The 72,089-nt window shown below is 36.3% G+C and overlaps 2 protein-coding genes across 6 annotated transcripts; both read left to right on the forward strand.

Annotated features, from left to right (window-relative positions):
- Positions 1 to 8,604: 8,604 nt before the first annotated feature.
- On the forward strand, positions 8,605 to 46,024 carry LOC110103889 (1-phosphatidylinositol-3-phosphate 5-kinase FAB1B). Of its 5 annotated transcripts, none has more exons than XM_020832762.2 (12): positions 8,605 to 9,712; positions 19,482 to 20,201; positions 20,486 to 20,639; positions 20,717 to 21,061; positions 36,519 to 37,400; positions 37,483 to 37,814; positions 37,899 to 38,022; positions 38,129 to 38,290; positions 38,381 to 39,895; positions 40,718 to 40,984; positions 44,486 to 44,806; positions 44,966 to 46,024. In XM_020832762.2, the coding sequence occupies exons 1-11, from the start codon at positions 9,093 to 9,095 to the stop codon at positions 44,798 to 44,800; spliced, it is 5,436 nt and encodes a 1,811-aa protein (XP_020688421.1). In that variant the 5' UTR covers positions 8,605 to 9,092; the 3' UTR covers positions 44,801 to 44,806; positions 44,966 to 46,024. The 5 variants fall into 5 exon arrangements, with proteins under 5 accessions (XP_020688421.1, XP_020688422.1, XP_028550481.1 ...); XM_020832763.2 differs by having other exon boundaries at positions 19,494 to 20,201; XM_028694648.1 differs by having other exon boundaries at positions 8,605 to 8,799.
- A 14,837-nt stretch (positions 46,025 to 60,861) lies between these two features.
- On the forward strand, positions 60,862 to 66,295 carry LOC110103887 (cyclin-A1-4). The gene is made up of 11 exons (XM_020832757.2): positions 60,862 to 61,065; positions 63,198 to 63,579; positions 63,719 to 63,855; positions 64,673 to 64,765; positions 64,851 to 64,984; positions 65,062 to 65,137; positions 65,217 to 65,293; positions 65,647 to 65,680; positions 65,760 to 65,909; positions 66,001 to 66,135; positions 66,224 to 66,295. The coding sequence occupies exons 1-11, from the start codon at positions 60,862 to 60,864 to the stop codon at positions 66,293 to 66,295; spliced, it is 1,494 nt and encodes a 497-aa protein (XP_020688416.1).
- Positions 66,296 to 72,089: the final 5,794 nt, after the last annotated feature.

Raw genomic sequence — 72,089 nt, forward strand, 5'->3', positions numbered from 1 at the left:
AGGTCTATTACAGCAATATTTAATTTGCTGCATAAAAAATGCTGCGATAGCCTCATTTTTTTTGTAGTGAATATACATCATTACACCTGAAATACTTAGCACAAAAATTAGGACATCCAAGCATATGTTTGTTTTCATCAAAATCTCTAAAATTGATCACGAGGTAGATAATATCAACTCCCCCCACAAAAATTTAAAAAATCATCTTATCATATTCTTATTTATGACTATTTCTTCATCATGTGCATATTCATCAAAAAAAATTTTTTTTAAAATAAATATATGGATGATATGTCTAACATATTAAACCATGTGACTATAAAATAAATATTCATGTTGTGCATGAATGTGACATTATATATTTCAGTACTCTGAAATATTTATGTACCATATACATCTCTACAGCCAGATTCGCTATAGATGCCAGCTTAGTTAGAGGAATTCAACGCGCAAGAGGAGCGATCGCTCGTGGAGTACGCGGCCTTCCCGGTCGGGCCGGGTTTGTTCTTCAATTGCCTGAACCGTTCGTCATTTATTATCTCCTTTTTAACGTAATAAAAATGAATTTTCATTAAAATAAATTTAATAATTTCAAAATTTGAACTCTGTAATAAATGTTGCATAAACATCGTAGTTTACTGAGGTCTTTATTTGTCATATTTGAAGTGCAAACTTTCGGGATTAAATTCAAGGTCATCTATATTTTAATAAATATATTTTAATTTCAGCAAATTTATAGTCAAGTTGAGTGTCTCAATGAGGTGAATGCAATGAACCCAAAAACATCTAATTCCGCATCAATAAGATGCTTATCTTTTGAAATAATGATTACTGATTGAGAGAATCAATATTTGTTGTCTAATAGAGAATTTTGAATTTTAGCTATATTTATGAGGAATGATACTTTAAAAAAGTTTATAAATAAATTCTTACTCTAAACATAAATGGAGGCTTGAATAGGGGTGTCAATTTTGACACGACTCGAAACCTGACTCAGAAAAATCCGGTTTGGGTCGACCCGTTTGTGAAACGGGTCGGGTTCATGTTCATCAAAATGACTCGTTTCAAAAAACGGGTCGGGTTCGGGTTGACCCGGCAACCCGAAAAATGACCCGAAAATCCTCTACCCGATCTGCTGCCCGCTCTGCCTGGGCTCAGTTCAAGTCGCGTCGACGCCTCACGCCTGCGCAGTGCGCGTCCCGAAGCGTCGAAAGCACGAACGACGAACCTGAAGCGGCGACGCGAACCCGAAGCGGCCAAAGCGCAAAAGCGTGCCTCGCGGGTGCTGCGAGTGCGCGTCCCTACTATGCAGCTCGTCCAGAACCAGCGAACCCGAAGTAGTGACGGGTGATGCCGCTACTCCGCCTGCGACGCGTGCTATCGCTGCCGCCTGCCGCTGCTCCGCCGCCGTCGCTGCCGCTGCGCCGCCGGGAGTATTTCAATTTTCAAAATCCGGGTAGGGTCGTGTCAACCCGGCAACCCGCGCTGATCGTGTCAAAAAGCTGTGATTTAATTAAATATTTAAGTATTAAACTAATTTAATCATAATTATACTACTAATAAATATAAGAGCCAACAAATTATAAATATTAAATAAAATAATTTAATGACAATTATACTATTAATTATTAAATTAAATTAAATTAAATTACTTAATTTTATTATTAATCATTAATATTTAAATTATATTAATAATGCTAATTTAGATTAAATTAATTTATAATTTAGTAGGCCGTCGTTTAGGTTTTGCTTTTCATCGTATTCTCGTGGTCGCTTTTCCTCATCGCCATTTCTTTGTGGCTGCTTCTGCTTCGCGTGTTGTGCGTGCTTCGCACAACCGGAGCTCGCTCGCCGCTTCGCCTCCTTCGAAGGCGTCGGATCGAAAGTCGCAACGGGAGATAGCTCGGTTGCAAGCTCGTAAATCCCATAGCCAGTAAATTCATAAATCTAGCGAACGACATGATTTATTACGCTGTAAATCCCTAATTCCATGATTTAAGAGGGATTGAGATTAATGTGCGACCTCGAAAACTATTTGTAGATTTACCGTAAATCCGGCAAAAATTCTGCGACAAATTCGATACCAAGTGAAATTTAACTTTAGTAGGATTTAGTAAATCCTGTAAATATGGATTTAGTAAATCTGAAATGTGTTAAATCCTGAAAACTGTTTGTTATGTCAAATGCTAAATCCTGTTAAATTCCGATAATTTGTTTGGAACATATTTCAAAATTTATGATAGTTAGGAATTTAAATGTGAAGAAAATAATTATAAATTTAAAAATAAATATATAATTAAAAATAAAAATTAATGTGCTATGAATTTAATAACATATTATGTACAAAGTACTTATTAATTATTCATTACACTATTAATTATATACTTAATAATATATATATATATATATACATTTCGATCGGAAGCAAGAACAGGAGCTCGCTAGCTGTGAAGGTAACTTTCTCCCTTTCCCCTGGTTGCCCGAAGACCATCCAAGGGGGATTATTATGATTAATAAGGAGCTTCATCATTGACCTGGTTAAAGAACAGCCCACCAGCAATCCCCAGCTAATGAAGGGTCCATAAATTCAGAAGTTCTCCAGCAGCACATCAGAATTTCTCCATTTACAAACTCTGCCAATTACCACTTTTTTCACAAAAAACTTAAGAGAAGAGGCACTTCGGATAGCACTGCCAAATCTCCGATTATTCCTCTCCCTCCAGATTTGATAAATTAAAATGCAAACCGTTAGTCAGTAGAAATTCAATGTATTGTGTGATCCAGAAAATTCAGTCTCCATCCAATGAAACAGTTGCATGATAGTAGGCCGTAACAGAAAATTCATAGTACTAGGTATGAGAGAACTGAGAATCATAAAGGAGTAAGGGCAATCAAAGAAAAGGTGATTTACAGTTTCAGGTGCAGAGTGACACAAAGAGCAGTTCACCGGAACATTAACGTTTCTCAACCTTAAAGCATATTGGGTTTGCAAACCCCCAACCATGGCAAGCCACACATAAACCGAATGTTTAAGCATGCTCTTTTTATGCCAGATAAAATTATACCAATTACTATCAGATAAATCAGAGTAAAAATCTTTGATAAAATCTCTAAATTTAGGGTGTGCACAGTCCTTCCAAAGCAAGCAAGCACCATCAGTCTCCAGAATTTGAAAACTGCAAACTGCATTTTTCAAAATCTAAGGAGTATTGTTGCTAAAAACCCAATTAAAATTGGATATGTAATTCTTCAGATATGGAAAAGTGAAACAGTCCAGAGAAACACCACCCACATAATCAGCCATAGTGGAATTACTGCACCAATGATCCCAACGCACATAGATGGGTGCATTAGGAGTAATAACGAATTTGAATTTCATCTTTATACTAGAAGCAGTCTTACAGACATTAATCCAGAATTTGCTATCTTTAGGAGTAGTGGGTTTCCAAAGGGAGATATACTGAGCAGATAGCCAAGTGGATAGAGGAGAAGGACAATTATACATACGCTGGATCACAGAGCAATTAAAAGCATGTTGTAGGGCAGCTATAGAAGAAATACCCAAACCTCCTTTCTGTTTTGGCAAACAAACATTGTCCCACGAAACCAAGTGTAGCTTATTTAGGCTGGTAATGTCTCCAAAAAACAGAAATTTGGAGCAAGTTTTCCTAAAAAACTTAAAAACTGTCTTAGGTATGATAGAGCCTCTAATCCAATAGGCTATGGTGTTCTGAATAGTGAATTTTAAATACTGTAATTTACCAGCAAAAGATAATAGATTCGCCTTCCACCCCATAAATTTCTTGTGCAGTTTATCCATCAGAGGCAAAAAATCCTCAACTTTTAATCTAGTAAAAGAAATGGGAATGCCAAGATAGGTTAACTTTGAACTGACATTTGTAATATAGAGTGCTTGACAAAGCATATCTTGGTTTCTTTGATTCTTAAAGAACATAATAAAACATTTATCATAATTTATATGCATTCCGGTTGCATTTGCAAAATCCTTAAGAATAGAAGAGAGGATTTTATAATTGTCAATTGTGGCATCACCCAAAATTAACACATCATCCGCATACAAAAGATGTGATAGATGATAGTTATCAGTTTTGAAACCTTTAAAACCTCTTTCATCAAGAAGATTGGACAAAGCATCCATAACTATACAAAAAAGGTAAGGGCTAAGGGGGCATTCTTGCCTAAGACCAGCAGAAGAGGAAAAGAATCCTTCCAAAGCACCATCAATGATAACAGAGAAGTTAACATTTGTAATACAAGCCTTAATCCAGCTAATAAAAGGCTTAGGAAATCCTTTTTGAAGCATACGAGCAAGTAGGAATTCTCTGGATACAGTATCAAAGGCATTTTTGATATCTAATTTAGCACAAAAAATGTTACCAACCCCTCCCTTATTGACCAAAGAGAGAATATCATTGGCTAGAAGAATACTATCAGTCGAAATTCTAGCCTTCACAAAGCCAGCTTGAGTATCTTTGACAATAAGGGGCATAATCGGATTCATTCTACCAGCAATAATCTTGGTTATAATTTTATAAAGGGTGTTGCAAAGAGAGATGGGCCTATAATCTGAAATAGATGCAGCATTACGATGTTTAGGTATGATTGCAAGAGCAGTAGCTTTAATTCCACTTGGGAGATAACCTTTAAGAAAGAAAAATCTAATAGCTTTGCATTCAAGAGGACCAATAATGTGCCATGCCGTTTTATAAAAATGATAATTGAAACCATCTGGTCCGGGTGAAGAATTGGAAGAGCCTTTAAAAATTGCAGCTTTGATCTCATCATCCAAAATCGGAGAAACAAGCATATTAGAATAAAATTCAGGCATGGGAGCACCAATAGGAAAAGAATCCAAATTCCTACCAGAAGGAGGAGTAGGATTAAACAAATCCTGAAAGTGATTCGTGATGGATTTAATCACATCTTCCTTAGCAATACTCGGATTTGAAGAAAATAAATTCACCAAAGATTTAGAGCTACCAAAACGGCTCCTGATTTTACCATAAAGAAATTTGAGGTCATCTTCACCATGTTACAACCAATTTAGTTTTGCTCTTTGAATAATCCAACTAGCATGTTTGGGCGAGACATCAGAAATTTTTGAGTTGATGTCTTTGAGGGAAACGCCTAATGCTCCGTCCAAAGGATTAACCATAAGTAGATCTAAAATGTCCTGTTGCTTAGCATGAAGATAGTCTAACTGAAGATTAAGAGAGTTAGCATTTGCCCAATCTTGATTCTTAATATCACCTTTTAGTTTTTTAAGAACATTACAGAGATGAGATAGAGGGTTACCAACTAAAGGCAAAGAGAAAGCATTTAAGAGAGAAACCCAATATATATCATAGTTAGTCCAGTAATTCTTAAACAAAAATCGATGATGAGACTTTGAGGTGTTCCCAGAATGCAAGATAATGGGGGAATGATCCGAACAGGACGGGTTCAGAAAAGAGCAGTAAGCATTAGGAAACTTCTCTACCCACTCCTCATTAACAAGAACACGGTCTAATTTTATGAAGATAGGATTTGCAGTTTGTTGATTATACCAAGTATAGAAGTTACCCACTGAATGCAAGTCAACCAAATTGTTGGCAAAGATCATGTTATTAATATCAACCAGATTGGAATGATGAATAGCAGAGCCGCCAGATTTTTCATTAGCAAACCTACAGCAATTAAAATCCCCCAAAATTGCCCACGGCATAGCAGGAGAAGGAGCAACCATGTTTAAAGTAGACCAAAGATCCTTTCTGTCAGAAGCATTATTAGAGGCATATACTATAGAAATCTGAAATGGAAGGAGATTTCCAATAGTAACCGTCCCATTGATCAGTTGCGGGGTGATGAGAGTTGGTGCAAAATTTAACTTATTGGCATCCCATTTAATCCAAATCCTCCTAGAGGAAGAAAGATTAAAGTTGTGAATACTAGCTTCATTCGAAAACAATAAGTGGGAAGAGTCAAAAAAGGGTTCAAGAAGAGAAGGAGCATGAATGCGGGTCTCCAGCAGACAAAACAAATCTAGCTTGAAAGAACTAATAAGCCTTTTACAGCTTAACACTTTTTCAAGCTGGTTAAAACCTCTTACATTCCACACGCCTATGGAAGGAAGAGACATTTAAATATTGGTTTGAGGATGGGATTTTTTACTCTGCTTACCCTTTGCAGATTTTTTGGAGTTGTCGGAAGTAGTTTGTTTTTTTGCTTTTCCCCGTCTGTTTCTGAGAATTCCCTACATCATTAGAACATTCAGCCATATAATCTTGCGGCTCTGAGTCAATTTGAGAGTTTAAGATCTCAAATTTGTTAGGCGACATGATGCTCGTAATCGGTTTAGTAGTAATGGTCAACAGAGACGATGAAGATTCAGAAATTTCTTCAGTAGGAATATTCAAATTTGGTATATTAGCTACTAAGACTTTGACCATAGGATCATCCTTATGTGGTCCAGATTGGGGTGGCTTTGCAAAAGATTGATTCTCTACAGATTCGAATGCAGCTTGTGCATTGACTTTATTGGTCGAAGGATGGGGAGAATGGGCTTGGTAATGAAGTGGTTGGCCAATACTGTTGGTGTGTAGAGGGATATTGGCTGAGATTATATTATCAGCTGTAGAATTGGTGGCTTTATCTTTCAATAAAGAGTCCGAACGTGGGGGTCTCGAGGATGAAGGAGGTCTTGAAGGAATGCGAATAGCGGGTTTTTTAATGCTACTCCTACCTCGGTAATTTGAAAAATTTGGCCTAGAATCCGTTCCTAAAGAGGAAGGATTCGAAGGACATGAAGCAGAGTAGTGAACTAAAGACTTACAAAGTTCACAAGGTACCGACCTCCATTCATATTGCACCTTCAGCTCTACCACATCGCCATCCAGAGAAACTTTAATCACGTCAGGGTAAGTTGCATTGCAATCCACAAGCACACAGACACAAGCAAAAGTCAACCGGGTCTTTTGCTGCGTAAGATGATCAGCAGCTAACGGGACACCGATTTTACTAGTGATTCTTGAGATCCCTTCCAAATTCCAACAAGCCAGAGGCAAATCATGGATTTTAACCCAGATAGGGACTGATGAAAAATTTTCACACTTTGGCTTGAACTTAGGATGCCATTTCTGAAGAACAAAAGGCTTCCCAAGCAGAAACCAAACACCTTTAAACCATGCCATGTCGAAATCTTCAACACAGGAAAAGCGCAGAAGAAAGAAATCATCACTAAGCGAGAGTAGCTGGAGAGAACCTTTAAGAGACCACATTTTGTTAATCGCTCCTAACAGAGCTTCATAGTAAGGTCTTCGCCCGATAGAGTATCCTACAAGACACAAATTCCAATCTTCGCCACCCTTAGTAAGCTTCTCATTAGAGAAGGGAATAATATCAGGCTCTGAGGGGTGGTGAGAAAAGCTGAAGACTTTAGGAGCAGAGGAGGTGTCCGGAGCGAAAATTTGATTCCAGTTGCGCAGAGAAGCCGGAGCAATTGCACCAGATGTAGTAAGAGGAGGAAAATCCGAATCTAAGAGAGAAGTCTCCATGCAGGAAAGCCTCCGGCAGAGCCGGAGGGGCGGCGGCGGAGAAGAAACTCAGCGAGGAAGCAAGGAAACCCTAGCAGAGCAAAATATCGCCTCGCACTTTTTTAAACCTAAATTTAGAGAGAAGCAAAATTTGTCAAAAGGAATTTTTTTTCGATCATCTATCTTTTCTCTGAGTCCTGGTTAAATGTTACTGGAGCTGGTTAATTATAATCTGGTGCTTTATGGTAATCATTTGGTTCTGCTCCTTGTTGCAGTTTTGCTCTTCCTGTATTTTATGTTTTAAGGAATTCTACTCTTCTCCTTCGGTTCGTGCAAGCTGGAATGTTTCTTCTGCTCAAAGCCTGGATTGGAGATTGGTTTCTCGTTCTGCAGACTCATGTTCTTTTTGGATCAGTCAAGCTTTTGATTGTGACCGTTTTTGGCTAGCCGTTTTTTTTTTTGTTTTTTTCCTTGTATTACTTTTTATTGTATTGGTGGGTATATTTGAGGTTTCTTTATTAACCCTACATAAGTTTTTGTTTTTTGCTTATGTAAGGTAGTCATTTAATTGTATTCTTCATTTCATGTAATCTTTTATTCATCAATGAAAATTATGGGCCATGGCCCCAAAATTTCCAAAAAAAAAAAAAAAAACTTTCTCCCTTTAGCGCGCTTCTTCGGCTAAATCACGTTAAATCCACCGATCCGAGGGATTTAGTAAATCCTGGATTTAAGCCGTAAATCCCTAAATTCGGGATTTATGAAATCCCGGGATTTAACGCACGCACAAAAACCGTTTGGCTGTATTTAGCGTAAATCCGACTTAAATCCCAACATAAATAAATAAATAAATAAATAAATAAATAAATAAATAAATATATATATATAAATATATATATAAATTAAGCTAATTATATTAATATTAATTACTAATTATACAATTAAGTTAAAGTAGATAATTAATTTATGCACTAACTATACAATTAGTTATTTAATTAATTTCCATCATTATTAATAATTTAAATTATATTAATTAAGTTATTCAATAATAACATAAGGCGTCTAGGTTTGCCTTTGATCTTTTTTTTCGTCGTTGCTGCTCGGCTTCGTTGCTTTGCAGGAGGTGTATAGATTGCACGCGTCGCTTCTTCGGCTCCTTCCTGGCTATTCGACTTCGCTCCTTCTACGACTTTCCTTTCCCTCCTGTCCGATCGGAAGTTGCCACATTTCGATCGGAAGCAAGAACAGGAGCTTGGTAGCTGTGAAGGTAACTTTCTACCTTTCGCGCGCTTCTTCGGCTAAATCCCTTTAAATCCACCGAACCGAGGGATTTAGTAAATCCTGGATTTAATCCGTAAATCCCTAAATTCGGGATTTATGAAATCCGGGGATTTAACGCACTCACAAAAACCGTTTGGCTGGATTTCGCGTAAATCCGACTTAAATCCCAACATAAATCCGATACCAAACAGCCCCTAAAGGAGAGAAAAAAGTGATCATAATTTTTTGGGTCTGCAAATGAATTCACCAGAATGAGAGGGTCAGGGGGCGTTGCCTTCAATGGGAACCAGAGAGAACATGTTCTCTGGATTGTTAGAGTTAGTAAAATCCTGGTTTCCTCGGCGCACTGAGCCTGCATATGTGTCCAGGAACTTTTGGATGCCCGATAATAGTTGCAGGGTCTGCTATGACTGTGATGTACAATTCACTGCATTTGTTCGAAAGCACCATTGCCGGCTATGCGGCCGTGTTTTCTGTGGGAAGTGTACTTCTAATTCGATCCCTGTTCCATCAGTTGACCCAAATGATAAACAGTTAGATGGGGATAGGGTTCGTGTTTGCAACTTTTGCTTTCAGCAGTGGCGGCAGGAAGTACCTCCAGCAGCTAATGTAATCTTGACATCAAATGCCCGCATGGATGATTCATCTTTAACAGATAGTATGGTTACTACAAGATCCAGTTGCACTTTTAAGAGTAGTACCATGACCGCTTGCTCCATGTCTTATTCTAAAGAAACATACCAACGAGTTTCTTATGGGTCCCCTTCTAGCTCTGTTCAATCTGGGATCATGGAGCTTGATACTAATAAGCAAGACGCTCTAATGCTGGGAAGGAATATGAGTTCTGCTGCTTACATAGGCAATACTTTTTCTAATAACTTCGGTTACTGCAAGAACAGGTAGGTTAATTTTTCACATGAAACTATACTCAGTGATAGAATCATTTCTTCAGTTATGAGCCAAAAGAATTTGTTATATGGGAAGCATGAAAGCTAAATATTTCAGCAATTATAATCAATGTTTCTTCTTAAACGTAATTTCTGTTGTTGAGCAGATCATGTGTTGATTGGCCGTCATTATGTGATTAGATTATATCATAAGAAAAGTTTTCTTCACATTGACACTTGAGACTTTATCTTTTAGCCTGTTTTACCTATGGTAGCTTAGATCTGATTCTCGGTGGTTCTTTAATGGTCATCTAAATCATCTGCCTTTTTGTGTAGAAATACTGGATATGTTAGTAGTTTTTCTTAAAGAAATTTTGGTACAGGTCCTCTTTAATGAGTTCAATTTTTCCAATATTCTTTAGCCTTATATCATGAAACCAGGATTTGAAACTCGTGACTTGTTGTATCTAAAATGTATGCACTACATTACATCCCTCCTTGAAACTGCTTTGAAGTATTGTAAAAAGTTTGTTTTCTTTTCCTCATCCTTACGTTTTGCCCTCAATTAATACGTATATAGAAATTTATTCTTGGATAATGGTAGAATCATCTATAGGTGATTACTACTTTCAGTCCAAAACCCCAAATAGCTATAAGGTAACTTGCAAAAGCAATCCAAAACCATACGCTGAAGCCAAACTGTGTCAATTCTGCATATGAAAATCACGAAGTCTCTTGTAAGAGCATAACTTCATGTATTCGAAAACATCCCTTTCAAGTTCAAAATAGTGAGCCATATATAGATATGCTGAAGTGTAACATTTAAACCTTGAATTAACTACAAACCAAACTAGCTTGGGTCTATGCCAATCCACATGTCAACCTAGCCTTAGGGAATCAAATTAATGTAGAAGACATGCCTGATAGGACTTGATGATTAAAACAACACACAACAATATAAAAAACAACAACTTACTCCAAATAGATCAAGAAATAACACAAAGATAGTTGTTTTTACTAATTTCCAAGCAAAGCAAGACACGATAGAAGTTGATTCACTGTTCGAGAGGTGAATCGTTTCCCCCACAATTCCTAGCAGCTACTAAGAATCCAAAACCTCACAAAAACTATTGCAAAAATTCAAAACATAACATAAAAATCCCAACCCACCATAATCTCCTCCCTTAAATAGCTCAAATCCCTCATAATAAATGCCACTTACATCTTTCCCAAAGAGTCCCCTCCTTTCCCAAAGAGTTTCCCCCAAAGCCTCTTCTCCTATAGGTGATAAAAGAGGTGTTGGGCCCCACATGGGCAGCTGAATTATTGTTGTCAGCTGTATCAATACTCCCCTCCAAAAAAGTCACATTTTCCTCAAGGTGAAAAAATGAAAATTGCTTCTGCATAGTACTGTAGGGCTCCCATGTTTCCTCATATTCTGGTAAATCATTCCACTTGATCATTACCTCCTTGATCCCCTTATCTCCTTGGCACACCCCTTTTACCTCAAATGGCTCTAATATCACCTCCATATCCTCTGACAATGTGGCAGGTAGTGCGGGCAAGGGTGTGTGGTTTCCAATGGCTTGTTTAAGTTGCGATACATGAAATACAGGATGAATGACTAAGGTTGGTGACAATCGTAGGCGATATGCTACTGAGCCAATGCGCTCCACTTCCTCATAGGGTCCAAAGTAGTGGGGGGAAAGCTTCTCATTCCTTCGTCGAGCCAAAGTCCTTTGTCTGTAAGGCCGAATATCAAATAAACCATGTCCCCAACCTTAAACTGCACATCTCTCCTATATCCATCCGTCTGTTTCTTCATGATTTGTTGTGCTCTCTGTAGATGTTCCTTCAATTCTACCAAAATTCGATCTCTTTCTCCCAAGTATTGCTCCACTGATGACACTTGTGTGTCACCCTGTCCATAATGTATCAGATGAGGTGTATCCCTCCCATATAGAATTTTAAATGACGTTGTACGGGCTGCTATATGATATGAAGTGTTATACCAATATTCCACCCAGGCTAACCATTTGACCCACATCTTTAGTATATTTGATACAAAGCAACAAATTTAAGTTTCCACACTGCGATTCACCACCTCCGTCTGACCATCCTTCTGGGGGTGATAAACTGTACTCCTTTTCAGGATAGTCCCCTACATCTTGAATAAGTCCCTCTAGAAGTGGCTTAAAAAGACCTTATCCCAATCGAGCACAATGGACTCGGGTATGCTATGCAAACGAACCACCTCTTTTATGAATGCGGCTGCCACCAACATCGCGGTGTAAGGGTGACGTAAGGGAACGAAATGAGCTTATTTGCTCAATCTATCTACCACCACTAGAATCATAGTAAACCCGTTTGATCTAGGTAGTCACACAATGAAGTCCATAGTCACCTCTACCCACACCTTCTCGGGTAATGCTAATGGCTGTAGAAGTCCACTTGGAGCCATAGCTAGATATTTGTGTCTCTGACATACATCACAATTGGCCACTAACTCCTCTACATCCTTCCGCATGCCCACCTAGTATAGCTCTGCTGCCAGTCTGTGATATGTCTTTTGAACTCTTGAATGCCCCCCAATAGTTGTACCATGAAACTCCTGCAACAAATGAGGGATGTGTGGAGATTTCCTCGAAAGCACAAACCGTCCCTGGTATGTTAGCTTCTGACCCATCAAAGAATAACCAGGCTGGCTATCCTTGTCCTGTAGCAAGTCCCCTTTGATCTTACTCAACTCCTCATCCTGCTCGCACTCATGCTTCAAGGCCTCCCAATCCACCACCATAGGAATAGATAGAGCCATAACCTGAGGGTCTTCACTACGCCTGGAGAGAGCATATGCTGCTTTATTTTCTATCATGGGCTTATACTGAATCTCGAAGTCATATCCCAACAACTTTGAAACCCACCGCTAATGCTCCTTTGTCACCATCCTCTGCTCTAACAGGAACTTCAAACTTCTTTGGTCGGTTCTGACTATGAATTACCTTTCCAATATATAAGGTCGCCACTTCTATATTGCCAACACTATTACCATCAGCTCTCTTTCATACACTAATTTTAGCCTAGCCCTAGCGGTCAAAACCTTGCTGAAATAAGCTATGGGTCTCTGACTCTGAATAAGAACTGCTCCTAACCCAAAACTTGATACATCAGTCTCAACTACAAATGACTGGTTGAAATCTAGTAGTGCTAACCCAGGGACACTTGTCATGGCTTTCTTCAGTTGCTCAAATGCCTGGGTGGATGTAAACCCCCATTTGAAACTATCTTTCTTCAGTTGCTATAGAACTATATCCCCTCACAAACTTCCTGTAGTATCCTGTGAGTCCCAAGAACTCTCTCTACTCCTTCAGGGTTTTGGATAAGGGCCACTCCAACATAGCCTCTATCTTGGAAAGATTTGCAGTTACTCCTGATTTGGATATCACATGTCCCAAATACTCCACCATTTGTTGTGCAAAAGAATACTTCTTCAAATTGGCATACAGTTGATGTTCCTTCAATGCCACTAACACTACCCTCAACTGTTTCACATGCTCTATCTTAGACCAACTATACACTAAAATATCATCGAAGAAAACCAATACAAACTTGCAGAGGTAGGGTTGAAATACTTTATTCATAAGCAACTAAGTTGGGGCGTTGGTAAGCCCAAAAGGCATCGCTAAGAACTCGTAGTGGCCTTCATGAGTCCTAAAAGCAGTCTTTTGGATGTCAACGGGCCACATTCTAATCTGATGATATCCCGATTTCAGATCAATCTTAGAGAACATCACCACTCCTTATAATTCATTCAACAACTCATCAATGATCGATATAAGAAACTTATCCAGCACTGTTTCCTTATTAAGAGCTCGATAATCCACACAAAATCTCCAACTACCATCCTTCTTCTTCACCAATAACACCGGACTGGAGAACGGACTAACACTGGGACAAATGATCTGGGCCTCCAACATCTCGTTGATCAGTCTCTCAATTTCATCTTTCTGAACTTGTGGGTAGGTAAGCCTTGAGGCAGTTGGAACACCTCACTAAATTGTTGGAGTGGTTGGACTATCTCTAGAACCTCTTCCTCTTTCCTCATACTTTCTCCTCCCTCGAGGCTCTGGAGCTCTACCAAGAATCCCATACCTGCTCCCTGGATTGCCCTCACCATGGTCTTGAGACAAACATTAGTTTTGGACAGACTAGGATCCCCTTTGATTCTCACCTTCCTTCCTCTCACCATGAATTCCATAGTCAATGCTTTCCAGTCCACCTTAGTTTCCCCCAATGTTTGTAACCATTTTATGCCCAAAATTACATATGTGCTCCCTAACTCCAAAGGAAGAAAATCCTCCTTCACATGGATCTCTTGCAGTGTCACCTTAAACCCTAGGCAGATGCCTTTACTCTTCTCCATCTTCACTGTTCACATCATCACCCCAAAACAACCAGTGTCAACTTGGTTCAGCCCCAATGGGTCCACCACATGGTTGAAGATGAAGTTGTGGGTTGCCCCACTGTCCACCAAAACTATCACTGATTCTCCTCTTATCTCTCCCCTCACATTCATTGTGTGATTTGAGGTAAACCCCACCACTGAATTTAGGAAGACCTCTACCACATCTAGGTGCAAATGCTCCTCCTCGTCAACCACTTCCTCCTCAAGAGTCTCATCCTCATCACAGACTATAAGTACCTACAACGAATGATCCTTGCAGTGGTGGACCGGTGCAAATTTCTCATCACAACGGACTCTTGAACTTCTGCCTTAGTTAGTCGCTTGAAATTTCCTCTTGGTTGTGTTCCTAATCCCCTATCCTTGGATACTTCTCTCTGAATGGGCACAGGTTGTACCTTTGGTGCCAAAAAAGTAGTCGTCGTCCGGTATGAAGCTTCCAAATTGTTGCCTTTGCTACTTCTCTCAAGTGATTTTTTGTCCTCCACCAACTGGGCTAGCTCCATGGCCTCCACCAAACCTCATGGCCTCAATAACCGGACAACAACCCAGATTTCTGGCTTGAGTCCCTTCATGAAATTCCTCTCCAATATTGTCTCAGAAAGCCTCCCAAATCGGCTAGAAAGATACTCAAACCTCTCCCGATAATCCATCACTGACCCTTCATAAAAGTCTTCTTTCCGACTTGTTCGAAAATGTTCTAATAAGCTATATCTGAACTCCCTCCACGATTGAATTAGTTCTCTCATGTCTCTTCACTGATACCAAGACAAGGCCTTCCCCTCTAAGCATAAAGCCATCGTTGTTAGTCTCTCTTCCTCCGTCAGCCCATTCACTACAAAGTATCTCTCCACCGGTCCACCCTATAGATCCACCTATGAGCATCTTCCCCTTAACAAACGGGTATCTTTAATTTTCTCACTCTCGGATCCCCTCCACTCCAACTTCCTCTTCCAACTCCTCCCATATAGCGATTGTTGTGATCTCTCCATTGTTCTCTCCCACCTCTCCTCCTTTCATAGATATCCTCTTCCTCAAAATCAGCCCTCTTTATTTCTTCCTCCCCATTTCTCCTCATGCTATATCCTACACCCATTTCCCTCTTGGTTATCGGTTCAAGAGGTGGCATATTTTCTCTATCGCCCAAAATTTCTACCTCTTGATCATCCCTTATTGCGCCGATATTGGGGTTTCCCCCACTTCCTTGGACACCCACCGGTCTCCTCGCTTCTGATGTTGCCTGTTGGGTGTGAATATCCAATATTTTCTTCATCATGTCCTCTAGATTAGAAAACCTTCCTTTCATGGATGAAATCCTTTCCTCAACTTCAGATTTGAATTGACCAACTTCTCATTCTAGTTTCTCTTCCAAAGCATCCACTTCTTCGACGCCATAGGTCCCGAATCTTGCTCTGATACCAATTTGATAGGACTTTGATCAAAACAGCACACAACAATATATAAAAATAGCAATATACTCCAAATAGATCAAGAAATAACACAAAGAGAGCTGTTTTTACTAATTTTTCAAGCAAAACAAGACAATATATAAGTTGATTCACTGTTCGAGAGGTGAATCGTCTCTCCCACAATTCCTAGCAACTACTAGGAACCCAAAACCTCACAAAAATTGCTGCAAGAATTCAAAACATAATATAAAAATCCCAACCCACCATAATCTCCTCGCTTAAACAGCTCAAATTCCTCCTAATAACTGCCCCTTATATCTTTCCCAATGAGCCCACTCCTTTCCCAATGAGTTTCCTCCCAAAGCCTCTTCTCCTATAGGTGATAAAAGAGGTGTTGGGCCCCACATGGGCAGCAGCTGAATTATTGCTGAGAGTTGTTTTTACCATTCCCATAAGTGTTCATCATAGGCTTGTCCATGTCTCTAATTTTTGAAAAATTATAAAATGAAATAAAAGTACAAAAATAAATGTGCTAAGTTAAATTTTCAAATATTTTTTTTGCCAAGTGTAAACCACATCACCATCATAGGGTGTAGCTCTATATTTTAACCGTTGATTGATGCGGACATCGGCACGAAGATCTGGCGCATCTATCACAGGAGGCGTCGTAAATCGACGGCTTTAATTTAAATTAGATTTTATGAATTTTAGCTATTTTTTATGTTATTCCCAGTTCTACCCCTAGGTTAGTTTATTTGAGTGTTATTGCCCAAGGGGCATTTTTGTAATTTTCTATTTTTCTCATGATATGGCCTATAAATAAGAGCCTTAAGCTATTGTAAGAGGAGGATGGATTAATATGAAAAAATTTGTTTTCCACAATGTGTTCTTTTCTTCTTGAGAGAGGAAAAGAGTGAGATTCCATTGGAGAGGAATCGAAGTTGTCACCAGCCGCAGGATGGGTCCGGGCTCGTGAATTGAGATCCCTTGGAGAGGGAAATCGTATCACCCACCAACCTTGGAGACGGCCGGGTTCGTGGTTTTATTCTTTTCGTTATCTTTTCATTTTCTCCTTGTCGACATCCCCATCCTCCACCCAAGCCACCGGCCACCTCTTCACCATCCCGCCGGCCACCTTTTCACAACCCACCGGCCACCTCACCCCCTCAATCTCCCTTGGCCATGCCTCTTTCCAATTTGGGTTGGCAAAATCAAGAGGGAAAATTCATGACAATTTGGGATTTCAAATTTCAAATTTGAAATCTTTCCTAATTGGTGTCCCTCCCATCAATTCCCCAATTAAGGCATTTAATGGCATCTTAATTTGAAATCAATCTTCAAATTAATTTCCCCCCCATTTTCATTCAAATTCTGAAGTTAATTTCAGGATTTGAATTAATCTCTCCCTAGACCCGCCGGCTCCCTCCTTTACTCCCCCATTCATGGCATTAATTTCTTTGATTCGAATTTTAAAATTCAAATCAATTCACTCCTAATTTAATTAAAACTGAAATTGCCATAATATCCTCTTGATTGGCCGAATTCCTTAAACTCCACCTCATCTCCCTGTTAATTTCTTCTCATTAACAGCTCATCTCATTAACGGGAGAAATCCCCTCCGTTTCCTAAATCACATTAATTGAAATCTGCATCTAATTTCAGATTTCAATTAACCTCCCCATACTTATTTCTTTCTCATTCCTACTTTGGCTCTAAGATATTTCCTAATACGAAAGATTGGATTTAGGAAATAAGACTCACGCCCTCTCAATCCCGTGGCTATTAAACTGCTGTCCAGCAGTTTTCTCACTGATTTTGGGAAATTTAAACCTCTTGCATGCTGACCAGATTTCTTTAAATTAATCCCGTGCTTAATTCCCTCCCCAACCTCAATCCCGCCAGCCCCTCCATCCCCCTTGGCTTAAATCAATATTTGTTTCCTAAAACCCATCCTATGCTATTACAGGAAATAATTCCATATCTCCCTAGGAATTTCTCTGGTCTCCACCGGAATTTATCCATTGAATTCTCTCAGATTTTTATTCAAAATCTGAAGTACAATTTCAGATTTTGGTAGGGAAGATCCACCCGTGACTCTCCCAACTTCATCTCCAGAAATCCCCTGTTTCACAGTAGTTTTCCACAGCTTTTCTAAACCTTTTTAGGTTGCTGTCCGGGAAATTTTCCAAGTGCCAACTTGCTGTCCAGGGTCTTCTCAAGACCACCCATCTGCTGTCCAGCCTCTCTGGGAGTGACCGTTGCTGCCCGGAACTGTCCGGAATCGCTGTCCCAGATCTTGTGGGGAAATGCTGGAATTCCTATCAGATTTTGTGAGAAAAATCTGAAATATTTTAGATTGCCAGTAAGGAATTCCTTTTCAGATTGTTGGGACGGTTGGCTCTTCAAGACCATTACCAAAGCATTTCCCGTTCTACATCATTGATACTTCAAAAAATTCTTTTATTTTTGTCTTTTATTATTATTTTTTTGTGAATGGAAATTTTGAGATGAATTTTTTCCTTTTTCCAATTTAATTTTTTTAGCCTCAATACATGACAATATGCTGAAATATGTGGCCTGTTGAATCTATTGGGCTTCATTCATCACCATCTTCATTTTGCCTTATCCCAATTATTTAGGGTCCATTTTATGAATCTTTTTTTTTTTTCCATTCATTCCTACTAAGTGCTTCCTAATATGTTATATTTATTTTTTGCAAACCATTTTGAACAATTTTTATCCATGCTATTTTAGTTCTACTTCTATTTCGTAATCCTCCAACACTAAATTTATCTACTCAATGGGCACATTTTCTATCTTTACTTGTACACGTCCAAACCGCTAAGTATATTTTCAATTACTTTATTTTCAAAAGCTGTTACTCCAACAATTCCTATGATATAATTATTCTTTTAACTTTGCTGCACATTTATTTTAACATTCTGTTTCTTCTATGCTCAACTTAGCTATCAACAATATTTTACTGTCTAACACTCAACTCCCTACAACATTGTTGACCTAATTATGGTTTTTCAAAAATTGCCTTTCGGTCGGCTTTGTGCTATCCTCTTATCACATAGTATTTATGAGAAACTTTTTCATTTTAACCACCTCTTAGAAATTATATGCTCATCTATCACTATTGCTTTATATAATAAATTCAAGGTACTTAAATCAAACACGTTTGTTTCACTTTATCTTCTAACAATATTGATCGATAAATTTTAATATCATAGTTGCTAAAATTACATGTCATATGCTGAGATCCAATCGAGAGTATTTTGATCTATTATCTTGTTGAAGGATCTAAATGTCATATGCTGAGATTCAATTGAGAGTATTTTGATCTATTATCTTGTTAAAGGCGAGATCCGTAGTTGTGTACATATGAATAGCTCTGCAAGTTGAGGGCATTTTGATTTTTTCAATTTCACCTAGCCGGTGATATCAACTTTTGCAAAAGGGTTTAGATTTATATTTTAGAAAGCTTTGGTATCTACATCTGGTTTTGTAAAAAATGACGCGCTAGTTGCAACTGTGAGGAACTTATTTTCATAATTTTAAATATGTTTTTTAAAGCTTTTTGAATATTCCTCATCCATCTCTTTCATCATAGAAACTTGTGTTTAAATATTGTAGTTGGTGATCTATGTTATCAACTCCACCAATCTTCTTCCTTCGTAATTTACATTTCTAACCCACTTTCAGGAATCAACATAAACTTATTTATTTATTTATTTATTATTATTATTATTATGTTTTAGGAATCAACATAAACTTAAAAACATTCTTGTTCAGCTTTGATATGCTTTTCTTAATAATGTCTTTTTTTTGGGAAATGAAAATACTTATGTTCAAATGATCTGACCTTCATACTTTTGTTTATTTATGTTTTCAATAATTCTTACTATAGTGTCAAGTGCAGAAGCGAGGATGATGATGATGATGCATATGGTCTATGCTATTCTGACTCTGCAGCACATCGTTTCCAGCATTCTGATGACTACTATGGCAGTGTTGATTTTGATGAAACTGATCAGGACTATGACACAAATAATGTGCTACTTGCTGAAGAAAATATACCATCTGAAGATGCGAGCTCTCCGGTGGCTGATTGCACAAATTTGCTAGATTTTACTTATTCTGATGAAATGGCAGAAGCAGGACCTGAGCATAGGGATGCGTACGGTGTTTCTTCATCCATTTATGCAATGGAAGGTGCTGATGAACCTGTAGATTTTGAGAACAATGAACTGCTTTGGCTCCCTACTGAACCTGAAGTTGAGGAAGATGAGAGTGAGGCGATATCTAATGGTGAGGATCATGATGCCACTGGAGAATGGGGATCCCTTCGCATGTCAAAGAGCTTTGGCAGTGGATCAACTGATGAACACAGGGGAGCAATGAAAAATGTTGTTGGCGGACATTTTAGAGCATTAATTGCCCAACTTCTACAGGTTGAAAATCTTCCGATTGGTGATGAGGGTGATAAGGAGAGCTGGTTGGAGATTATCACATCGTTGTCATGGGAAGCAGCAACACTTCTCAAGCCAGACACCAGCAACGGAGGAGGAATGGACCCTTCTGGGTATGTTAAAGTCAAGTGCATTGCTTGCGGACATCGCAGTCAGAGGTAATTCTTGGTCTAGTTCTTTTTAAGAATATTTGTTTGTTGCCTGATTCTTTTGCTTCATTCATTGATTTGTGTTCTGCCAAGCTTAATTGTTTTGTGTACTTATCAACATTTATACAATTTCAAATGAAGTGACGCGGATACTAAACTGCATGTCTTAATGAATTGTGGCTTGTTTAAAAGTTTACTGGTTGGATCCACTTTAACCTGAATGTGATAGCGCTTTTTCTGTTGATGCGTATCATGAGATTGCTCTTGAAGTTAGTGGCCTGTTTTCTGTTCAGTGTAGTGGTAAGAGGAGTTGTTTGTAAGAAGAATGTAGCACACCGCCATATGAAGTCAAATATTGAGAAACCAAATATTCTAATTCTTGGAGGAGCTCTTGAATACCAGCGAGTAATGAATTATTTATCAAGTTTTGACACTTTACTTCAGCAGGTTTGTTGACGTTTTCTGCTTATTTCCATAAAAAATGCAAGCAGCACTTATTTATTATCATGAAATGATGCTTGCAGGAAATGGATCACTTGAAGATGGCAATTGCAAGAATTGATTCTAACAACCCACATTTACTTTTGGTAGAGAAGTCAGTGTCACGTTTCGCGCAAGATTTTCTTCTTGCAAAGGATATTTCACTGGTTTTAAATATCAAAAGGCCACTTCTAGAGCGTATATCCCGTTGCACTGGTGCTCAAATAGTCCCTTCTATTGACCATGTATCGTCTCCAAGGCTGGGGCGTTGTGATCTATTTCATGTAGAGAAGTTCTTTGAGGAACATGGTAGTGCTGGTCAAGAGGGGAAGAAGGTGGTGAAGACTCTGATGTTCTTTGAAGAATGCCCAAGGCCTCTTGGCTGTACTGTAAGTCAAATTCACTTTTCAAATATTCTTTTCTGTCATTGTGTTCCCTTGCTAGATGGCTATTAATTAGTTTAATCCATAATTAAGCAGGAAAGAAATATTGAAAAACATGATTGAAAACATTGTTTGGCAATCATCATAATTTGAATCATTAATCTAGGCCACCATGCATCCACTGAGAGACAACTCTAAAAGGTAGTATGTGAAGCTTAACATTGGTTGCAAAATTATTATATTCATTGCAGAATTTTAGAATGACTACTTATGAGGAATCCTTCCATAGTTTTCAATTGCTCAGTTAGAGGTGCCTCTCAATGCAATTAAAAAAAAAAGTAATGAGATGTATGTGTCACACTAGCCCGTGTTGCTTACGCCTTAATGGGGGGGTTAGGGCATGCTCACCTTTGCACAATTTTGAATAGTAGTAAGCTTCAAAAATTAGGCATTAGATAAATTTTTAATTTAAAATACATTATATATGTATGCATGCATGCATATATGTATGTATATGTACATGTGTAATTAAAGCTATTCATTTTACTTAAAGCAAACCAAACTTGAGAATAACCGTATGGTCTCAAACTTGCAGTTGCATGCCGCAAGACCCTCATGCCAGGAACTTATCCTATTTCGTTGCGTCTGTTGTTATGTCGCCGCCACTGTAATTGGAGGATTTTGACAAAATTGTGGATGTGGGAGGAGATAAATCAATTAACTACAATGGTGATTATGATAATGATTTTTTTTGAAAGTGATGAGTATGAGGGAGACTTTTGAATTCATAAATTAGGATCTAAGACTACTTATTTATATAGAATTTGGAGTGGGATAGACTTTTTATTTAGCGATGCGTATAGCTTTTTATAAATTTTAATTATCTTACTTTAGTTATAAAGTGGCCCAAAATAATATGCGATGTAAAAAAAATTTAGCTTTTAATGATTTTTATAATAGATTAGATACTAAGGAGGGCGAAAAATATATATATAAGTTAGCGAAACAAAGAGATAGGAAAAGTAAAAGGATTTAGTTCAAGTGAAGTGTATTAAGGATGAAGATCAAAAAGTGCTTTTATTATAAAAGGCTATTTAACAAAGGTGAATGAGATATTTTGATAAACTTTTCAATGAAGATTGTGAGAATACGATTGATTTTAATGGCCTTAGCATCCTAAATGATAATAGAGATTTTTACTTTTATCGGCGTATTAGTAAAACCAAAGTTAGAAAGGATTTAATGAAAATGAAGTGTGGATAAGTTGTTATACTTGATGATATTTTAATAGAGGTGTGAAAAGTCTTAGGAGATAAATAATTTTTTATGCTTATGAAAATTTTTAATATTATTTTGAAGACTAAAAATATGTCAGATAAGTGGGGAGTGTGTTGATTCTATTTTAAAGAATAAAGGTGATCATGAGAGAGTACGAATTATAGAGGAATTAAGATAATGTGTCATACTTTAAAACTATGAGAGAGAATTATTGAGCATAGGTTATGTCGTGATGCTAATGTTTCTGAAAATCAATTTAGATTCATGTCGGGTAGGTCTATTATGGAAGCTATACATTTATTGATAGGTTTGATAGAGAAGTTGTATAGGGAGAATAAGGAGTATCTACATATGATATTTATTTATTTAGAGAAAGTTTATGATAAAGTTCCAAGAGAAGTGCTCTGAAGAGTTCTAGAAAAGAAATGGGTTAATAATGCTTATACTCAAGTCATTAAGGATATCTATGCAAGAGTTGTTGTTTGTATTTAAACACAAGGTGGTTTGATCAAGTATTTTGCTATTTCAGTTGGATTACATCAAGGATCAATCTTAAGTCCATATCTTTTTGCTTTAGTCATGGATTTTCTTACTAGACATTTGCAAGAGGATGTACATTGGTGTATGCTTTTTGCTGATGATATTCTTTTTGTTGATAGGATTAGAGAGGGAGTTGAAGGTAAACTTGAATTATGGAGGTCAACCTTTAAGTCCAAAGATTTTCATTTGAGTAGATATAAAACCTAATACATGGAGTATAATTTTAGTAGTAATAGACTTAGTGGAAAGATTGTGACTTTGAACGATCAAATAATTAATAAGAGTTCACATTTTAGATATCCTAGGTTTATTGTTCTGCGCGATGGTGAAATAGATGGGGATATTAACAAGACACAATGGAGAAAAAATAATTCTTGTAGTTTGACCCCACGTAGTGAGATAAAGGCTTGATGTTGTTTTTGTAACTTCTTATAATCTAATTTTGTTATTTTACCTTGATAATAGTTTGTTAGTAGTTTATATTTTCATTAATTTAGTGATTTAATTGTAAAACTTACACCTCAAAAAATCCTAAGACTTAGGTGTTGCCTCACATAAAAAAACACCTTAGTACTCGATTGCATAATTTCAAACCTTGGAGCCTTTTATAAGAAAATAGAAAGAATGGCTAGCAATAGTATCATAGGGGGCTTATCTAATATGAATTGCTTTAGCTTTGCCCACTAATGAGCTCATGGCCAAGCTCTTTTAAGCTCATGGCCTTGGAGAAAAGGGAATAAATAACTGATCCCCATTTGTCCATCCTTGATATCTAAATAAAGGCTTCGTATGTGATAGTTTTTTTTTATGCAGTTTTCTAGCACAATTTTTTTTTTTGAAGTAGTGAAAAAGCAGTGGTTAAAAGATGTCCCAAAAGAAGCCAAAGTTGGTGAATATTTTTGTTTGATCTGAAGTTGTTTCAACCTATATTTGTATCTGCTGGTCCGTTTATCAGACCATCAAAGGTGGCCAAAGTAATATTTTTTATCAGTACAAATATCAAATTTGTGCTACACATGTATGCTTGCAAGCATGGAATTAATGCCTCGTGATATCTTAGTCTTATAGTTTTTTTCATGGAAAGAAATTACATCTAATTATCTATTTTTGGAGACAATGGCTAATATTTATTGTTCATGATGCAAGTTATAATAGTTTGGCTATTCATTCAGAGAAGCACCTTCTTAATATTTTCTTTTAGTCTTCTCCTATCTTCTGATTTTCATTCCCTCCCTAGTATTATGAATTGCTAATCCATAATTAAGTAGGAAAGAAATATTGAAAAACATGGTTGAAAAACATTGTTTGGCGATCATCATCATTTGAATCATTAATCTAGGTCACCATGCATCCACTGAGAGACAACTCTAGAAGGTAGTATATGAAGCTTAACATTGGTTAAAAAATTATCAAAATTATGTGTATTGCAGAATTTTGAAATGACTACTTAAGAGAAATCCTTCCGTAATTTACAATTGCTCAATTAAGGGCGCCTATCAATGCAATTAAAAAAAGGTAACGAGATTGTTGACTCGTAATGCCATAGATAAAAAAAAAATCAAATCACTTGCTCGCACGTCGTGGCCATCCCGCGCACGATCGACGTCGCATCCGCCATGACTCCACACGACTCACCTCGCATCGTTAAATCCCCACGAGGAGGCCTTCGGCCTCTTTTCCCGATCTTGCTCTCTCTCGCTCCCGCTCTCATCTCTTCTCCGACTCCTCCCTACTGTTCGGCTACACTCGACGACTTGCCCTTCCTGTTGGAACGGGAGTTCCGACATTTGATCGGAGACAAGAACGGAGCTCGCTCGTTGTGAAGCTTCGGCTCCTTCGTGGTTGAACGACTTCGCTGGTTCGACGACTTTCCCTTCCAGCTGACAGAAAGTCACGACGTTTCGGTCTGGAACAACAACGTGAGCTGCAAGCCGTGAAGATAACTTTCTTCCTTGCGTACGCCTCTTCCTCGGCTTCTTCGTGGTTGCTCGACTCTGCTCTTCCGACGGCATTCCCTTCCTAACAGATCGGAAGTTACGTTATTTTGATCGGAAGCAAGCACGGGAGCACGCTCGCTGTGAAGTAACTTTCTCCCTTTTCGCATTATTTCTCTGGCACCTTAGTCGCCGTTCGACTTCGCTCTTCCGCCGACTTCCCTTCCTGTTAAATCGGAAGTCACGACATTTTCTATCGGAAGCAACAACAGGAGCTTGCCAGTAGTGAAGGTAACTCTCTGCCTTCCGTGCGCTTCTTTGGCCGAACCCAATAAATTGCCGAACTTAAGGGATTTATGCCAAGTGAAGGAAACAAAGGATTGATTATGCTTTGAGATTCAGAGTGTGATAAAATTTCATTTTGAAGGATTTAGCATAAATCCTGTTTAAATCTTGTTAAATTCTGTATAAATCATGTATTATTATTATTATTATTAATTGTCTTTAAATATAATCGATTATTATTAATAATAATGAATTATATTTAATTGTAATTAATAATAATAACAAAAAAGGGCAATGCTTGCTTCTCCTGCCTCGACCAATGAGCCTCCACTGACGGTTCGCTGGTCCCCAAGGTATAATTTCTAAACTTTGATTTCCGCTCTCGATGTTAGCGACGAACTGGAAAACCCCTACGCGCTACATAGCGTAGTAGGGAGGGAAACCAGTACGACGCCTACGATGAGGCGGACAGTTGCCTAAAATCCTATCCTCAATGCTTGCGACGAGTCAGCAAACCCCCTGCGCGCTCACGTAGCGTTGTAGGGAGGGAAACTGGCATGACGCTAGTGGCGAGGTGGGTAATCCCCGAACCGCTCATGTAGCATGAGGGGGACGAAATTAAGTACCCACGCGTGGGGAAATACTTGTGCTTTCTTTTCAACAGGTACCCAAGGCCCTTAAACGCTCACGTAGCGGGAGGGGATTAAAGAAAACGAGGCTGCAGTGTCATTAGACACATACCCGAAGCGCTCAAGTAGCGACTAGGGGAAGGCTAGTCTTTCAGATTTTTCCCCTAAACGGGGGATACGTCGGGAGGCTGCCGAAATTCAGACTGAAGACACCGTGGACCCGAGCAGAATTTGGGCCTACATCTTGAACAAATGAGGACTTGCTTTGGACTTAAGTGAACAAACATAAAGGGTTTAACATGATCATAATCAAATAAGCAAATAACTCAGACTAAACTCAAGCAATAAGAACCTAAGCATTTGAACTTGAAGACTTGGACTGCAGGGGACACTTGAACTTGTACTTTGAGCTCTAACTGTATAACATCAAGTGGGGCTTATGAACTTGATGAACTCAAATCCAAATGAAATTGAACATGAGCTTGAACTTGCAACAAATGACAATGAAATTGGACTCAAACTTGAATCGGAATTGAATTTCAAATGAACATTCAAACTCGAGCAAAGGCTTGAGTGTGGACCACAAGAGACTTATAAACTTGAACCAGATTGAAAATGAGGGACCTGTGAGCATGAGCACTTGAGTTTGTGCATTTGAACTTGAGCTTGCATTTGAAATTCAAATGATGTGAGCAAAGACTTGAACTATTTGAACATAAGCAAGAGAACTTGCAAGCTTGGACTTGTAAGCTTGGACTTGATTTGAATCAAGCATAGTGGACCTAAAAATGAATTTGAACTAACTTAAGGAACATGAACTCAAATCAAACTTGAATAAGCTTGATATCAATTGTGTTGAACTGTAAAATCTTTTACTTTGATATCAATAAAAACCATCTTATATTGTTTTAGTTGATTTTGATCTTGACTGGAAATGTTTGATAGCCTATATGATTATCTTGAGATAAGTGATCTAAAAAGTGCTATATATCTTGAAAAGTAATGCAAAAATTTATATCATAAGAAAATCTAATTTTTAAAAATTTAAATTAGCTTATAACATAAACAAGTTCATCAAATCTGATCAAGAAGGACTGAACTTGGACCCAAACCTATACAATGAACAAAGTTTGAAGCATATACTAGGGAACTCAAACTACAAGAACACTTGTACAGTCAATAGTGACTCAATGTCGGATGAATAAATTGATCCTTGCAAGCAAATGTGACTAAGATGTGACAAATACAAACATCAACGGGCTATTGTAGGGAGGATATTGTAACATCCTTGTGACCAACATCAAGGTATAAGCAGGCACACTATAAGACCTCAATGCGCATAAACAAAGAATATAATGAACTCGTACAACGGTCTCTACGAGATCAGGTGCATAATACCTTCAATAACAACAAATGGCTGCATAATGTATATGTCCCCTAAGTGCATTATTGAAACCTCCAACACTAGCAACAATGCCTATTGATTGAAGAAGGCGACACTGGAGATCGATATTGGAAAATCCGTCCCTACAAACAAACACAAGCCACTTGTGGATAACAACAGTGGATATATCATAGTTACAACGAACCACTGTGGGCACAAGTACAAATATCACCTACGACAACGGTGACTAAAATGCTGCTAAGTACGTTAGGTTCGAGGACCACTCGATGTACGAAAAGGGACACCTCCTGGCAGAATGGAAGAGAGGTTTGAACAAATTAGAACTAAACTTCCTAGTGTTCCAAAGTTTCTTCTTGGTTCTATCTTTATGAAGAAAATAGCTTTTGTATCCATAGACACCGGAAATAACAAGTCTACGACACAAGTGATCTTGGAAGGAGTTCCTTTTCAAGGCAGTGGCCACGAACTTCAAAGAAGACCTCCCCGATGAATGAGAAAGGGGGAGTCAACATCAAGATGATGAGATGTCTCATTACATCTAGATAAGAACGCCACCGGATCCGCAACGTCTATACAAGTGGACAGATGGCGTTTACAAATATTTTAAAGTACCCCTGCACATGCACCTTAATTTGTATACACATAGGTACACAAAGGGGTATGTTCAATCAATGAAATTCTAAAACACTCGCATGGGCCCCGGCGAGCGTGTTATTGATACACGTGACGTCTAGGGATGCTGCGCTGGTTAATAAGTGAATTCAAGTTTGAACCCGATCCTCCTAAGCAGATCAATAAGAGTCGACAGGGTTTCGAACCATCAAGCAAATATACGATTGTGGCGACTAGTGTATTTGTTTTAATTCATTCTTATTAGGCCTTCAAGACCTATAATCAAAAGAATTCACTAACAAATGCACGAAGCCTATGAAACCCTATCCTCCTAAACAGGTAAATAGGAGTAGACATGGTTCGAATCATTGGATAAATATGCGGTCATGAGTTGGTTGGAATATTTATTTTATACATTCATATTAGGCCTTCAAGGCCTTTAACAAAGAAAATTCACAAACAAATGCATGAATCCTACGAAACTCGATCCCCTATCGGCAAGTTGATAGGGTCGACAAGGTTTAAGCTTTAAATGAGAATGACCCCCTACACCCCGATGATGGCCGCGTTGAACATAAAATCTCAATCGGAGGGGTTAATCATAGGTATTTCAAAATGCCATCCCATATATCCAAAAATCCAAGATCATTAAAAATCTAGAAATTCAAAAATATTTAAAATTGAAATCAAACCATTAAACACTTAAAGCAAAATCCATCCACCCTCCGCAATAGTTTGCATGGGTAAACAAATTGAAAACTACTTCAGCTTACAAAGAGCTAATACCTAGTCGAATATCACTAGGATCCATTCTCAAACTATCTCCTGCCAGTAAGGACGTGGTACTTGTCTTCTGACTGGCGGTTTTGTCGCCAAATGGCACCGCAGGATAAACGGTTATGACTCGGGGCCCTCTAAACCTAGTGGTTTTGCCGCCAAATGGCACAACAAAATATCGGTTATGGCCAGAGCCAATACATTTCTTATTGGTATCAAATCCTTGAGATATAAATCAATATGATATGATCGATATGGCACAAAGTCCTCTGTTAGCTAAGGTGGATTCAAATTTGTCCTCTTAGACAAACATTCACCCTAGGTTTACAAGGTTTTCTTGGACGAAGCAACCCATGGCTGTCGACAAGGATCCTTTTGTCAGGTTGGGTCGACTACCTCCTCTGACTAAGTAGACTAGGGACCACGATGGAATCTTGATCGGGTCCATCATCCATTCCCCCACCATCCACTTTAAGTGCTAAATGGTAAAATTTCTATTTTAAATATAAAACCTTCAATTTTCCAACATCCAAACCTATGATGCTACTATATGCCAGATCACACGTATCTCTACATATCTGATTGCCGATTAGCCTTAATCGAAAGTTCTCTCTCTTGATCGGGAGGGGTAATTAACTATAGGGGCTTGCGCCTATAGAAACCAGAACTCATAAAAAAAAGATCATAAGTTCCTTGCAAAAATGAGGGCGAATTTTGGGTAGTGTCCTATCTACAAACCCATACTGCCTTCCACACGAAATTTACCCCGGAACTTAATTCATTAAAATCCCTCAAGCCGAAGAAATAGCATAACAGAAGCGGCGGAGGCCGGGCCCCGAATTTTTGGAGAACCACAGAGATGTACGTGTCACACGAGCCCGTGGACGTGTACCGTTATGGGGGTTTATGCACAATCACCTTAGCTCAAATTTTTGAACAAGTAAGCTTAAAATTAAGCGTTTGATTATTTTTTAATTTAATATATATGAATATATATATATAATATATATATATTATATATATATATATATAATATATTATATATATTATAATTAAAGTTATTCATTTTATTTAAATTTCAACTACTTGAAAATAATCTCATGGTCTCAAACTTGCAGTCGCATGCCACAAGATCCTCATGCTAGAACCTTATCCTATTTCGTTGTAGCTGTTATTACGTTGTTGCCATTGTAATGGGAGGATGTTGACAAAATTGTGGATGTGAGAGAATGAATTAACTGCAATGATCATTATAATAAAGATTTTTTTGAAGTGATGAGAGCGGGGGAGACTTTTGAATTCATAAATTAGGAACTAAGATTACTTGTTTATATAGAATTTGGAGTGGAATAGACTTTTTATTTAGCACTATTTGTAGCTTTTTATGACTTTTAATTATCTTTAACTTTTTATAATCTTATTTTGTCATTTTACCTAGATATTAGTATGTTATTAGTTTATATTTTTCATTAATTTAATGGTTTAATTTTAAAGCTTACTCTTCACAACACCTTTAAGACCTATGTCTCGCCTCACATAAAAAACACCTTATTACTCCGATTGCATAATTTCAAACCTTGGAGCCTTTTATAAGAAAATAGAAAGAATGGCTAGCGAATCATAGGGGGCTTACCAAATATGAATTACTTTGGCTTTGTACACTAATGAACTCTTGGCAAATCTCATTTAAGCTCATGGCCTTGGTGAAAAGGGAATATTGTGGATGAATAACTGTACTCATTTTGGCCATCCTTAATTGTGGTATATCTAGATAAATGTTTCGGTTATGATAGTTCTCTTATTTTTTTCTAAATAGTTTTCTAGCACATTTTTTTGAAAGTAGTGAAAAGCAGTGGCCAAAAGATGTCTCAAATGAAGTTAGAGTTGGTAAATATTTATGTTTGATCCGAAACAGTTTTGACCTATATTTGTATTTGTTGGTCCATATATCGGACCATTTTAGCTGGTTGAAGTAATATTTTTGATCAATAATATTATCAAATTTGTGCTACACATGTATGCTTGCAAGCATGGAATTAATGCTTCGTTACATCTTAGTTCTCTTAAAGATTTTTTCATGGAAAGAAATTACATCTATGCTGACCTTGGCAGCTGAAAAAAAAAAGAGAAAAAAAAAAAACCATACCTGCCCTGCAATTCCACGATCTCGACACGTCGTTGCTCACGTCGCTCGTCCCTCCATGACCTCTACCCTAGTCATTAAAAAGGAGAAGAGACGAGGGCTTCAGGGCTATTCGTTTTCGCTCATTCGACGATCTCCCCTTCCGATAGAACGGAAGTTACGTCATGTTGATCGGAAGCAAGAACGGGCTCTCGCTTGCGGTAAAGATAACTTTCACCCTTTCGATTGCTTCTCCAGCTCCCTCGACGTTGTTTGGCTTCACTCGCTCGATGGCATTCTCTTCCAAGTCGGATCGGAAGCTACACGTTTTGATTGGAGGCAACACTAGAGCTTGCTTGCAGTGAAGATAACTTTCTCCCTGCGTCGCTTCTCTGCCTCTTCCGTGGCCGACCGACTTCACTCCATCGGCGACCTTCCCTTCATGAAGGATCGAAAGTCAGAACGGGAGCTTGTTCTTTGTGAAGTTAACTTTCCCCCTTCCGCCGCTCCTCCGGTCCCTTGTGGTCGATCGACTTCGCTCCTTTGATGACTTTCCCTCCTTTGACGACTTTCCCTCCTGTGAATGTAACTTTCTCCCTCGCGTTAATTAATTATAATTTATTAAAATTAATTAATATCAATTAATCATGATTAGTTTTAAATTAATTATGACTTATGATTTTAATTAATTTAATAAAATTTAATTAATTATAATTAAAGCGATTAATAAAAAATAATTTGTTAATTAATAATAATTAAGTTATACTAATTATTAAGAATATAAAAAAATGCTTGCTTCTCTTGCCTTGCCTCGGTCCACGAGCCTCCACTGTCGATCTCGCATAGGTATAACCCCTTAACCTTAAAACTCCGAGAGCTTGTTTTCGTTGTTTGCGGCGGACCGAAAAATTGCCTATACACGCTTTTATTGCGCGTGGTGGGATGGGACCCTGGTGCGCTGCCTACGATGATGCGAGTAATCACCTAAAGCCCTTCTTCATTGTTCATGGCGCACCAGAAAATTGCCTATATATGCTTTTATTGCACGTGGTGGGGTGGGACCTTGGTGCGGCGCCTACGAGTCACTCATAAGTACCTCCGAGTGGGGTTTAACTCAAATCAATACGAATATGAAATTTAAATAAGGGTTTAACTCAAATCAATACGAATATGAAATTGAACTTGCAATGACTTCAGAAGACTCTAAACAAGCACTTGAACTCAGATTATACAATATTAAGTGGGACTTGTAAACTTGATGAATTCAAGTCTAAATGAAACTGAACTTGGACTCAAAGATATACAAAGAACAAAGTTTGAATCATATACGAGGGAACTCAAGAACATTTGTATGGCCAATAATGACTCAATGTCGGATGAAATACATTGATCCTTGTAAACAAATGTGACTAAGATGCGACAAATACAAATACCCACGGGCTCTTGTAGGGAGGATATTGCAACATCCTCGTAACTAACATTGAGGTACAAGCAGACACCATAGTTTAAAATTGCGCAATCTTAGGCGCGCCTCGAGGCGCGCCTTTGCGCAATTTGCTTCAAAATAGCCTCAAAGCCTACACAATTCTCAGGCATCATGAGGCGTACGCCTTAGGTGGAATGAGGCGCGCCTCACTAGCGTTATTGCGCAATTTCCTTTGAGGCGTACGCCTCAAATATATGCTCAATACCGCTCAATACATGCTCGGTACCGCTCATTATATGCTCGGTACTGCTAGGTACATGCTCGATACCGCTCAGTATATGCTCGGTATAGCTAGGTATTTTCTCGGTACTGCTAGGTACATGCTCGGTACTGCTCAGTATATGCTCGGTTTAGCTAGGTATTTGCTCGGTACTGCTAGGTACATGCTCGATACCGCTTAGTACCGCTAGGTACATGCTCGGTACTGCTAAGGAACATGCTCGGTACCACTCGGTATCTTCTCATACAAACAACTTACGAACTTCCAAAACAAACAAAACTTCAGGTCGAACCCCGTCAGGGGGTAGCGCCCCCTTGGACCCCCGGCAGTCCGGCATATTGTTCTATTCATTATCTTTAGTAATAGTTGTTAGTGTTAGTCTACTTCTTCATGAGTGCATGCTTTGATTGGAAGACATTGGACTCTATAGGAGAGGAGGATTGGGTGAAAAGATTCCCTTGAAGACCCATTTAGTGATGAGACATGATTAGATTATATATGTTCTTTCTTAATTGTACTTTTGGAGTTTTGATAGACTAATATTTTGTGATTTTGTACTTTGGAATATGATTTTATTGCATCTATTTTCTTACTTTCCCCTAATTTTAATTGTCATTTAGATGTTTTTATTGTATGATAGAATCTTACTATTTTTTACTTGCTAAAACCCTTAAATTCTCATTTATGCAATTCTTCGTCGGTGAGGCTTACGCCTCACACCACCTCGAGGCTTACGCCTCGCCTCACGGACGAAAAACGCCTCGAGGCTTATTTACGCAATTTTAAACCTTGGCAGGCACACTACAAGACTTAAATGCGTACAAACAAAGAATGTAGTTGATTCTTACAACAATCTTTACGAGATCAGGTGCATCGTACTTGCAAGAACAACAAATGGTTGCATAATGCATGAGTGTTTCCTATATGCGTTATTGAAACCTCCAACGCTAGCAACACTACATGTAGATTGAGATAGCAATACTGGCATTTGATAGTGGAAGACCTGTCCCTGCAAACAAATACATCAAATTACCTGAGATTGGTGAAAGGTGGATATGATGTAGACAACAATGACTCTTCTACAAACACTTCCAGGAGGTCTTAGCAAATACAATGGGTCCCTGCAAATGAATACGAGCCACTTGTGGATAACAACAGTGAATATATCGTAAGTACAACAAACCATTATGGACATAAGTACTTATATCAGCTATAAAAACGATGATTGAGATGCTACTAGTATGTCGGGTATAAAGATAACTCAATGTACGAAAAAGGATACCGCCTGATAGAAGGGAAGGGATGCTTGAACAAATTATAACTAAACTTCCTGGTGTTCCAAGATTTTTTCTTAGTCCTATACTTAGGAAGAAAACAGTTCTGGTATCCACAAATACCGTAAATAACAAGTCTACTACACTAAGGAGCTTGAAAGGAGATATTTTCAAGGCAGCGGTCACGAATTTCAAAAAAGGATCTCCCGGTGAATAAGAAAAGGGAGTTTACATCAGAGCATTGAGGTATCTCATTGCAATCAGATGACAATGCTACAATTCACCTGTATCCAAAGCAGGAGATTCGTTAGTTCATTATGATCCACCTACAGAAAGCAAATAGGGCACGACAGTCTACATGTACAATGTAGCAAACAACTCAGTTCATAAGCTACTATAATACGCCACCGAATCCACAACACTCATATAAGTGGACAGAAGGCGTGTTCAAATTCTCAAATGAAATGTTATGTGCATTCAAATGGCAGTTACTTGTACAATTACAAATATTTCAAAGTACCCCCGCACGTGCACCGTAGCTTGTATACACATAGGTACACTAAAGGGATAAATGCAATCACAAGACCCTCATGGGCCCCGACGAGCATGTTGTAGGAACATATGTGACGTCTAGGGATGTTGCATGGGTCAATAAATTTGAAACCCAATCCTCGTAAGTAGGTAAAAAGGAGTCGACGGGGTTTAATTATAAAATGCCCCCAAACACCTACATAGGCCCCAACGAGGATGTTATAAGTATACACGTAACATCTAATGGGCCCCAACGAGGATGTTATAAGTATACACGTAACATTTAGGGATGCTGTGCGGGTTGATAAGTGAATTCAAGTTCGAACCCGATCATTCTATACAGATTAATAGAAGTTGACAGGGTTCGAACCTTCAAACAAATATACGGTTGTGACGACCGATATATTTGTTTTAATACATTCATGTTAGGCTTTAAAAACCTACAATAAAAAAAAATTCACAAAGACATAAAGCCTACGAGAAACCCGATCCTCGGTCAGCAGCTTGGTTGAGTTGACAATGTTCAGTCCATAAATGGAAATGAACCCAAACATTGATGATGGTCGTGTTGAACGAAGATCTCAACTGGAGGGGTTCACAAATATTTTTAAATGCCACTCAAATTCTCACAAATCCAAATCTCAAATCCCAATTCCATATATTTAAAATTCAGAAATCCATCCATCAACACTTAAAGCAAAATCCATCCACCCTCCGCAATAGTTTGCCAGATGGACAAATTCAAATATAACTTTAGCTCACATAGAGCTAATGCCTAGTCGAAAATATCACTAGGATCCATTCTCAAACAATCTTATGCCAATAAGGATGTGGTACGTATCTTCTAACCGGCGATTTTGCCTCCAAATGGCACCGCAGGATAAACTGTTATGACCCGGGGCCATCTGAACTGAGTGATTTTGCCGCCAAATGGCACCACAAATACTGGTTATGGCTAGAGCCAATATGCTCCTTAACGGCATCAAATCCTTGAGATATGAATCAATATGATATAATTGATAGGGCATAAAGCTCTATGTTAGCTAAGGTGGATTCAAATTTGTCCCCTTATATAAACATTCACCCTAGGTCTATAAGATTCCCTTGGATGAATCAACCAATGACTGCCGACAAGGATCCTTCTGTCAGGTCGGGTCGACTACCTCCTCTGACTAAGTAGACCAGGGACCACGATGGCCCGAGATGACGGAACCATGGGATCTTGATCGGGTCTATCATCCATTCCCGCACCATCTGGATGTCGCGACCTGGAGCAGCAAACGGGCGGAAAATGTCGGGATGGAGCTTAGGCCGATCGGGTGTGGAGATTTAATGGAAGATTTTAAGTAGGTGGGCCCTTGGGATGAGGCGTACGCCTCTCTTAAAATTGCGCAATTGCGCAACAGAGGCGCGCCTCAGCTTCCATGAGGCGTACGCCTCAACACTGCCTCCTATTGCGTATGCCTTGAGGCGTTTTTTTCAGGAATTGCGCAGAGGCGCGCCTCAAGGCGCGCCTCTTATTGCGCAATTTTAAACCATGTTTTAAATATCAATTATTCTAACACAAATTCCAAACATCAGAACTTTTCAAACACCTATGCCCATGCTGCTACTATATGCCAAATAACACATATTCTCTACATATCTGATTGACGACTAGCCATAATCGAAAGTTTTCTCTCATTATTGGGAGGAGTAATTAACTATAGGGGTTTGCGTCTATAGGAAACCAAAACTTAGATCATAAAGTCCTTGCAAAATGAGGGTGAAATCTCTGGGTAGTGTCTTATCTACAAAACCATCTGCCTTTCCAAAATTTACCCAGGACCTAAATCCGTTAAAACTCCCCTCGAAGAAAAAAGCAAACGCGGGCGGAGGCCGGGGCCGAATTTTCGGAGCCCACAATCTAATTATCTATTTTTTATTCCAATGGTTAATATTTTATTGTTTACCATGCAAGTTATAATAGTTTGGCTATTCATTCAGAGAAGCACCTTAATATTATCTTAAGTCTTCTCCAATCTTCTGATTTGCATTCCTCTTCCTTGCATTATGAATTGCAACATTAGGTTACGTTCCATAACTTTTTATTTTGACCGCATAAATTTTTATTTAGTTTTATTTTTTTGTAATCTTATTTGCCATCTTAAATTGAATTTTTATTTTGAACGCATAAATTTTTATTGAGTTTTATTTTTTTGTTTTTCTATTTGCCATATAAAATTGTATTCTGGTCAGTGGGTTTGCAACTTACAAGTTGTGGTCCCCCTATTTTTATTGAAGATTATTTATTATGATCTTTCAGTTGATCATTGTGATTGTAGAGTCGTAGTCAAGTATATCTCATGCAACTTTTTTATTTTTTTCTAGATTCTTCTCAAGGGTGCAAATGGTGATGAGCTGAAGCGGGTGAAACATGTGGTTCAATATGGTATTTTTGCAGCCTACCACCTTGCTTTAGAAACTTCTTACCTTGCCGATGAAGGGGCCTCTCTACCGGAACTTTCTTTGAAGCCTCCAATAACTGTAGCACTGCAAGATAAGCCATCTGGTGTCAACAGATCCATATCCACCGTACCTGGTTTTGCTAGCGATATTTCTTTTGCAACCGTGCCTAGCGACGGTGTAAATTCCAACATTGTGCAGGATACCTACTCCGAAACAACTATGCCTGAAGAAGTGAATTTGCACGCATCACCACTTCAATCTAGTAGCCTTAGCTCCCAGACGGTGGACGCGGCCTCTACCCTTTCTACTCAACCTGAAAATAGTGAAAAGTTGGATACGTGGAATTTCAGCTATGCCATGCATGCTGTGGAGCCACAGAGTAGAGTTTCTTTGACAATGAAAGATTGCATTAGTACCTTTTCAAATAATGTCTCAGGGCAGTTTCCAAGGGAGAAGAATAAAACTTGTTTTTTGGAATCTTCCATTGCTGAAACAATCTCAAACGATGTTCAAGAGCATACCATTTCTAAACCAGTTGCTCTGGAAGATGATTTAAATCAAGAAGACGAAGTTGGCCTATCTCATGCCTTGAATTTTTATCAAGGTCAAGTACAGGAAAGCACACAGATGTTGGAGGATTTTTCACCATGTCCTTCTGATCATCAAAGCATTTTAGTTTCTCTATCAAGCCGTTGTGTGTGGAAAGGCACTGTTTGTGAACGATCTCATCTCTTTCGCATTAAATACTACGGTAGTTTTGATAAGCCTCTTGGAAGGTTTTTGAGGGACCATCTATTTGACCAGGTTCAACTTTGTTTTAATATTTGAATTAAGTTTTGACCAGTTTCTTACTCCCCAAACTAATCATACCTTCTGTTTATGCTAGAGTTATCAATGCCCTTCTTGTGACATGCCCTCAGAAGCTCACATTTATTGTTACACTCATCAACAAGGTAGTTTGACAATATCAGTTAGAAAACTAACTGAGTTTCGTTTGAGCGGAGAACGGGATGGAAAGATATGGATGTGGCATAGGTGTCTACGTTGTCCTCGGCTTAATGGTTTCCCACCCGCAACCAGAAGAATTGTAATGTCAGATGCTGCTTGGGGTTTATCATTCGGTAAATTTTTGGAGCTTAGCTTTTCAAATCATGCCGCTGCTAGCAGGGTTGCTAGCTGTGGTCATTCTCTTCATAGGGACTGTCTTCGGTTTTATGGGTATCAATTTCTCTCTTTGTTTATTTATTGTTTTATACTACCACCTTGATCTATTTCATTTATTAGTCATGCATTCTTAATCAGGTTTGGAAAAAAGGTTGCCTGCTTTCGATATGCATCAATTAATGTTCACTCCGTTTACCTGCCACCTCATAAACTTCACTTCAACCACAGATATCAGGATTGGGTACAAAAAGAAGCTAATGAGGTCTGGTATCTTATTGAAAAGAAAAAAAATGAATTTTTTTTTTTTTTTTTGTAGAAACCATTTCACTTAAATTCATAATCCCTGATATATTGTTGCACCATACCAGGTTGATGAGAGGAAAGAACTGTTGTTTGCTAATGTATTAAGCTCCCTTAGACGGATTGCAGCTAAAAGACCATGCTGTGAGGTTAAAACAGAAAACCCCAAATTCAATCATTTTATTCACAAACTTGAAGAAATGCAGCTGCAGGAGAAGGAAGAATTTGAGGTAAGATGTTAGTATTTCGTTCAACCATTTCGGGATTCAGTTTCTTTTTTATGTATTAGCAATTTCATTTGCCCCTTTCAATTTTTCCAGGAATCTCTAAATAAGGTGCTTAAAAAGGAGTTGAATAAGGGAGAACCATTCATTGATATTCTTGAGATAAACAAGCTGAAGAGGCAGTTGATCTTCCAGTCATATATTTGGGACCAGCGCTTGATATTTGCTACTGGGTTAGAACATCATCCCCATGAGTTTCTTAGTGGATTCTTGATTAGTGATAGTGAAAAATCCCCAACTGACAAACTAGAAGATCCAAATTTAACTACTAAAGTGCAAGGTACCAACACTGCTGATTTAGATTTCAGAATTGATGATATTACCAAGGATGGAAAACTTGCAGTTAGCCTTATTGACAAACCATCTGACCAGCCCAACAGTTGGAATCTATATCAGCAGAAATTCACTACTGAAGCTGACACTGTTGAATGGAAACAAAAAATGACTAGTCTTTCTACTTGTGCTAGTGAAGGCGCTCAATTAGATCCTTTGGCATCTGGTCTTAGTGGGCATATAACCCTCTCAGACGGGCAGTTTCCAATATTGGCAAATATTTCTGATACATTTGATGCCAAATGGACAGGCGAATATGGACCTGCATTTACAGATTTAAGCACGCTGGACTCATCTGCTTCAGTAGATCCAGCAACTCTGGTAGCTCATGAGACAGAAAAGAAAGGTGTAGCTGATGTTACAGAGTCTTTGGCATCTGCATTATGTTTCAAGTTGGGGGATAGCACAGAAGAGTTCTCAAATTGGGTTGAACTGCCTTTTCTCGATCTCTATCATTCTTTCAACATGGGCTTAGGCTTTACTCCAAGATTTGTGACCCTGAATGAGTACAATCCTGTCCATGTTTCTTTGTTCCAGGAGTTTGAGCATCAAGGTGGGGGAAGGCTGCTTCTTCCAATTGGAGAAAATGAAACAGTCATCCCAGTCTATGATGATGAGCCCACAAGTCTCATTTCTTATGCGCTTGTCTCACCCAACTATTGTTTTCAAATGTCAGATGATCGGGAAAGAACCAGAGATTTAGTGGACTCATCATTTCAATCAACCTTGAGTGGTCCAGTCAACCTTCAGTTTTCTCATTCAATGGATGAACTCTCCTCTGAATCCTTTAGAAGCTTTGGTTCGACTGAAGAGAGCACATTGTCATTGACTGGAAGCAGAAGCTCTTTGGATCCAGTTTTGTATACAAAAACAATGCATGCTAGAATCTCCTTTGAAGATGATGGTCCACTGGGGAAAGTCAAATATACAGTGATTTGCTATTATGCTAAGCATTTTGATGCTTTGAGGAGAACCTGCTGTCCATCTGAACTTGATTTTATAAGATCTCTCAGTCGCTGCAAGAAATGGGGTGCACCGGGTGGCAAAAGCAATGCATTCTTTGCTAAATCACTAGATGATAGGTTTATCATCAAACAAGTCACGAAAACAGAAATTGAATCATTTATTAAGTTTGCTCCTGAATACTTCAAGTATCTCTCAGAATCTATAGACACTGGAAGTCCTACATGCCTTGCAAAGATTCTTGGTATCTACCAGGTACTTTTTGTTTCCTTCTTTTAGTATGTTTCTCCTTATTAGTTACAATTATTCATTGTATTTGCTTAAGTTTGTTACTTTTATATAAACCCCTTACTGTTTTGTTATCCATACTCTTTATGTGCGTGTGGTTTCTTCCTTAAGTAGCTAAGTTATTCATATTTTACATTTGACTTTGCATTGTGAAAGATTTTGGTGATTAGCGATGTAGGCATGAATGTTTTTGGATTGGAGTATTCGTGCTGTCTTCCTAGTGCTTTTAAGCACTTATTTAAAAATGTTTCTTAAATTGCCTTTGCAACAATCTCTTTTATTAATATTACCACTCGCACATCTTTTTATGCTTATGAGCCTGTAAAGTATTTTTGTAAGCGTTAAGATGAAAAGGTTTACTGAAACTGTAAGCTAATTTAGTGTGTCAATGTATATGTTGTTGATAACAAATTTTGCTGATGGGAATTGTAGTACGTGGAACAAATACAGACTGTGTATATATTTGCAGCTTATATAAGGAGGTTTAAAGCAAAATGTTTGCATATTTATGGATAGACATTGAACGGGAGTTATATGGTAATTTGCTGATAAGAAGCAGAGAAAGACTCGAGAGTTTTCACTTATGTTTTTGTTCTGGAAGAAATAGTTGGCTTATCTTTCAGCAGTAGTTTTAAAATTCTTTCAAACTTATTTTCTTTTAATCATATCAAAATATTGAACGTCATTTGTTATTTATTAGTTCTCCCTATGGGGTATCCTGTACAGTTAATCATTTGGTCCAACAGCTTTTGCTTAATGAAATAATGATAATTTGATGTTTTCTTCAAGGTGGCAACTAAGCACTTGAGGGGCGGCAAAGAGATGAAAATGGATGTATTGGTTATGGAAAATCTTTTATTTGGACGAACTGTAAAATGGCTATATGACCTTAAGGGATCTTTGAGATCAAGATATAATCCCGATGCAAATGGTAATAACAAGGTACTTCTTGATCAAAATTTGATTGAGGCCATACCAACATCTCCAATTTTTGTGGGAAACAAGGCAAAGCGGTTGTTGGAGAGAGCTGTTTGGAATGATACATCTTTGCTCGCTGTAAGTAGAATTCCATTGGTTCTGTTTAAGACTTGTGAAGTTGGTACCCTCTTATGTTTTTTGTGGGATTATTATGTTTAAATATTTTTTTCTTGTCTTCGCCAATCTTTTGCCTTATGTTTGTTATTTTATTCAAGAACATATATTTGCTCTTATTGCCATTTGTAAAGTTAAAACGTTTTGAATTTTCATTCTTAAAAATGAAACTTTTTACAATATCGGCACCTTGTTGCGCACATATTACTTACTGCATTATTGAATAGCATTTAAGAATAAATTATCACTGTCATTTATTTATTTTATAGTTACATTATTTAATGGCTGTTTAGAGTTACTTCAACTGTTTTTTTCAAAATAAATAAGATCCTTTAAAGATGTTATCTTAATTTTGGAAATATGCCCATTTGTTTTTGGAATCAGAGATCCAGTTGGTTCAACTAAACAATATTTTATATGCTGTTTCACTTCAGCAAAATAAATAACGAGATAAAACTCCATTACAAACAAGGCTTCTTTCTTACTTTCTTTAGCTCTTTGATTGGGTGATCTGGGTTATCTGGAAAAATAAATTGCATTATATTTTGTTATTAGGTTAAAAGTGTTTTTTTAACTTTGAATTTCTTGGATTGAAATGATTTAGGTTGTTTGAAGAAAATGCACCTATTATACGAATTCCTAAAATTATTATTAGTGGATTAATAAGAAAAATGGATGGGCTTAGGTTAGATGGATAAAAATAGTTCAAAATGTTTTGTGAATAATAAGCATAACATCTCAAACCAAACTCACAAAAAAAGAGGGTTTATACACCATCCTCAATAGCCTAGATAAAACTCCCTAGAAATGAATAAAAAGTGAGGATTTATAATGCCATCCCTAAATTGTTTGGATAATAAGGTTGCATCCTTGGAACAGTGTTGTTACTTCTTCTAAGAATGACAACGCAAATCTGGAAATTTAGATTAGGCAGCGGAGTTATTTTTTTAAATTGATTCGGGTCTCGTTTGAGACGGCTTAATTTTACCTTTACCGTTTCAGAAGGGCATAATTTTTTTTTTCGCTGTTAGAATGTGACGCATGCTTTTTCGGAAACTCCATTTTTTTCTGTTTTGAGAAGCATTATGGTAGTAGCTTCTCTGTTTAAAACTTTCATTTCTTCAATTGATGTTTTTGAAACGGAAAAGGTAAAGAAATCAAATGAAGTCTCAGTAAGTGGGTTATTGCAGTTGGCCTAGTACTTGTGGGTCCGACTTGAGCACTTGTGTTTCTTTTATTTTTAGAAAAGAAATTGAAAGCAATCTTGTTAAAAGACTGATTTATTTTTTTTCCTGAATGATTAAATTGATTAATTTGCTATTATGAGTCCTTTGTTTTATTAGCATTTGATTCAAAAGGAATATTGTTTATCAGGAAAATTTTCTTTTAATTTTGTTAAATTCATGTTTTATTTTGAGTGACACAAACATTATATTTCTTTTTATGCATTTAATATTTTCTTTGTCCTAATCTCCTGGATTAAGAAGTGTTGATGAGTTACCTTATAAACTTGTTTTTATAGGATTTAGGCACAATATCTTCATAGGACCTAGTTTAATTATTTGTTAAGTTATATACTTCTATACAACAACAACAACAAGAACATCAAGCCTTTATCCCACTACGTGGGGTCGGCTATATGAATCCTTTTTCTCCATTGTGTCGTATTAAAGGTCAAATTCTCGTTTAAATCTAATAAAGAAAGTTCATTCCTAATATTTTCTAACCAGGTCTTTTTAGGTCTGTGATGGGGACATCGGTTGGAAAGTCTACCGTCGACGTGGTCGTAGATCGAACAATCATTGGAAGATACGTGGGATTTCTACGACGTCTCTCCGTGAAGGTGATTCTTTCTCCTTCTTGATTCTTTTACTTTTGAATTCCGAATTCTTCATGAGAATTTGTTCAAAGCGAGAGATTGTGTCCCTTTATTGCCATCCACTAGTACTCGTAAGATTTGTTACTTCTTGGCTTTAGATCTCGTTGTTAAACAAGGGTTAAGTTGGAAACTACTTCGCATGCAACGTTTTAGTTTTCCTATGTGTTTTGATCTAGCTTAGTCTCGTGTAGTTTAGCCTAAGCGAAAGTAACTACTTAATTGTTTTAAGTTGTTGTTTTAATCGCTTTAACGAGAATCTAAAGTTGCTCTTAAAATCTTTGTGCAAATCTCCAATTACGCATATAGTTCTACATCAGTCTGCCTCTACCTTTCTTAACATAAGTCAAATCTAATACCTCTACTCTCGTAACCGGGTCATTGGAAGTCTGCCGTTTTATGTGACCAAACCATCTAAGGCGACTCTCTCTAATCTTATCTTCTACTGGAGCTACTCCAACCTTTTCACGTATATGCTCATTTCGTATCCTATCTCTAAGGGTAAAGCCACTCATCCACCTGAGCTTCCTCATCTCTTCCACACTTAAGTATATTATGCTTCTCTTTTAATGGCCAACATTCAGCACCATAAAGCATTGCAGGCCTCACTACCATCTTATAGAATTTTCCCTTAAGTTTGAGGGGTACTTTTCTATCACACAACAAGCCCGATGCATTCCTCCACTTCAATCATCCAACTTGAATTCTGCTGATAATATCCCCATCTATTTCACCATCACTCTGAACAATAGACCCAAGTTATATACTTTTATAATCCTTTTTTTTTTCATCATTCTTTCCTTTCCCTTATTATTATTATTTTTGGGAACATGCTGTTTCTTGTCATGTTTGTCTACTTCATTCATTAATGGGGTTAGATTTTAAAAAAAATATATTTTTTTGACACTAAAAATAAGGGTATTCTGCATTAAGGTCTCTATGGTTTTACACTTCCCTAATCCTTTTTTCATCATTCTTTTCTTTCCCTTATTATTATTATTATTTTTTTGGAACATGGGGTTACTAGTCATGCTTGTCCACTTCAATGGAGTTAGATTTTCTTAAATATTTTTGTGATATTGCAAAAATAAGGGTATACTGCATGAATATCTCCCTGGTTTAAGTCTAGTCTCGGTTCCATCCCATAGGTTTTCATTTAGGCCTTTAATGGACCATAATAAAATGATCGTAAATTTTTTTGTCCTTAAAGGGCCTAATCGTGTAAGATAAAAGCCCGAACAGAGCAATTATTACTACACCCAAACCTAATATCTTATGAGTAATTTACCCTGAAATAAAACAACTGTAAGGGAAATGAGAATGCATTTAATATTTATATTATTTAAGCTATCATTTAGTTGTAACTTTTGGGTTATTATTTATTGTGTATTGAAACCATGAGTACATTCACTAAAGGTTTTAAAACCTATTTGTCATGTTTTAAAGATAAAATGCCTCTCTGGCAAAATCCTGCCTACTTTTGTCTTTTTTTTTGAAACACGGGTGGGCAAGACCAATGGAACTTGAACGAGTATCTTTTACCTTGATTTGTCATTTGTTAAATACTTGTTCTTTCTATTCCAATGCAGTCAATAGATGTGATGGACTATTCTTTGCTAGTTGGTGTGGATGAAATGAAACATGAATTAGTTATAGGAATTATTGATTTTATGAGGCAATATACATGGGATAAGCATCTTGAGACATGGGTCAAAGCCGCAGGCATTTTGGGTGGACCGAAGAACGTTTCTCCGACAGTGATTTCACCTAAGCAATACAAAAAGCGTTTCAGGAAAGCCATGTCTGCATACTTTTTGGTTGTCCCTAATCAGTGGTCGCCTCTTTCTATTATACCTAGCAAATTACATTCAGATCAGGATCAAGATAGCAGGCAGAATGATTGAAATCATGTAAGTTTCTTGAATATTTTGATCGATAAAACCATCACACTTCTTCTAATTCAAAGTATCCTTTATTTTTTTCTCATTATTATGATGTTTTAATTTATGGAAATAGTCTTTTGCTTCCTTCAACCTCAAATAAAATAATTGTTGTTCTCATTTCCTTAGGTTGGTGGTGTCAGGCCTGCGGCTTGCTTTCCGGTCGATCATGGTAAGTGAAAATCTGCAGTAAAGGTTCAAAACTCAAAGAGGCTGCTAACTGAAGGAAAACTCCCCTACCAATGCTCGAAACAAAAAGGTTTAGTGATATGTGTGCCATCGGAGTATTTTTATTTTCCGTGGTGCCATTCTTCTTTCTGAAGCTGCTGCCATTGTCACCTCAATCCCCTTCTTAAAGCAACTTTTTGTTCGATCGTCAAATCCTCCTGGTAATGTTTTCTACTCTTCTTGAAGTCCTTTTTTCACGTTAATTTGTCCTTTCAGAGATTGCCAAATCTTTCTGGTAATGATTTTTACCCTTTTGCGAGTCCTTTTTTTTCTCATCTTAAGTTGCTTAACCATATTTATTCAACTCAGATACTTCTCATTCTTGGTATAGCTTAATGCCAAATTGAACATTCATGCATAATCTCTGCACCCTACCTCAAGTTTTTTTCATATTGCTTGTCACTTCTTATCATTGAAACTAATTTTGAGAGTTTTCTCATATTTTTGGGCTTCATTTTGATTTGGATTTTTTCCTTTTATCCAAAATTTTTTTTTTTTCTAATGCTACTCATCATGAAACCCTGACTACCCTTTTTTCTTCTCCAAGTCTAATCAATTTCTGGAACTTAGGCTCAAGCCTAATGAATGATGTCTGGTTCCCACAATTATAGTTCTTGTGTGACAAATTTGCTGATTCTTTACTATGTAAATTGTAGTAATGTACAAAACTTGAGGTAGAAATTTTTATAGCTTTGGTAATTGTTTAGTTTGTCAAAATCATTATCTTCTTTCTTCAGTGATAATTTTCTTTCTTTTTGTCCTTTGTAACGGTTAGGTTTCGTTTGGGATGACTTTCTTACAGCTTCTTAAAGCAGCTTTCTAATACAATAATTTTAATTTTTATATTAAAAAGCTGCTTTCAGAAATAGTAAGAAAGATGTCGCAAACAAAGCCTTAATCAGTGGAAATCATATTCTTTCATTAAGCTATATTTTGTAAGAAATGATGGTTTTCTAGTAATAGCTTTCTGTCCTGTAGGAATGTCGTTGTTTCTTGCTTTTCAAGTCTTTTGTGTGGCATCCACATAATAGTTATTTCAACTTACTCATTTGCTTGTAGGAAAAAAAAAAAGAAAAGCTGTTGATGAAATTTATTAGATTCATTGTTTGTGAAGATTACCATTGTAATAGAAATAAGTACTTTGTAAGCCAGGCACTAATTAGTTTTATTTATATAACTTAGACTTAGTTTGGGATGACTTTCTTTCTGCTTCTTAGTAAAAAAAATTAAAATTTTTATACTAAGAAGCTGCTTTAAGAAGCAGAAAGAAAGCCGTCCCAAATGAAATCTTAGTGCCGTGTTTTTGATTTGTTTATTAATGCTAACTTTATTAGCTACCACGAACTTACGAATTGAAATATATACATAAAAAATCTGCCTTTAATGAGAAATTTGTTTTCATATCTTATATTGGAATCAATGGGGCCAACGATGTGTTAAAGAGCAGGGAGTTTTGTTCATCCCTTTGTTAGGAACAATTATTAGGTCCGGTGATTGGATGTAGCTCTACGTTTGGTCACCATTAAGTTACCGGTATTTGCTCGGTATTGTTAGGTATTGCTTGGCAATAATGAGAAATATCGCTCTGTGAAGATCAATACCGAGCAATACCGAGCAATACTGAGTAATACCGAGTTTTTCTATAAAAAACTTGGTATTGTAGAAAAACTCGGTATTGCTCGGTTGCTCGGTATTTGTCTTCACATAATGGTATTTCTCGTTATTGCCGAGCAAAATCGACAAATACGTGATTTTGTGCCTGCTACGTGGCGTGATTTAGTGCCGGCAGAACGCAGCTCTATGTCCTTTCACCGGACCAAATAAAAGTTCCTTTGTTAGATGAAGGCATTGATGAGTGTTGTAGTGTGAAGGAGAAGAGGAACTTGCAATGAGATCTCATTGGAGAGAACCTTTGAGGTAATCAAAACCAACTATTAATGTTATTATCTCTTGCTCCAATTCTCACATCAGTTGACATAAAACTATCAACTAATTAGGCTTCCAATGGCATTCTAGTGGGGTTGTAGTTGAATCGCCCTCCTTGTGCCATGTTTGTTTTTATTATTAGGTTTCGCTTGCGACGGCTTTCTTATTGTTTCTTAAAGCAGTTTTTTAGTATAAAAATTAAAAATATTTGTATTAAAAAATTGCTTTAAAAAACAGTAAGAAAATCGTCCCAAATAAAATCTTAATCAGTAGCACGATTACTTAAATCTTAGTGAGGAGAGTTTTCGTTCAGCATAGTGTCATATATAACACCAATTTTAACATAAATTTCATAAGTTCTTCAGCAAATCAGATCGAAAAAATATCTAACATAAAAGGCAACAAAATAAAATAAGGCTCTTAGGCTGTAAGGGGATTGGTCATAAAATGAGAGATAAAAAAGTTTTTTTTTACCATAATGATCATGATCATAACTTATAATTACATAAAATTTAAATACCTTATTGAAAGACTAATGAAGGAAGTCACCAAAAAGAATTTCTAGTTGGATGATGTAATCAGAACCAACTATTAATGTTGATAGGGTTGTGTGGAATCAGAGTGTTTAGAGATCGGTGTCAATTTCGGGTCATGGGTCGGGTTCGGGTCGAATCCGAAACTGACCCGACATTATTCAGGTCAACCCGAACCTGACCCGTTTTTGAAAACGGGTCAGTTTTCCTGACCCGAATCCGATCCGCTTCGGGTCTGGGTCAACCTGACACGACCCGAAAGACCCGTTTCCAACAAAAAATTGCTAGTTTTCAGGTCAAAAACGGGTCTTTCTCCTCTTTTTCGGGTAAAAAATGGGACTATCTCCTCTTTTTCGGGTAAAAAATGGGTTAATCTTGGGTTGCCGGGTCAAAATCGGATTTTCGGGTTCGAGTCAAAGGGTTAAACTGAACCTGACCCGTTTCGGGTTGACTTGAACCTGAAATTTTCTGGTCATATTCGAGTTCGGTTTTCGGGTGATGTCAAATATTGACACCCCTAATCTAGCATTTTTCTCATGCACACAAGTTGCCTCAATTAATAATAATAATAATGAAAAAAATTATAATACAAAATGAATTAAGATAAATTTCAAAATCCTTGAATTTGTCTTTGAGATTAGTGCAATTCATTAAATTATATGAAGCAATAATCTTTATACTTTAAGTTAAGTGTTTCTCGTACATGAGCGCTTGTAGGATGAGTGATCTCCTACAAAGTTGCATCAAGGGGAGAAAGTCGTGAGGTCTTTAGCTCAAAAAAGATAGTATTTTATCTCGATGGTTAAGAGATTGGACTATTATACATACAAATCTAAAGATTTCAAAGCCAATCATGATGCATTTTGCATCAAAATGTCTTGACATAATTTTTTCAATAATATTTATGTTAGAATATCTTGATATATATTGTATCATGACGGCCTTAGAATTTATTGGATTGAATGAAATTACATTACAAATTCTTCGGTTAAACACTGATCTCAAAATAAATCTTATAATTTTTAATTCTATCTTGATATAATTCATATCATCAATATATTCTAATAAAACTTTTTTTTCCTAATAATAATAATCCATCTCAACAATTTTATGTGGAAGGTAAGCCACAAAGGAACCCTAAAATTTCAACTGTTTTTGGATTTGGGTGATTAGAGATGTAATTGTTAATTTGGATTTGAACATTCAGCTTGTTGGCTTTAAAAACTTTATAAAAATTTTTCTCAACCTAATTCGACTTGATTAAATTAAAATTTAAATTGACTTAGGCTTCGTTTAATTCGGTTTATGCTTACATAAAAAGAAGTTTTAGAAAAGAGGTTGAGAAAAAGCCGTTCAATAAAATGGAGTTTTAATAATGAGATATGTTTGACTAATATTTTTAAAAGTGCTTATTAATATTTGAAAGTAAGTTTAAATTGTTTGTTTAGGAGTTCCACTTTTGAGATTTTATTATAAAAGACATAATTGTCCATGAAATTTATGTACACATAATATATATATATAAAAAGGAGTTTTAAAAAAGAGGTTGAGAAAAAGCCGTTCAATAAAATGGAGTTTTAATAATGAGATATGTTTGACTAATATTTTTAAAAGTGCTTATTAATATTTGAAAGTAAGTTTAAATTGTTTGTTTAGGAGTTCCACTTTTGAGATTTTATTATAAAAGACATAATTGTCCATGAAATTTATGTACACATAATATATATATATATAACTTTCTAAGAAAAAATTAATTATCCAATATTTTATAAAATAAAAAGTTTTTATTTTTAACTCATAATTTTTTAACATACAACATAATTTTTACTACATATATGATAAAATTTAAATCATATTAATTTATTATTATACTTACAATATTTCGTTATTAATTCTTCTATAAAAAAAACTCAACTTAAATAAAAAAAAATATTTTTATGTTGGAAAATTAATTTATTTTCTTCTCAAATAAATTTTGAGAAGTGAGAAAATACAAATAATCAAACGCAAATTTGAATTGAATCCTTCGTCGCTGATGGCTTGACACGTCACCTATTTAAATGTGTATGTATTTAAAAATATTACATCAATAAAATTTCAACACTTGTTCATCAAATGTGAAAACAAATAGCATTACAAATACTTTACTAAATAAATATTAAACAACCATGTCATCATCTCCTTCTCCGGATGATTACTGAATTTGATTTCTGTTACAAAAAAATTTTAAACAAAAAAAATAGTTCGCATATTCATTATACATGTTCTAATTGCATAGTTCCCCAATGCATTTTCTCTCTCAGTTCATCATTTCCTACTGCAGCGCTGTAAACGTGATAGAAATTGCTTTGAAGTTAATGAATTATATTGATAAACAAAATGACATTGTCAATCAGACCAACCAAAACGAAATAATTAATGTATGTGGGGGATCGCTTCAATTATGGAGTGCCCTTTCAAGATAAATATACAAGTTATGATAGAATTTGCTGCATACTAGTGAGCAACCAAGACTACTATCATGGATATGAAAGATTGGAAAAATAAAAAAAAACTTTCACTTAACAATTAAATAAAAAGTTTGCCTAAAATCTAGAGTAGTAGCAAAAAGAATCGGTGTGATCAAAATGAAAGACTATTGAAACGAATAAAATTCAATACCACAATGAAAGCATTCTAGTTGTATCAACGAGAACAACATCTAGATCACACACATATTCAAATAACTCTAAAAAATATGGAAATAGATGCTAAAAAGAATAAATAAAACATAGTGTAACCCAGGGTTTCTCCTTTGTATATGAGGACAAAAATTTTCTATCAATAAGTAGTCCACTAGGTACTTGCTACATTACCTTCTTCAATGCGGGACAAGGTTAAATGAACTTTTATCAAAACTCCTTCAGAAGCCACATAATCTTCTTTACACATCTCCGCGTAATCCCTTATGAATATCTCCCAGTTATCCTCCCATCTTAAAGTTATTCTAGGCAAAAGCCAAAGAATAACTCAAAAAATTGTCAATATATATCATGATTTTAGACATCTCTTCTAAAACCAATCTAGGATGTAGTAAATGTTGTACGATTTTTATTTGAATGTACTTATGGCAAACACGTATAGATTTTGAGCTGCATCCACAGAGGTCGCCAAACATGATTTAGAAAAGCTCTCTATCTACCCGACTTAGGAGTATCTTAACTTCTTTCCTTGTCATGCTAATAATGTTGGCACTCTGTTGATGGATTCTCTGATTGTATCGTAGTTGCTTTGTAGGCTCGTTGTAGGACATGTGGAAGATGTGTTTGTTTCATCTGAGTGTACTTGCTTCATTCTTCAGATGTAGATTGCCCAGTGATTGTCATTTTAGTTCTGGCGGGAAGTACACCTGAACTAGAATCAAACATTTCTCCCCAGTTGCCAACAATTACGAGCTCCTGAACATAATGACATCCAACGTTCTCTTCCTACACTTGCGGGGATTCCATTGAAAACAAAACTTCTTAGCATTTGGCCATTACCTAAAGTACAACAAAGATTTAATTATGAATACATGCGTATGATATTACGTAAAGTAGTGTTTGTATTGTAGAAAGTATAAAGTGGAATATTTAAATTTGAGAGATACCTGAATTTTTTCATTTCCACCAATCATTAGAGCGATCAACTGTGTTGTATAAGTTGGATTCCAACCAATTCCAGTTCGCCTACGCAACAAAAATCTTCCAGTGCTTTCCAATCATTCTTTTAATTCGGCTACATCATTATTTTTAAGTTGGTTTCGCGTCATTACGTCTGTGGAAGAATTCTTAAGTCCGATCTCCCAACCTTCTTAGTAAATTGTGTAGCGTTGATCTATTGTCCTAGTTCGTTGATTTCTTTTGATGTAATGTGTCACAGATAATATATCACAATATGTTAAAGTCGTATCTAAGTCCCATGATGCAGGTGCACATCCTTCTTTTGGATTTCCCATCTACATGTTTAAAAAAAAATTTAAGATTAAACCGATTTTTATACTTAAATATATTTTGAATCTGTATTAATTAGTATAGGACTGTGCGTATGAGACAGCACTAAGATGGTAGAAATAATGTGAAATAATTACAATGGAAGACGGCTAAGAACAAATTTCAATGTTCAGGAATAAGGAATTGTTTGAAAGGATTTATTCGCTAAGACAAACTTAATGCTGGTCTTAGCAAGAAAAAGATGTTGAGGGATCCATACAAGCTGATTGCAAAAAGAAAATGTTAATGATGAAGAGTATTCTTCTGATTCCAAACTTTCCCAAAAAAATGAGAACATTGGTAAACAACTAAACAACAAAATTAATAGCAGCAAATCATATGTAAAAGATAAAACCGATTGTCAAGGATAAAATAGAAAAATATCAGCGAATGAGCAGAAGAAAAAGGAAAAAAGTTACCTTGCAGAGCGAGCAATATACAATCGTTGCTTCCGAAAAACCCTAAATTTTCGTGACAGGGAGGGAACGTCGGTGAAGGAGGGAACGTCGGTGAAGGAGCGAAGTCGAACAACAACGAAGGAGCAAGAGGTAGGAAATTCGGTTTCAGCTAGGAGCTTACGTGGAAAATGCCGAAAGGGATGGGTCGGTTTGCTGAATCGATCGGGAGCAGAGGCTTTTTATTATGAATTGAGCGAGATTTCAGGATCGATGGGCAGCCTGTTTTGTTTGGGAGTCCGGATGGAAGGAGCTAAAAAAACAACGATAGTTTTTTTGTCTTGCCATTTGAAGAAGACGAAGGTTTCGTGGTCGACCTGAGAACGCTCCGGGTTATTTCGGGTATTTGGTGAGCTAAACTGTGTTTTCTGAACGAAGAAGCGGACAGGGAAAAAATTTTGTATCCGCTCAAAATACATGGTTTACTAAAAATTGATTACGGTTAAACCTGTCTTCCAAACAGTTACGACAAACTGATTAAAGCTTATTCAAACGGAAACGGAGGAAATAAACTTAATCAAACAAGGCCTTAGACACGATAAGCATTATAGTCGTGTTGGATTAGTGTCAAACATTGAAAGATATTTGATTTGAATAAATAACAAAAGATATTATTAGGTATGAATTTTTAATGAAAAAAGGGAGATTTATATACATACCACTTTATTTTACGCTATTTACATATCTAACACTCAAAACATTAATATTACACGCCCATCACCCATAGAATGAATTTGGGTGCATGTAATGAAATATTAAAGCTTATAAGATGGTATGAATGGTATAAATGAATTATATGAGTGATATATTTGATATTAAAGTTGTATATGGGTGGTATGCATGTAATATTAATGTTCTGGATGTTATATATGTAAATAACATGAAATAAAGTGGTATGTATGTAAATTTCCCATTTAAAAAAAATCAAAGGATGCACCCACTCATTACATAGGTTCGGCTATGATTTACGGGTTTATCGAACCCAATCAGAACATAATCCTTCTTTTTTTGGGTGATTATAAGCTAACCCCAGTTTGAGCTTAATCCTATGTGGTTTAACTTTATATAAATTTTTTTAAATAATTCTAAATTAAAATAACTTTATGTAAATTTTCTCCATTGTTCTGAAGAAAAGAGTTAGAAGCTTATTTTTCAACTGTAGTTTTATAAGCCTTCATTGTTAGTACTAAAGCTTCAAGCCTTTCAATAAGCTCAAAGAGTGGATAACTATGATTAAAATAATTATGAGTGAGCATTATAATTACAATAAAATTTAAATTTTGATATTTATTTTAAAAATACATAATATTTAAATTAATAACTAAATATTATATCATATTTATCTTAAAAGAAATTTAATAATTTCAAAACTCTTTCTAATTCTAATCAGAATATCCTCATGCAGTCTAGTTTTATAAAAGTGGTCATGAAAAGCTTTTCATTCTTAGTTAGGGCTACTCGTTGTTTGGTTTGATTAAAGCTCGTTTGTGATCGTTTGTTTGATAACTAAACAAACAAACTTGAACAATAATTTAAATATTTGATTCTTAAATAAACAAACTTGAACATTAATGCGTTCGGCTCATTTATGTTCGCGAACAACATCATTTGAAGTTCGTGAACAAGCTCGACATTAAGCTCGATAAAAGCTCTGTTTTGAACTCGTGAATAAGCTCGATAAAAATAATTAATATTTGACTATAGAGTTAATAAATATAAATAATCATTATCTTTGTTATATAGACAATTGCTTTTATTATAAATGTGTTTGTTCATAAATATGTTCATGAACGTATTTGTTTGATATTTTAAAAAAAAATTCGTTAAATATGTTCGCGAACAAGCTCGATAAACATTAAACAAACGAATATGAACTGAACATGAACCGAACATGAACACTCATTAATTTAAATGAACCAAACATGAACACAAACAATAAAGCTCGAACAAACATGAACCAAACTTGAACAAGCTGATATAAAGTGAACACAAACATGAACACTCGCATACTCGGTTTGGCTCGGTTCGTTTGCAGCCCTAATTATGAATCGAATTAGGCTTAATTATAAATTAGCTCACTTAAATCTCTATTTAAGTGTACTTGAATATTGATTTGATCTATTTTAATTTATTTTTTGTCCAAATATGAGAAAAGTAAATATAGAAATGATTTGGAAATTCACACACGCCATTAATATTTCACTCGTACATAATTAATTTTTGTGTTTTTATGTGATAATTAATAGAAGTCTTAATAAGATGCATTGAAAATCGCACTTTCAGCCCCGACAAAATTTCGCTGTGTAAGGAAGTGGGTAAGCCTTACACAACTTAGCCTTTTTTTTTCTCAATTTATACCCACAGAATCGCATTGCATGGAAGTTGTCAGTAAAGACAAATCCTAGAAATAAAATTCATCTTCCTCTAGTTTCTCTCTTTATTGGGACCATTGGTTTAAAGAGAAAAGACTTATTGAAATTGCTGAGGTTTAGCCTTTGCTTAGCACTTTTCTTGTTAATGAAAAAATAGCTGTTATTATCAATGGAGTGCAGTGGGAATTACCTGCTGCTATGCCTGCTGCTGTACACCGTGCTTTCTCTGAAATTTCTATTAATGAGGGCTCTCTCGACAATTTATACTGGGGTGATGGAAAGAATTGCAAGCATAAACACTATAGAGCATATTATTTTAGAGACCTTTCTAAGGTTAGCTGGTGGAAATTTGTGTGGCATAAAATGTATGTCATTAGATACTCTTCATTCTGCTGGATGGCTATTAAGGGAGGCTTAAAAACTGCAGATTCTCTTTTTGCTAGGGGAATTGCTGTTAGTCATACTTGTGCCCTTTGCCATTGTTATGATGAAACTGTTAGACATATTTTTTTTGAATGTGACTATACCTTTTCTATTATCTCTATCTTGATGAGAAACCTTGGGTTCCTTCTGCTTAGACCCAACATTTTGCAGCTGTTTGAATATATTGATGATACTCATACTAAGGAAAAGGATTAATATTTTCTCCTTGTATGCTGTGCGGTTTATCACATTTGGCGTGAAAGGAATGATAGGAAGTTTGGAGGTAAATCTGTTTCTTCCACTTCTTTAGCTCTCAAAATTAAAACCGCTGTTTTTTCCAAACTTTGAAGTGGAAAAAGGGAGGAAGTATGATTGATATGCTGTAACGTTTTTGGATATTGTTCTGCTGGATTTTGGCTATGTTGTTATGGCTGCATTTACTCTCATGGCTGCATTTGGTAAAAATTTATGTTGGCTGCTGCTATGCCGTTTTTACTGTGGGAAATCTGGATTTCTGGGTTGTTGTCCGTAGATTCTGGTATGGTCGGTTTTTTCGAGTGAAAATGGGCAATGATGTAAGGATTGCCATTTTCTCCTTTGGATGGCAGGAAATTTTGGAATTATTTTTGCAACCAGGTTGAGAGAGCGGCAATTCCTGAGCCCGTGGCTTAATTGTCTCCCTCTTCCTTATTTGGTTACTATTCTTCCTGCGTATTTCTTTTTTGACTATGTTTTCTTTCTCTTATAGAATTAGATGTGGGGTTTTTGTTTTTTGCCTCTTATTGGATCTTGTAAGCATCGGCAAGATCTTTACTTTACTGTTTTTTCTTTCTTCATTACATGTAACAAGTTTATATTAATGAAAAGGGCTAAGGCCATAATTTTTTCCAAAAAAAATTCAAATATTAGAGCCACTTTTTAATAATTTTCTTACGAATCATCCAACATTTTCATAAAAATTTTAAATCATTTAATCATATATTTATAAAGTGATAAAATTAAATTTTGAGAATTGTTGTGGGCTAGAATATATGCGGCGATAGAGTTAGATTTTTTTTTCAATGTTATACAGATATCCAATACATAAACATGGAATTCATAAACATAAGATTTTTTACATGGAAAATATTGAAAAAGGCAAAAATTACGGGGTCACGCCCAGTTGAAATAATTTTCTTAGTAATTGAATATATTACAAGTGACTGATTCGTCTTTGAAATTAAAGATGATTAGATTACAAGTCAACTGTTGGGTTGAAATCTAGTGCGAATAGAGATCGCGAATGGAAATCCAACAATGTTTGGTGGTCGGGTGGAAATCTTGCGTCAATTGGTGGTTGGGCGGAAATCCGGGATCAGTCGCTAGCCGAGGAAAAGTTCGGCGTTAGTCGGTGGCCGGACAGAAGTCTGGCGTTAGTTAGTGGCCGGACGAAAGTCTTTAAGGTTTAGGGTGGACGAAAATCCGACGACGTTTCATGATCGGGTGGAAATCATGCGTAAGTTGGCGGTCGGGCATAATTCTGGTGTTAGTCAGTGGCCGAGGAAATGTCCGGCATCAATTGGTGCTCGGGCAAAAGTCCGCCGTTAGTCGGTGCCCAGGCAGGCGTCGGTTGTTGGCCAAGCAGAAGTCTGGAGTTAGTCTGTGGTCGGGCGAAAGTTTTGCGTTTGTCGGTGACCGGGTGAAAGTCCGGCGTCAATCGGTGACCGGGCGAAAGTCCGACGCAGCCAGAGACCAAGCGGAAGTCTGACATTAGTCAGTGGCCGGGCGGAAGTCCGATGTCAATCAGTTGCTGGGTGAAAGTTTGGCGGTGAACTCTAGTTTCTCTCTCTCTCTTTATCTCTCTCCCTCTCTCTTCCTTCTCTTCTTTGTTTGAGTCCCCTTCCAAGAAAAACGAGGGGTCTATTTATAATTTTATGAGAGTGGCATGGTCAGTAAATAGGAGAGTGATCAATGATAAGTTGGGAGTGATTTGAATGGAAGGCTGATATTTATCCACTTGATTGTTGACCGTTTATTAGGCATTTGAATGTCTTAATGATATCATAATTTGACAATCTTGAGCTCGTTGGATTGGTTTTATCGAGCCGCCTGATTCAAATGTTAGCATGGGTGTCAATTCGGGTCAACCCGCCGGGTTCGGGTCGAACCCGACCCGACCCGACCCGTATCTAAACGGGTCAACCTGATCCAATTAATAGTTTGGGCTTTCCAAATGCCTTCAGGTTTTTTATTTGAACTCATTTGGACTCAAATTGAGTTAAATTTGGTGTCCTTGGGTTCCTATTTTTGAGACGTTCAATTCGACTATAAGTTTGCTGAAATCACAGTTTGGATGGTCCCAAATTTAATTTTGGAAGTTTCCAACTTGATTTTGCCTCGAGATTTGTGTCCGATCAAGATAATTTTTTGATGATATATCAAAAAGTATAATGATACATGATATAGTTATATTTGGATAAATTTAAAATTAATGACAGTTTAACATTTACATTTATAATATCATCATATTAAATTTTATCTTAAGAATCGTGACATATTTAATTTGCATATTGATGGCACTGATTATTATTGCTATATTATCACTCTTATCTTTTCAGATGTTCATGTTGTATGTCTTATTCATTTTTTTTTTTATTTTTTATATTTTTTATAGGTAGGAGCTGCTTGATATATTTGATTTATCAAAATCACTTATTGAACAATTTTACCATGGCAAGTTTTATAGGAGTGCCTGGTTGACTATCATCATAGGAGCATATTTATCAGCAATATGATCTCATATAGTATTTTAAGCTTTAGTAGGCTATTTGTATTTCCTACTTAGTATAGGTAGATTTATTTGTGTAGTTATTTCTTGATGTTTTCTTTTCATTTACTATTGTTCTCCTTCATTGAAGTATTCTTATTTTAATTTATAGTAATAAAATAGAATCTTAATTTCTCTTTCATTTATATTATTTGTATATGAACTCTCTATTTACAAGTGCAAAATAAGTTTTCATACCCCTTCCTTAAATCCCGTATATTTTTGTGACGTAATAATTTGCCAACCAAATACACTGGGACCCGGTGTATTTTGGTGACGTGGCGCGTCTGGATTGGTGTTCGGACGAATCCGGACACCGGACGTAATAATTTGCCCATTTCTAGAAGATCCTGCACTACTAAAGGTGTTGCTACCTCAACTCCTGGTATTATTGCACTCATCATAATGATGATTGATATGATTGCTCAGCTCGCTCAAGTTTCATAAGTACTTAGCAAGCAACTCAGCCAATACCATAACCAACTTAGCTATTGCCAAGTTCAAGTAATACAACAAGAAATTGTATGGAGATCAACACTACAAGCAAAATGATAAAGGATATAAAAGAACATATTATCTTCAATCTCTATAATAATTATAATAATTTATAACACCTCAGTCATACCAATATTGTCTTACTTTATAGTATTAATAGTAATAACTTTCAATGGCATATTAGCAATAACAACAAATGATATAGTATCCAACACTCTAGCTTCAAGTTCAAGAGAAGCCTAGATAAGAAATTTTATCCTATGTATTCATATTGACATAACAAGAGGCTCATGAAGGCCTTGATATGGTGACAACTATTATTTTTATTTTAAGTAACTGACAAGGATATTATTTAGCTTTTAGACATCACATTCATTCATAGCTGATAAATATATATCGAATGCATTAGTATCATAATTTCAAGCACATTTATCAATTATTATATCATATAATTTATCTATGACAGTTACTTAGTGTATTCATAATTGTGATATCATTATCGATAATATGCATATGTCGGCAACACTCATTATTTTTTTAGTAGCTAAGTTTCATTTAATATTTGATAGGAATTGATTGTCTCCTTGTCATGCCATAATATATTGTTAGAATAGAAGAATGAACTTCTATATACTTAGTGTGATAGCTCTTAGTTTTAATGGTATTAGAGGAGCATTATCTTATTTTGCATCGATAATCAAAACCCATGAGATAATCTTTCATTATTATGTTTGTTATCATGATCACATAGTGGATACCGGCGAGCTTAGTGTCAATTTAGACAACATTTCAATAATTCAAGAATTTAATAAGTATTTTCTTATAAGTTGCTTAGCTTATCAACTAATCATAAGATCAAGTTTATCATAATTTAATTTTTAATATCACTCCAATTTACAAGGCACCATATCATATGGAAAGCATTAAACTTAAAGAGCTAAAGGTGTAATTATAAGAAATTCTTAACCAAATTTAGACCCAATATTTCACTATGGGAGCACCAATTTTGTACTTAAGAAAAAAAAAAGTATCCATTAGCTTGTGCCTCGACTACAAAGAACTATGAAAATATGAATATTTATTCTAGATGATATGTTTGACCAATTACAAGGCTCTTCTATATTTTTCAATAGTTACATTTATTCTAGGTACCATCATTTGAAGATCACAAAGGAAGATATGTTTAAAATTGTTTTTCAATTCCAATATGGTCATTATGAATTTTTAACCGAGCTTACCAGCTTTACTAATATTAATCATGCTTATCATCTTTACAAATATCCCTGCTGTATTTATAGATATGAAAAAAAAGAGTGTTATAATCTTGCTTATATCATTTTATAATAATATCCATGTATTGTTATTTCTACTTGTTGATGTGCTCTCACTACATGAAAATTGCAAATTACTAGCAGTAGTTTCCAACTATATTGATATATTTTTTGGCAGTTTGTAAATTTTTCGACGAATTTCCTGTATTGTCGCATTTGATTTATAGTAATGAAATATAAATTTTAATTCTTTTTTGTTGTTTATTCTAATATATTAGTTTATAATTCTTATATATGATTTTTTTTTTTTTTGTGAATACAAAACATATTTTCATGTTCTTTACATCATGTGTTGCTAGACTATATAACATTTGCTTGCATAGGGCCAGGGTGTCACAACAATCAACAATGTGCTCCTCTCCCTCTACTCATATATTCATCAAAAAAATAAATTATTATTCTTAGGATTAATTTTTTTTTAATTTAATGCACATAGTTAGTCAATGAAATGATTAACCTTGTTAGAACTTATTTTCACATCCTATATTTTTTTTGGTGAAATATTTACTTTTTGATGAAAATTTCATTTAATTTAATTTTTATTATGAAGATGATTAGAAGTCTACCACAAAATATTAAAACAAAAATACTTATATTGATTAAAAAAAGAAGACATTAATCTTACACCATTAAAGCTTAATATCAAATATTTAGTATAACAATATTCTAACATTATTCTTTTCATTTAAATACAAAGATTATGAATATAAGATGAAAAATTTTCATCTTAGAGAGAGAAAGAGAGAGAGAGAGAGAGAGAGAGAGAGAGAGAGAGAGAGAGAGAGAGAGAATATTTAGCTCTATATTAATTACAATAGCCGTTCCTTCACTAGGCCTAATCCTTCTTTATTCCATTCAAAGTTTCAAAGTTTTAAACTACACTGACCTCAACGGTAAAGCCTTCCGGGCCCGCATTCGAGTTCGAAATTTAAAAGAGCTAGCGGTACGCTCACCGCCCAAAAATTCCACCCCGTCGCTCATTTCTGCGTTTCAATTCAAAGTTCGCATGCGGACAAAAAATTAAGCGCACGTGCCACTCCGCTCCGCTCCGCAGTGCTGATGTGGCATCACCCACTGATGGACGGCCATGATCGTCTAGCAATTCAAATCTCTTCGTTCCCTCTCCGCTCAATGTTTTTATATAGATCTTTCTTGTTTCTTTCTTCTCCTTCCTCTTCGGTCTTCTTGCTGGAGAGATCGAGAGCGAGAAGAGTGAGTGAAGGAGGGATAGTGAGGAAGTGAAGGGGGCTGCGGAATCCGTTCTTTCTGTGATCCCATTTGAACTCTCTGTCTCTTCTCTCCGGAGATCTAGTAGAGTTTTGGTTAGGGTTTTGCTCTGCCCGCTCCTCCTTGGTATTCTTGCTTGTTCTTGGTAGCTAGAACGGCCGAGAGGGGAGCGAGAGAGATTGAGGACTTCGGCAAGGTTTTGATTTTCGTGATTTGGATATGTCGGGAGTGAATCGACGCTCCTCGATTTCGTCATCGGCGTCGTCTTCGTCTCTAGCGAAGCGGCCGGCGGTGGAGAATGTGGCTAAGGTCTCTGTTTCTGCGCCTGAGCAGGCCAAGAAAAGGGTGGCGCTCGGTAATTTGACTAATCAGTGCAATGCGGTGAGGAGTGGTTCTCGGCTACCAGCAACAAACGTTTTCAATGTGGGTGAAGTTCGAATCAGCTTAATGAACTTTTTGCTACTTTGAATCTTTTTTAGATAAAGTAAACTGTTTTTGCTTTGATGATGGCATTCTTGCTCTTCATTTTTTGCTTTGGAAGAAATGTGTTCGGAGGTTTTATGGTTGCATCTTGTGTTGGAGTTATATAGTTAATGTATTTCTGCGGGTGATTGATAGCTGAAATGCGTGACAGAAACAGAGCTTTTTATGTTAGACGTTATCTGTGCCTGTGTTTTGATTTCAATGACATCTATTTTTATGAGCTAAAATAGAAAACGGTATTCAAGAATCTCCTGAACTTTCTGTTACAGGTAATATTTTTATCTTTTCAGCTTCTAAAATCTTTCAGTAATCCACCGTTATTTTTCTAAAAGTGTCCCACCTCTGTTCTTTGTAGCGAGAATTCTTGAGATCTTGATTGAATAGGAATTATACTAATATGACTTTGAAATGATTTGGATTTTGAATTTAGTGAAGCACATACATCAGATCCCAATTTAAAAGATCTCCTTCAGACAGTTGTGGGTCCACATCAGTATATTTATTTGTTTTAAGATGTTATTGTGACGGCAATATTTCTGAAAAAAGATGAACTTATACCAGGTGTTAAAAGTAGGTTCAAATAGACATATCAATGCATTAACGGTCTTTTTTCGGTTTGCAAATATTTTGAATTGTTTTGTTCAGTTTTGTAAACGTGTATGTCATCGTTTTTCTTGTTATTTCATGTAATATCTTACCAACATGATCATTTCTGTTCCTGCTTGGTTTAATATTTGGAAATTTTTATGGAGTACGAATCAAAGGTGGGACCATTTGGTATTTTAATATCAACACATTTTAAAATTATCCATTATGTGACTATCAAATAATCTCACATGCCTTAACATTCTTCCCCTTAAACAATAGCTTTCTCTATCGGCCATCACTCCCCTTCAAACAAAAGCTCATCATCAAGAGACCTGTGGAGATGCCTTGCAGGTCGCTTGCTTATTAGTCTTGCTTAACCTAGGTGCCATAAGCCACATGGCTACTTTTTCTCAATTGAAACATTTGCTTATGTACCACTTATTTAGGTAGTGAGGACTAAATAGGATCCAAAGTTGGGAAAGGAAAATTAAAAGTGAAAAACTTTTTTTTTGAGCCACAATGTTAAATCTAAAAGTGAGATAATTCTTTGAATTTTAACATCAAAATAATTTTCAATTATCCAATGTGGACTAAACTATATATTTTAATGAGCCTTTCTACTTTTCATTATTTTTAAGTTTGAAGTATATTTTCCTGATTTTGTTTCCTGGTTTTAGCTTGAATCAGTTTTATTCTTGTGAGTGGTGTTACTATGACCTATTTCCTGGTTTTAGCCAAACATGTGTATGACATCATTTGGTCTCTCTAGCCGAACGTCAAACCTTCCACTATTTTCAATTGTTCACCCTCTATATGTTTTTTTTTTAATTGAAAAATTGGTTATTAATTTTAAAATTTTAAGTATAAGAAAAAATATGCTAGGAATATTCTTTTTTTGATGTTAGAAAATGGGATTCGGTTGGTGCATATTGATGTATTACTATATTTTGGAGTGAAAAATGAGTTTTTCTATTGGAGATGCCCTAAGTGAAGCGTTGCACTCAGCTAATTTGAATTGAAGGAAGAGGATTATAAGTACTGTTGAGTATCTGCTCAAATTCCATGAATATACATTTTGTCTATAACCTTTTAATAGAATCTAATGGTGCCGCTCCTCATTAAGCTGTCAATCACTTTGCATTGAAGTTTATTAGTTTTGTGAAAACTGAAACCTAAAAGGAACGTCTTTGCTGTCCGGGGAACATAAATACCCCACGAAAAGAAGCATTTTTCACTTGTCAGCTAGAAAATGATAGTCAAAATCTGCTTTTGTCCTTGTTTAAAGAATCTCATATTCAGGCTCTCTACACCTTTTGTTTGAATTGTTCAATTTAAGTGTCTCGTTGATTTTTGGCAGTACACTAGATAAAAAATTGCTTCCGCAAACTTCAGATGAATTTAGCAGCATTAACAGCACTAAATTATTATTATTTTTAACTCTTTTCTCTTCTACATTAATAAAGTAGATTTTTTTGCCAATTCAGAAGGTCACTACTACCAGTTCAGCATCAAAAGTGCGAAAGGGATCTGCTTTTGTTAGCAGTTCAAAACAAAATTTTCAACGTGAATCTGCAAAGTTTCCATCTCTTGCTAAATCAGCTGCTAATGTATCAAGGATAACTACTACACCTTCAACTCGAGTTGGACTAACTGCGCCTCTTGCCCCACTTCTTGTTCCCTGCTGCAATGTTAAATCCCCAATTCTCTCAGATGATTCCGAATCAATGGATGAGACCATGTCAACTTCTGATTCTCTGAAGAGTCCTGATTTTGAATATATTGACCACGGTGATTCCTCAATTGTGGCGTCATTGGAGAGACAAGCCACGTATAACCTCCACATTTCAGATAATGTTGATTCAAATGGTATGTTTTTCATCAGCCTCTATGATAGTTTATTTGCCAGTACAATGCCTTGTCTTCAGCTTAACATATTTGAAAAGACCCTATCATAAATTATTTTCACTATCAATATCTAGTAAAGTGTTCTTAAAATATTTACCAGGAAATTCTTGGAAGAGAGATATTCCTGTTGCAGTAGATGCGGCTGTCAATATTGCAAATGTTGATGACAATCCGGAAGATCCCCAGTTGTGTGCATCACTTGCTTGTGATGTTTACGAGCATTTACGCTTAGCTGAGGTAGTTGATTTTTGCAGTTTAATATATCATATGGGGTAATTTGTTAGTAACCACCTGGCCATCTTTTAGATTTTGAAATTCTTTTCCTGTTCAGAGTTTGTTTAATTGCTGATTTTTTTATTTAACAAGTTCCAGTACTCACCAATAGCCATAGTTATTCCACCAACTCACTATATGCACACACAAAGAAAGTTAGATCACCGAGGTGTGCCCACAGGTGTGTTTGAGCAGGTTTGGGTTGTGTGGACCCGGGTAGGTTTGGTAATAAGGATATCCTGAGAAAAGAGTTTGCTGCTAGTACCTTTGAGGTTGCACTTCATTCTTTATGGTAAAGCTGATTGGTGTTTTGCCCAAGTTGGTGAGATGAAGAGCTCATTAAGGCTTCGTTTGTGATAGATTTTTTGTTATTTCTTAAAACATCTTTTTAGTTTAAAAATTAAAATTTTTATACTGAAAAACTTCTTTAAGAAGCAGTAAGAAAGCCGTCTCAAACGAAGTCTAAGTTACCTGAATGCATGGAGCTAGCAGTGCTCATTTGTTTCAATTCTACATTCTTTAATTGAGAATTCAAGATGCTGAATATTGTTGGAAGGAAAGTTAAAGTTATAATAGAAAATGCTTGATGTTTAGGGAAAATAGGACACTACCGTATCGGTAGGACATGACTTAATTTGCTTACTGGAATAACAAACTTAGAATCTGACACTTTTATTTGTTATCATTGTAACTTTTGATGATTTGTACCTCAGATGATTATTGTATATTTATGCTTTATTTGACTACTGCTAGTCCATTAATTGAGGTGCTTCTTATACAGAGTAAGAGAAGAGCTTCCACTGATTTCATGGATAGAGTTCAAAAGGACATTAACGCAAGCATGCGAGCTATTTTAATAGACTGGCTAGTAGAGGTATTGCCTGATTTGTATCTCTTTGGCTGCTGTTCCTTTTAGTGTTAATGCTTCTCTTTTTTTTTTGTTGGTATTGGAAATTCAGGTTGCAGAAGAATATCGGCTTGCACCTGATACATTGTATCTTACAATAAACTATATTGATCGGTATCTTTCTGGAAATGAGATTAATCGCCAACGCTTGCAGTTATTGGGAGTTGCTTGCATGTTTATTGCAGCGTATGTAGTCTGGTCTTTTGATTTCACACAGTCTTCGATTATTATTTTTCTTATGCATTTTTATGCATGATTTTCAGAAAATATGAAGAGATTTGTGCCCCACAAGTTGAAGAATTCTGTTACATAACAGACAATACATATTTCAAAGATGAAGTATGTTGTCAAAACCTCACTTAAAGCTTCTGCATTTCCTCTCATTATGATTTTCTCCTAATAAATATTGTTTGTTTAGGTCTTGCAAATGGAAGCTGCTGTTCTGAAGCACCTGAAGTTTGAAATGACAACCCCTACGGCCAAGTGTTTTTTGAGGTAAGCTAAACCTATCATCTAGCTCCCAGCGCTGTTGAAGACATAGCACTATAGCAGGGAAGTTATTAGGTGCGGACACACCGGATCTAGAGGATTTTTTGGATTACTGCGTACCCTATGCTTAAGCTCTGCGTATTTACCGTGTATTTATATTTAGTTGTGAGGATTTGCTGGTTATTTGTTGTGTATCTACAAATACGTAGAGTGTAAGCAGAGCCTACGCAGAGTGCAAGCAGAGCGTACGCAGTGCATTAATAATCCGAACGCATCTCTATGTCCGGTGTCCGCACCTAACAATTTCCCCTGATGGCAGGCAGTGTACTTATGATTTCTATCATGCTTGATCTTGACAGGAGATTTGTTCGGGTTGCTCAATGCTCTGATGAGGTAATAATGCTCGTTTTCCTGTACCAACTCAGCATTTCCCACAATCAGAGATTGATTTTCTCATAATTTGTTCCCTCAGGCACCTTCCCTTCACCTAGAATTCCTTGCTAGTTATGTTGCCGAGCTATCACTCCCAGAATACAACATGCTTTGCTATTCCCCATCTCAGATTGCTGCTGCCTCTGTCTTCCTCTCAAAGTTTATAATCCAACCAACAAAGAAGCCTTGGGTACTTAATTGATTCTGTTTTTTTCATGAAAACTTCCTTAGTTGGTCAAAACTATGTTATTATGAACTCAAATGCTTCAATGACGCTGCAGAATGCAACACTTGTACATTACACGCAGTACAAACCTTCTCAACTGTGCGACTGTGTGAAGTCCCTGCATCGTCTTTGTTGCAATAGTTCTAGCAATAATTTGCCTGCCATAAGGGAGAAGTACAGCCAACACAAGGTACATAGTAGCATTCTATGTTGTTCCAATTTTCTCCTTTTTATTACAAGTCGTTAAGTAATTTCACGCCATCTAAATACTACTACAGTACAAGTTCGTGGCCAAGAAGTACTGTCCGCCATTAATCCCGTCTGAGTTCTTTAATGATCCGAGTAGCTAAGCTGAAAGTTGGAGGATTAGATCTTGGATTGCCTAGTAAATGCAGCTAGAGTCTTTCAGGTGTTTTTAAGTGTATCTAAATTGTGCATGAAGTGCTTTGGTTTTACTGAGTGAGCGAGCTGTCCAGGCATTCTGAATGCAATTTTTTTACTATCATACAGATGGTTTTCTGATGATAATGTAATGTTGATCTTTCTGGCTGGGATGATTTGCAAGAGATCCCTCACCAGTTTTATAATTTCTTTGACTTGATTCTGATGATAATGTAAGATTTCCCCTCTTTTATTTCTGGAGAAATTGAGTTCATCTTTTTCAGCAGAGAATTCCTAGATGATATTACTGTGGTATTATTAGGTGAATTTGGCCAAAATAATTCGCTGTGATGAATGTAGATGCTTATTTCATTTTCTTGTTGAGATATTTAAAACATACTGCTTGATTTTTTTCTATGTATAAATTTAACAAAACCTTCATTTTGTTGCTTAAGATCTTTAGAATATATCGATAATTTTTTAATTTTGGTTAAAGCAACCTGTTCATGTAGAAGTTGTTGAGCATTTGATATGGAGCTTCTCCTTCTCCATGATTTAGTATTTTGAAGAAATTTAATCGCAAGATTCATGCACACCCTTAAATTTTCTTGCCTTTGAACTCAAAATTTTCTTGGCTTTTTTTTGTGCTTTCTAAAAGTTTTTGTACCAAAAAGTTATTGTAGAAAATAGTAAGAAAAATATCCCAAACTGTTCGGGGTGGGGAAGTAAAACACTGCTACGAAACAAATAAAAAGGTAAAACAACATATTTAAAAGAACAACAAGATTTAAAGTGGAAAAATCTAAAATCATGAAAAATCACTATGCAACATCAAACCAAGAAATTCATTATGAAAATATGGGATAATTAGAATAGATCACTCTTTTCTCACTCTCCTTGCTTTCCTTCTCTTTTACATTGTTTTTACACAAGAACAAACAAAGATATTTAATAGCAACCACCAATGGAAACCACTTTTAAGAAATATGAGAAAGAAAAATTGCCTAGCTGCCCTTGTAGCTCCGCAGAGTGTCAAGATGCTCGGTTATACATGCCTGAGGCGCTCTGCTACATAGTGCGTTGTCCGGGTGCTCGGGTACATTGCATCAAGGCATTGTACACCCAAAACCAAACAAGGGGAGACCCCCTACACCTCCAAACAAACACTACAAACTGAGTTAAATTCGAGACAACCGTACAACCCGATTAGTAGACAATTAAATTTCACAAGATTTGTGTATGTAGGACATGACACATGGAAAGGGATATAACTTTTACATGCCATGTAGCATAATTTTGGTAGACTAATTTTTATGTCTTGTCATGTTCTTCGTATAGAAGAAATATGCATACAACAGTGCATGATATTATCAAGTAATAATAAAAAGTAGGTCATTTTCTAAACACATAAATTTAAAGGAAGGTCTCTTTGCCTACCGTCGATTCGAACAATTGAACTAACCTAACCAACTTTCTTTTATATATATATATATATATATTCATTCCACAACACTTATATAATATGAACAATATAAACATATTTCATATAAGTTGAATAGCATATTATGATAAAACAAATAGCATTAATTAATATATATTCATAATAATTTATGTACTTATATGTATAAGAGTAAATAATAGAGTTTTTAGTACGAATAGTAGATAAAAGTTAGTATCCGTAAATATTTACCACTATCCTCAAGATGTAATATCATAGATTAGATAAGCAAGGAGCATGAGATAAAGTACACACCACAATAGATGTAGTAACACTTGTGGGTTAAAAGCCCCATGATTCCATTATTGTGTCAAATATGCTTGTTTGGTACAAAACAAATTACATATAACAAATCATCTTCCCTATGAATCTCAAGCTCACTAAAGTTGACACCCCTTTACCTTGCTTTTAAGATAATAATTTAAAGTGAGTTAATATTGGGTTAACACAAGACTTTCTACATAATGTAGTCCATGGATAGGACATTCTATGTCACAACCCAATATAAAAGGATTCCTTTCTTATTGAGCTGTGACATGCAAATTCTAATATCTAGTTTTAGAAATGTTTTAGATTTCTGCTTCTAATTTAAAATTTGAAGAATTTAAATAAACTATAGATCTACTAAAAATATCTAGAGTATTGAAAATAAAATCATCTACATGATGTGCTTCATTTCATCAAAATGTATCTACACTACAATACATTACTACAAACAGAAATTATAGAACTGAATAATAGACTAGTCATGATTCTACAAAATCAAAACAAAGAAATACCTATAAATTTAGATTAAATCTTGAAACTGCTAATCAACTAGCTCATTCCCTTTTCCAGATTCTGAAAACTATGAGCAAAATTAGAGTGGGCTCAAACAGCTCAGCAAGACAAACACTAATATAATTTTCTAAATTATTCTTTTTAAAATATTTCAAAATATTTAAAAGCAATTAAATGCAATATAATAATATGTGCGCTGAGTAAATTAAGAGCATAGTAGTGATTCAAATATTTAAGTAATAAAAATATTAAGCAGATAAATAAACTAAAATTTATATCACATAATAATTAAAATCAATTTTCTCTTTTCCCAAATCCAGATAGAATTTCAAAGAATTTGACCCTTTATGTCTCACTTTTGTGCTTATAGCACTAAAACATATGTTGACCCATACAACTACAAAAAAAAAAAATCATAAATTTGATAAGGATGATTCAGCTCGAATGTGAATTGCATTATGATCTGTGTTTGCTATGCAGTGGTTGAGAAAGCAATCAAATGAGGAGCATCAAGTTCTTGCTAACGGAATGGATTTGTACAGAAAACATTTCTCTTCACTTCAAATCCCAAACATCTAAAAAAAAAAAAGAGATAGAAAAGATTGGGACGTCTAAATATTTGCAATCCCTTATCTTGTTCAATTTGGGAGTTGGAGCATATGAATCATTTTTGCCAGTTAAGAATCAAATTTCTTCTTTAAAATATGAAAGAGGCCGAGGAGGCTTGCAATGCCAAATCATGTGCCGAGAGGCAAAATTCCATTAATTCAAGGAAAACTCTGATTCTGCTAAGTGCGTGCCCGACAACCTTCAACCACACACACAATGATTTAAAGTAATTACAAATATTTTTTATTCATGGGTTGCAAGTCTGCAATATTGATGAACAATTTGACATGGAGAAATGAAGATTATTAATGAAGGCTATCTCACGCTGAGCAATCTCATTGTAAGGGATCCGATTGGTGCTGCTAATACATGCATTCTTCTTAAGAAGATTTATTACTATGGGCAATAATGATGAAGCTTTGATATCATTATTAATTCAATAATTTAATTTGACAAAATTAAGAAGATCAGCCCTGAAGTCACAATGAAAAATCCATTCATATTAAATGCATACCTCGGCTCTGTCGAAATCCTGTGCTAAATCTCTGCAAATATCCTGTGAAAAAAAAATCTCCGACTGCTGCTGCTCTACGATCACTTTCCTCGGTTCAATGCACGGCTTCATCGTTAAAAGAATATTTTCTCCGACCTTGCCTCTCCCACTCACTTCCGTCTGTCTCCCTCTTGCCAACTCTAAGTCGTATATCAGGGGTTTTAACAACCCGGATAAGGTTGGTTTTTGCAAGTCTCTGATCACTGCTCGTGATCCCAAGTTTATCTGTCTTTTGGAAGCCAAAATTTCTTCAACCGCTGTTGACGATCCCTGGTTTCTTAATTCTCATCTGCTCTTTGAGAATGAAGGTAATTTCAATAATTTCAGTTTCTCTACCCCGGGTAGAATCTGGCTCAAATGGGATTCATCTGTTTTTTTCTTTTGAACATCTTCACTCCTCTTCTCAACTCATTCACGGTATAATCTCTGCGGGTTTTTTTCCTCCCATCTACCTCTCTGTTATTTGTGCTTCTAACTATTTTGAAGAAAGGAAAAGCCTCTGGAACCTCCTGGTTGACTCTGTTCCACCCCGTGACCAACCTTGGGTCATTCTTGGTGATTTCAACTGTTGTAGATCCAATTCTGAAAAAGCCAGTGGTTCTCTTCTTCCTAATAGCAGACTGGGTGAGCTTAATAATATGATCTTTAACTGTGGGGTTCATGATCTCTCCTCTACGGGCCTTTTCTACACTTGGTTCAACCAAAGGGTTGACAATCCTATACACATTAAGCTCGATAGAGTGTTGGTTAACTCTTCCTTACTGGACTACCTACCAACTGCTTATTACCAAGTTGTTCCCCCACTTGGTTCGGACCACTCTCCCTTAATCTTCAAAAGCTTACATGATAAACCTATATCTGCTAGGTTCATGTTCAAGAATTACTGGGTTAACATGGAAGGTTATTGGGATGATGTTCTGGAGGCTTTCTCTCTTAGGACTTCTAGGAGCCCGATAGCCTCGTTTTACCATAGCTTACATAGTCTTAAAGGGAAGCTTAAGAACAGGTCTTGGGCCTCTTCCTCTTATCTCTCGGCCTCCATTCTTGCTCTTAAGGATAAACAACATCAATGTCTTTTAAGGATTCAAGAGCATCCTTTAGATTTGGAGCTTAATCATAATTTGAAAAGCATTAATGATGAGCTTGCTTCTTTGCAAACTCTTTGGACCTCTTAGATTTATCAGAGAGCTAAAGCTTCTTGGCTCACTAATGGTGAGGATGATCTTGGTTTTCTCTTTGTTAAACTCAGAAATAGAAATAATAGAAACTGCATTAAGGATATCTCTACGAATGAGGGTCACTTCTCCAACTACAATATGATATCTCTAAGGCCATTATTAATCATTTCAAGGAGACCTACAACCCTCCATCCTCTCCTTTCGACATGCCTGTAGATATTCCACCTGGTCTGATGGTTCCCAATCATATGCTTAGCCCGTTGGTGGCCCCTATTTCTTTTGATGAGGTTAAGTCTGCGATTTTTGATGGAAAAGAAATTTTTGCTCCTGGCCTTGATGGTTTTTCCTATTCCTTTTTATAGGAAGTCTTGGAATATTATTGGTTTTCAAGTGTTTAAAGCTGTAAAGGATTTCTTCTCTACTGGATCTCTTCTTAAGGGGGTAAAAGCAACTGCTATTACCTTGATTCCCAAATGCTCTCATGCCTCTAACATTAATGATTATAGACCCATTTCGCTTTGTAATATGTTCTATAAAATTGTGGCTAAAATCATTGCTAATAGGCTTAAAAAGGTGCTCCCTTTTATTATTCATGCTAGCCAATTTGGTTTTATTGCCAACAGATGCTCTACTGATAACATCATTCTTGCTAATGAGATTCTTAGATATTTTAATGGCTCACATAAGAGATTTTGGCTAAGTTGGATATCAGGAAAGCATTTGACTCGGTTTCTAGAGAGTTTCTGATTGCTAGACTCATTCAGAAAGGTTTTCCTGAATTTTTTTTTTCATGAATCAAAGGTTGTATTCTGGATGTTCACTTCTCTGTATGTCTTAATGGTTCTCTTGAGGGGTTTTTCAACTAAACCTCTGGTCTTCGTCAAGGTTTCCCCCTCTCCCCACTATTATTTTGCATTGTTATGGATGTGCTTTCTAATATTCTTTCCTGCAACTCTAATCCCACCCTCTTCAAGGGTATTAATTGCAAGGAGTTTTACATTAATCACCTTATGTATGCTGACGATCTCCTTGTTTTTGGAGAAGCTTCTCGGGAAAATGCTATTGGATTACAAAACTGTTTGCTTCACTTTGGTTCCATTTATGGTCTTCATGTTAATGCCTCCAAATGCTCCATTGTTTTCTCT

The sequence above is a fragment of the Dendrobium catenatum genome, unplaced genomic scaffold (genome assembly GCF_001605985.2).
Source record: "Dendrobium catenatum unplaced genomic scaffold, ASM160598v2 fragScaff_scaffold_54, whole genome shotgun sequence".
Lineage (NCBI taxonomy): Eukaryota > Viridiplantae > Streptophyta > Magnoliopsida > Asparagales > Orchidaceae > Dendrobium > Dendrobium catenatum.

Bases quoted from the DNA above. Each gene is read 5' to 3' on its own strand.
- LOC110103887 (XM_020832757.2), top strand. From the start codon at position 60,862: ATGTCGGGAGTGAATCGACGCTCCTCGATTTCGTCATCGGCGTCGTCT. The intron at 63,856-64,672 runs GTAGTTGATTTT...CTTCTTATACAG, and splicing joins AGCATTTACGCTTAGCTGAG to AGTAAGAGAAGAGCTTCCAC. The intron at 65,910-66,000 runs GTACTTAATTGA...ATGACGCTGCAG, and splicing joins AACCAACAAAGAAGCCTTGG to AATGCAACACTTGTACATTA.
- LOC110103889 (XM_020832762.2), top strand. From the start codon at position 9,093: ATGGGAACCAGAGAGAACATGTTCTCTGGATTGTTAGAGTTAGTAAAA. The intron at 37,401-37,482 runs GTTCAACTTTGT...TGTTTATGCTAG, and splicing joins GGGACCATCTATTTGACCAG to AGTTATCAATGCCCTTCTTG. The intron at 37,815-37,898 runs GTATCAATTTCT...ATTCTTAATCAG, and splicing joins GACTGTCTTCGGTTTTATGG to GTTTGGAAAAAAGGTTGCCT.